This window comes from Rattus norvegicus, chromosome 3 (assembly GCF_021556685.1).
Source record: "Rattus norvegicus strain SHRSP/BbbUtx chromosome 3, alternate assembly SHRSP_T2T, whole genome shotgun sequence".
NCBI classification, from domain to species: domain Eukaryota; kingdom Metazoa; phylum Chordata; class Mammalia; order Rodentia; family Muridae; genus Rattus; species Rattus norvegicus.
Window position 1 is genome coordinate 145,997,242 of NC_141536.1, and position 71,277 is coordinate 146,068,518.

The 71,277-nt window shown below is 47.7% G+C and overlaps 2 protein-coding genes and 2 long non-coding RNA genes across 12 annotated transcripts; 1 reads left to right on the forward strand and 3 right to left on the reverse strand.

Annotated features, from left to right (window-relative positions):
• Nucleotides 1-21,087: 21,087 nt before the first annotated feature.
• LOC147995779 (uncharacterized) lies at nt 21,088-29,070 on the reverse strand. 3 transcript variants are annotated; one of them, XR_015684753.1, is made up of 4 exons: nt 26,677-29,070; nt 26,393-26,607; nt 22,774-22,877; nt 21,088-22,039 (listed from the first exon to the last, which is right to left on the reverse strand). It is a non-coding gene; the product is annotated as an uncharacterized LOC147995779 (long non-coding RNA). The 3 variants fall into 3 exon arrangements; XR_015684752.1 differs by having other exon boundaries at nt 21,088-22,035; nt 24,411-26,607; nt 26,677-27,449; XR_015684751.1 differs by having other exon boundaries at nt 24,411-26,607; nt 26,677-27,449.
• A 4,582-nt stretch (nt 29,071-33,652) lies between these two features.
• Blcap (BLCAP, apoptosis inducing factor) lies at nt 33,653-43,766 on the reverse strand. The gene is given in 2 exon segments (NM_133582.3): nt 33,653-35,576; nt 43,687-43,766. A coding segment is annotated over 1 exon segment (264 nt). The 5' UTR covers nt 35,403-35,576; nt 43,687-43,766; the 3' UTR covers nt 33,653-35,138.
• On the forward strand, nt 37,399-39,816 carry Nnat (neuronatin). Of its 6 annotated transcripts, NM_001429815.1 has the most exon segments (4): nt 37,399-37,549; nt 37,735-37,822; nt 38,496-38,576; nt 38,827-39,816. In NM_001429815.1, coding segments are annotated over 3 exon segments (240 nt in total). In that variant the 5' UTR covers nt 37,399-37,477; the 3' UTR covers nt 38,576; nt 38,827-39,816.
• A 664-nt stretch (nt 43,767-44,430) lies between the features above and the next one.
• Nucleotides 44,431-48,137, reverse strand: LOC147995780 (uncharacterized). 2 transcript variants are annotated; one of them, XR_015684755.1, is made up of 3 exons: nt 48,034-48,137; nt 47,707-47,802; nt 44,431-46,108 (listed from the first exon to the last, which is right to left on the reverse strand). It is a non-coding gene; the product is annotated as an uncharacterized LOC147995780 (long non-coding RNA). The 2 variants fall into 2 exon arrangements; XR_015684754.1 differs by lacking the exon at nt 48,034-48,137 and having other exon boundaries at nt 47,707-47,918.
• Between the last annotated feature and the right edge of the window lie 23,140 nt (nt 48,138-71,277).

Genomic DNA, 71,277 nt, shown 5'->3' on the forward strand with positions numbered 1-71,277 from the left:
ATGTCAACTTTAGTCTGTCTCTTTCCCCAAGTCCCAGGGAGAGCTCCATAAGTCAGAGTCTGTGGATGAACTCAGCGGCTGATGTGATTGCATAGCAAGCAGGCACAAGGTCCTAGCTTCAAGCCCCAGCACTGTATAACTTGGACATGATAATGCTTGATTGTAAGGCCACACACTTGGGAGGTTGACCAGAAGGCCATAAGCTCAAGGTCATTCTCAGCTACATAGTAAATTTGAAGCCAGTCCGAGCCACACGAGACCAAGAATAAAACAATGCAAACCAACTCATAATTCGGTCCGTGGCCTTTGCCTACTTCGAAGTCTCTTCCCTGACTTGGTACTGGCTACAAGGTTAGGTTCACGTTCTTCAAATGTCAGGGGATGCTCACTGCTGATGCTTTCAGTTGCCCTTCCACCGTGCCCCATCTTATCCAAAACTCCAGGGAAACCTAACAGCTTGTGAACACCAGCTACTCAGTTCCTGCTCTCGGAACCTTTGTCCCCTCTGACAGAGGGCCCTTCTGGTCTTTCTCCCCAGTCCCCAGTTTTTGAGATATCAACTCAACTAGCAGTTTCTCCAGGAAACCTCCTTCAGAGAGTCCATCCCTAGTTCTGAGTCCCCAGGCAGAGGTGACACTCCCCCCACAGTGTTCTTGGCACACTCTAAGTGGTAGATCCTAATTTCCCCCAGAGCAGTTCTGACTTCAGGCAACAAGCACCAAGTCAGAAAGAGCTCTGAGACAAAGAGGAATTCATTGGCTCTCAAGGAGGGCAGGGTTCTTTTGGGCTTCTGAGAAACTGAATGGAGGAGTGAGAGCCCCCCCCCCATACTCAGCCACCGTAATAGAAAAACCCATCTTACCATTATGTGCATGTGTCGAGGTATAATTTACATACCAATAAGCCAACATATAAAATGTACTATTGGATGAATCTTGACACCTGTATACACTTAGCATGAGTCAAGAAAATGCCCATACTCCCCAACCCCTGGGACCTCTTAAGTCCTTCATGATTCCTTATACCTTCCATTCCCCTCCCTTTTCCCTCTATTCCCAGGCAACTGCAGATTCGCCACTACTGCACGCCAACTGCAGTTTCTAGATGGTATGCAAATGGACCAATTGTCCTCTGCTATTGTCTGGCTTCTTTCCTAAGTGTAATTGTTTGAGCTCGTCTGTACTGTGTGAATAGCTGGCCTGATGGATGGCAGTCTATTGTGAGTGTAACAGGATCGCTTATCCATTCTTGCAGGGACGGAGGGATGGTGAATTTCTAGTCTGGGGTGCTCTGAATGGTCATGTGCTCATCTTTGTAAGGGCACATGCTTTCGAGTCTCTGGGCCAATTCACACTCCTATCCTGCAAACCATGAGCCTTCCAGTGCCCCACATTGCCACCCACACTTGGCATGGTCAACGTTTTTAATTTTAGATATTTCTGATAGGTACATCTTGGGGGTTGTCTCTTCCTCCTCCCCGGCCCCTGTGTGTGTGTATGTGTGTGTGTGTGTGTGTGCGCGCGTATGTGCGCACGCAGATGAGTGTATGTTAGTATGTATGTGCAGATGTGTGTGTTAGTATGTGTGTGCAGATGAGTGTGTGTTAGTATGTGTATGCAAATGAGTGTGTGTTAGTATGTGTGTGCATGCATGTGTGTGCGCCTGTGTGTGTGTGCTTGGTGTGGGTTAGGGGGGCTTCATTCACCCGTTTCCTGCCGGTTTCCAGGTCTCCCTCCTCCATTCTGATTATCCAGATGTGCGGGCCTCCCTCCATGCTGCCCCTCCCCCTTCCCCTCTGTTTTAGTGTTAGTATGTGTGTGCAGATGAGTGTGTGTGTGTTAGTATGCATGTGCAGATGAGTGTGTCTGTGTTAGTATGTGTGTGCAGATGAGTGTGTGTGTTAGTATGTGTGTGCAGATGAGTGTGTGTTAGTATGTGTGTGCAGATGAGTGTGTGTGTTAGTATGTGTGTGCAGAGGGGTATGTGTGTTAGTATGTATATGCAGATGAGTGTGTTAGTATCTATATGCAGATGAGTGTGTTAGTATGTATATGCAGATGAGTGTGTGTTAGTATGTGTGTGCAGATGAGTGTGTGTTAGCATGTATATGAAGATGAGTGTGTGTGTGTTAATATGTATGTGCAGATGTGTGTGTGTGCTAGTATGTATGTGCAGATGAATGTGTGTGTAGATGAGTGTGTGTGTATGTGTGTGTGTTAGTGTGTATATACAGATGTGTGTGTTATATGTGTGTGCAGATGTGTGTGTGTGCTAGTATGTATGTGCAGGTGAGTGTGTGTGTGTGTGCAGATGAGTGTGTGTATGTGTGTGTGATATTATGTGTGTGCAGATGAGTGTGTGGGGGCAGAGAAGGCTGTCAGGTGCCTGACTTTCCACCTTATTACCTTGAGAAAGGATCTCTCACTGAACCTAGAGTTAGGCTGGTGGCCAGAGAGCCCCAGCAAGCCTTCTGCTTCTGCCCCTGCAGGGGCTGGATCTGTAAGAGCACAGGGCCATACCTGCTTTACCATAGGTGTTGGGGATCCTTACACTGGAGCCATCTTTCTAGCTCACCTTCTGGGATTTTAACTTGGATCTTTCCACTGACAAGTGACATCGAGGGTCTCTTGTGTCTGTTTCCCATCTGTTTATCTTCAGGAAGTGTCTGTTCCAATCTTTTGCTTATTTTTTTATTGGCTATTTTTTTTTAATTTTGAGTTTTAAGACTTCATACACATCTCTCATTAGATATATTATTTGCAAATATTTCCTCCCAGTTTGTGGTTGGTCTTTTTACACTGTTGATGAGTCTTTCAAAGAACTTAAATTTTTATATTTTCTGCACTACTGAGGATCAAACCTAGGGCCTTGGGCATGCTGGAAAAGTGCTAACTTTCCCACCAAGCTAACTCAGAGCATACATTTCTTGATTCTTATGATCCGGTTTATCAAATGGTTCTTTTAAGTTTTTATTTCATTCATTCATTTATTATCCATCTATCCATCCATCATCTATCCATCCATCCATCCATCCATCCATCCATCCATCCATCCACCTGTCTGCTTGTCATCTATTCAGTGTGTTCACACATGCACTTGTGGAGCTCAGAGCCATCTTGCAGGAGTCAGTTCTCTCCTTCCACCGTGTGGGTCCTGGGGATGGAATTCAGGTGGTCAGGCTTGACCTCCAGGGTCCTTACCCACTGAACTACCTCAGTCCAGTCAGTTTGTTCATTTGTGGCTCCTGCTTTTTCCACCGTGTCCTCTTACAATGAATTTAAGAGCTCTGTCCAACTCTGGCTAAAACATTTTCCTTGTATGCTCTGTTCTCCACAGTGTCGGGTTTTCTCCATTTTATGTTTTGCTGTTATTTTAGTGGCTGAGTCAGTGAGGGTTTGGTATTGCCAAGAAGAGAGACCCTGTTAATACGGTAATCTGTCTGAAAAGCAAAGCTCAAAGTCTTCCCTGGCTCCTCCTTGACTTTGGGATAGAATCCCAGGCTCCTGACAAAAGGCTTGCGAGAGCATCCTGGCCCCGCTGTCCACCCCTTTCCTCTCTGGCGTCTTCTCAAGCACTGTACTCTGGACACACTGACCAAAGAGCTTCTTTTCTTTAAGCTTAGTGGCAAAGCAACCCTCCCTCTGGGCTTTGGGGAAGGCTGGACCAGGCAACCAGGCTGAAGCAAGACTTGGCTGGCCTCTGGTCCAGAGATAAAGGCTTTGACTTGGAGCCTGCAGCCAGGACCTTCCATTCCCAGCCTTGCTCTCCCGCCACCATGGTCCCAGAACCTCCTCACTCTTGGCTCCAAGGTCCCAGCACACTTCCAATTTGTCTAGGTGTGACTTTGTGTTTCCACGATGGGAGGTGACATCTTATACACGATTTCATCTCTGTGGCTTCTCTGTGGCTGTTCACTGTTTTAATTTTAATGTATTGTAGGAATTTTCTAGAGCTTTTTGTAAAAACAAAACAAAAACAAAACAATTACTCCGTGAAGAATGGCCCATATGAGCGGATATAAAACAATATGCTTAGCGTTTTCCTGGCGGTTTATTTTGGTTGTTTCCATTTTTTATTATAAACAAGGCCACACTTCTCTTTGTACATAAATCTTTTGTCAATCTGAGATTATTTCCCTCAGATGGAGAGAGCGCCACGAGTGTAATTACTGGGTCAAAGGCGGTGGTAATTTACATTCCCATCAGCAGAATCCGTGTTTCCTCACACCCCAGTCAGCATGGGGTATTCTCATTAAAATGTCCCTCTCCGCTCAGCGATGGGCAGTGTTATCTTGCTGTTGTTTTAATTTACTTTTTAAAAAATAATTAGATATTGGAAAATAGGTTCAACCTATGAGCCATAAGAAATTAATCTTGTGTTAATTGAGTGTTCCTACCCTTTCACATTTATCCTGCAGTGACTTGAATTTTTAAAACTCAATTTGTGTGGGCTCTTAAACACCAAGGATATTAACCTCGGCATGGAGCCGCAATGCTATTTTCAATTTTCCTACAATTAAATTTAGAAAATTCAAATCAATCTCTCTCTCTCTCTCTCTCTCTCTCTCTCTCTCTCTCTCTCTCTCTCTCTTTCTCTCTTCTCTCCTCTCCCCTCATGTACTCAGAAGTCTCATCTGGAGTTCTGGGTGAACCTTTCAGCTTTATTCAAGCAGGTTTTTTTTCTTCTTTTAATTGAAACTTTAATTCAGCTGAATGGTGCTTAATGTATAGCTTGAAGTAAAAAAGAAAGCGAGTTTGCCTTCTCAAACGTCTGGATCCTTCCAGCATTTCTTTCTAATTTGCTCTCTCCTCGCTGCTTCGGGGTGGAATAGGACCCCTTCTCAGCTGTGGAGTGTGGGGCTATTTTCCTCTCTCTAGGCTCAGATGCTCATGTCCTTCTCCTCGGTCCTCACCCTCTGTGTGAGCTTCTGGGCACAACGCTCTGTCGAGTTGGCACCTCAGTCTTCTGCCCCTGTCTAGGCTGGAGGCACTTGGGAGGCCACAGGCACAAAAGGCAGTTGTTGGAGGTTTTGTCTGCAGGATGGGCCAAAGAAATGAAAGCCACAGCTTTTCAGGGCTGGCACTGGGGCTTGAGAAAGCAAAGGTTCTGGAGTCCCCAAAGCTTGGAGGCTGGAGTCAAAGCTAAACAAAGCGTCAGAACTTTCTAGTTTGGGCTGGAAAGATTTCACTGTGCCAGACCCTGGGCCCCATGAAGGGGTAAGACCTGGGTAGAAGATGGGACATCCGAAGAATCTTCTAGAACTCTGATATTGCCTGAGCTTCAACTCTCAGAAAAGGCCTGTCCCTGTCTTCTAAGTGCCAAGGAGAAATAGGACGGGGTCCTAGTCACACCTTCAAATCTGACCTGGTGTTTACAAGAAAGGTGGAGCCCCAGAAAGCCTATGAAGACCATGGGCATCTGAGGGTTGAAGTGAGCAGATCAGAGTCTTCCTCTGCCACTCACACACAGGCACTGCACAGCAGTCTCTACCTACTAATCTGCTCAATGGGCCAGGACCCATTTGCCTGGGGAAATTAGTGATACCCCCCGCACGGGTCAATGGCAAAGAACCTTGGGTACACACTGGAGCCTTGCATCTCATTGGGACCCTTGCCCTTTGTGACAAAGCCACCAGATGCACTCTCTCTACTAGCCCCTTTCCCCCGTAGCCATCTGTCAGCTTGCATACATGGTGCTTGTGTGTTCAGCTTGCATACATGGTGCTTGTGTGTTCAGCTTGCATACATGATGTTGGTGTAGTCTCCTGATTGCAAACTTTTAGGTTAAAAAAAATTTGACCTTACATTTCAGGCATATGATTTCAAGTCAGAAAATATTTCTTTGGCAGCCATCCCTCAGCTGTCCCAGGCTGTCTCATTCCTACCCAAACGAGACAGAGATTCCTGCCAAAGAGAGACACAGTTAAGTCACAAAGGGCACCCCTGGAAGAAAGTGGGACGTGGGTTGTTCTGTAAAAAGCTACACGTGGAGCTCTAGCTGGAAGATGGCTCCTTTCCCAGCAGCCCTTCTCTTCGAAGGTCTAATGGCCCCTGTTCTATAGTGCCTTGGCTTCCACTGGGACCTTTCTCTGGGAAAACTGGTATACAGATATTGCCCTCTTACTAAATCCCAAAGCAAAGGAAACCATCCTGTCCCCTCTGCCTTCCTCCCACACAAGGTGGTCCCCTCTGCCACCCTCACCCCTGCCTCTTCCTTCAGGACCTCTGAGACACTGGTCCCAAAGGCTAGGTCCAAGGTCAGTGGTCAGTCCCAGCATTCCCTGGCCTTCTGCCATGGCCTCTTTGTTCTTCTGGAAGCACTCGCCTTGTTGGGGTCCTAAGGCCTTCCTGACACAGACCTCTGTTTTCTCCTTGTCTCTCTCCTCCCCAAATTCAGCCCTTGTGATGATCTTTCTGGACAGACCTGGGCTAAGCCTCTCTGTCCTCCATGAATTCCATTCTTCTCTCTCTCTCTCTCTCTCTCTCTCTCTCTCTCTCTCTGTGTGTGTGTATGTGTATGTACATTCATGTGTGCATGTACATTCATGTGTGCATGTACATTCATGTGTGCATGGAGGTCAGAGTTTGCTGTCAAGAGTCTCCCTTAACTGCTCCTTATCACGTTTCAGACACAGGGTCTTCCCTAAGCTCGGAGCTCAGCCAGGATGCTCCAGTTTTTCTTTTCCCACATTTGGGTTTGCCTGGCTTTTTGTGTGGGTGCCAGGCACCTAAAATTTGGGTTCTCATCTTTGCATGGCAAGCGCATTACCAACTGAGCCCACTCCCCAACTCTCTATCTTCTCTCCCTTCCCTTCCCTCCCTGTGTCCCCCTCTTCTCCTACTTTTTTTTTTTTAGGCAGGATATATCCATGCACTTCTAGAATGCACGGGGATCCGCCCACCTTTTGCATGTTGCATTTCTTAATGCCACCCTGCCTGTCTCACCACCTTCTCTGAAGCCTTCTGTCTCTACCTGCGCCTTCCCTCCTGACCCCCAAGCCACAAGTCCCAAAGGCCTCTCATACTGACTCTTACTCAACTAACAACTCTCTGTCCCCAGTCAAGGTCTCTCTTTATGTGGAAGCCAGCAGTGGCCAGTGGATGCCAGGGGACTTCCTCTAGCAACTGGCCCTTCCTACCCCATCCATTCCGAAGCCTTGAGCTCCCACAGGTGCCCCGGTCTTTCTTTCTGTTCCTTCTCTCATGTTCAGGCCAGCTGCTTTGTTCTAGGTCTGGACGATAGACAGGAGGTTGTCCTCCGGAAGACTTCCCTGCTGACCTTTGTTCCCACTCTGATCCCATCACCAAAAACCAGAGAGAGAGAATTCCAACTCATGAGTCAGGACATGTCATCATCGTGCTTTGGGACAAAGCTGCAAACCTTCTAAACTAGATGACCTGGGCTGCCCTGACCCCTCCTAGCCTGATCGCCGCCTTCATCTCCTAGCTCTCAGCAGACTCTGTTCCCCTCTTCACAATTGCCACTTATTCTGGTGATTTACCTAGGGTCTGTTTCTCCATCTGGACTAGAAGCCCCGTGAGGACAGAGCTCTGTTTTTACCCCATGATTTTCCCATTGGCCGCCCCGGAAAGGCTCAAAGATCATGTATAGTGTTGAGTTGAAAACTTTCCTTTGGCTTCACAAGTCGCTCTCCAGCTCCTAGACAATCATGCCCTAAAGTTTTCTAATTATCTGAACTTAATTATCTAAACTTCTGCACACGGCCGTCTTTGCTGCAGCCTATCTGTCATCCCCAGGCAGCGCAGTCAGGTTTCTGCTCCATCACACCCCGAAAACCACTCTTGCTGCGGGCGCCGATAACCCCCTAATTACCACCTCCAGTGGGTGTTTTTCCATCCCTGTCTTATTGGAATTCTCTGCAGGCTTTGATATTGTTGCTTACTCCCCTTCTCAACGAAACGCTTGCTCTCTTGGTTTCCATGACAACCCCCCTCTCCTTGTTTTTAAACCATCTCTATGACGACTTTCCCTCCCCACTCTCATTAATCAGAGTTTCTGACTCAACCACCCCTGAAATGTTAGGGTCCTGAAGATTCGATATTGTGAAGTTGTCAACGGGCCCCAAATTAATGAACAAACCTGATGCTTTCCTAATCAAAATCTCACTAGGGCTTTTTTTTTTTTAAAGGTATTTAGTGCATTGATTCTAAAAGCCATATGGTAAAGGAAAATGGGCAAAAACAGCCAAAATGATGCTGAGAAAGAAAAACAAGGTTGGGAACACAGTAGGAGGAAAAGGTCTGGATTCGCCCTACTAGGCGAAAGATGACAGCACAACTGTGATTACAGATTGGAAATGGTGCAGAGAGGGAATACTGAAGACGTTGGTGTTCATCAGGCCTGGGAACATTTGCCAGAGATGAGGAAGGGAACTTTCATACAGAGGGCACTGGATGCTGGGAGCTCAAAAATACCCATTCCTTAGGTTCTGGCCACCTCCCCCATGTTGGGCTGTTTCCTTCCTACTCATCCAATCCACCATCCACATAAAACTTGCCTATGTGGGAACAAACCCCTTAAGATAACCCCTCATTTTCTTTTGAGTTGTTCTTTTTTGGGGGGGTCTAAAGCAAGTCAGTCTGGCCTCGACCAAGACTAGCCTTGAAGTTCTGCCCCCCCTCTCGCCCCTGCCCCCTCCCGTCTCTACCTTTTCAGTGTTAGGATCACAGGCATGTGGCACCGCATTCAACTTGAGTTTTCCTGTTTGAGAGGAGAAATACTTGCTTTTGGATGTAGGTGTGTTCTCAGGCGTTCAGTCTATTATTCTTGCATTGTTTGGTGTTTTTAGAATGAGCTGCCACGATAACACTGACACTCGAACACAACACCAAGTTTGAAGACGACTCGGAGCTTGGAGAATTTTTAATAATCTTGGTAACAGTCCCGAGGAGCTACGGCCGGGCTCTGTGGAACACATCTCTCTCCATGCTTATGCCAAATGCTTTCATCCTGCATCTACAAATTCCCACACCATAGTTTTTACACTGATTATATGCTAAACATTTCCCTGTGTTAGCCAACAGTCATTGTAATTACTGAGCTTAATGACTGTTTAATAATCCATCTAATGAATGGAACATAATTTGGTTAACTACTCCCCCTAAGCTGGAAATTTTGACAGCTTCGTTTTTCTCCTCCTTATCTTCCTCCTCTCTCTTTCTGTCCATTCCTTCCTCTCTTCCCTCCCTTAATTCTCCTTCCTTGCCTCCTTCCCTTTCTTTCCTTCTCCCCCACCCCCACCCCCTGCCCAGCACAAGGCACATCTTTTTATTTTCCTGCACACATCTTTGAGCTTGGCTTTTGATCGTTTTCTTGGGATGAATTACAAGCAAATGGAGTTCAGAGTCCAACGGTCTGAATCGTCACACATTTGCCACAAATCACCTCCTGAAATCGCTTCCTACGAAGGTTTTGCCACTTCACAGTGTGGCCAGCTGTGGGAGAGAGGTCCAAAGTCACAGCCGCCAGAGCTCGTGTTTGTAAAGGGGCCCGGATTGCCGTTGCTGCGTCTTCATTTGCACTGATTTTGTTGTGTGTAAACATTGGCAACTGAACTTGCCCTTTGAGCTTCCTGTTTCATAAATGGACTCAACGCTCCTCATTGTGCCAACATTTCGTTATGAAAATCCTCTCTGCCTCTGTGAATGTTTTATTTATGAGAATTTTTGACACACATTCCCTCTAGTCAATTATGTTAGTGTTTCCCTGTGCTGTTCTCTCTGTGGCTCTGACAGTTACCGTGGCCTCTCCCTGTGCACAAACGCACAAACACACACACACACACACACACACACACACACACACACAAATAGGAGCAGGAACCATTTCTGCCTTCGGTATCGACTAATGTGCTTTTTGTTTTGCATTTAAACCACCTGACGTTGACTTGGGTCCTAGGCATAAAGGGAGATAAAGATTGTAGGGGTTTTGTTTCCCGAGTAGAGAAAATAGTTGCACAGCCTCACTTAGTGATGGATGTCTCCATTGCTCATTAATTTGGGGAATGTCTGTGGACACACAGTGTCAGAGAATCCAGGATTGGCTTGGGGCTTTCCAGTCCCTTCCATGGAGACGGCTTTCTCATTCCTTCTCTTTGTTATTTTTTGGGGGGAAATAATTTTTACGTTACGCCACAGTGTCTGTTTGCATTCGGAACTCTGAATCCTCCATATTTTATCAGACCAGGTGCTCATGAGTCCGCCCCGCATCTATTTTCCTGCTTGACGTCTCACCTTATACTTCCCTCACGGTCACCTTTTCACACGTGGACACATTTTCTAGCTTCCTCCTCTCCCTGGATGGTAGATCATGTTATGGTGTTCCACAGAGATAGACCAGTGCTGGAAGTCAGAGGCAGGGCCAGGAGAGAAAATCAGACCCGAGTCCCGTCCCTGCCAACTGGGCACAGTGTTGGGCCATCCCACATCACTTCCTGGTTTGGAAATCAAGGCTGTGAGGTCCGTGGGAGGCAGCAGATGTAGCACAGCTTCTTATGCACTGCTGCAGGAGGATGACAGCAGGCAGGGCGAGGTCTCTGCAGACAGAGTTCAGAGGCAGTGAGGAGGAACCCTTTTCTTCAGAGGGAAATGGGGCTGCGAAAACTGAGGTTTCAAGGAACCACAGGACTGGGAGCCACACTGGGGAAGGAAGATGTGAGGTGTGGGGTGTTCCCCAAGGGGACACTAAGGCTGACCCCACCCTCCTGGGTCCTGGGTGTCTGGGAATGCATTTGAGGAGTCCACAGAGACATAGCCAAGCTGGGAGGAACTGTAGGATTTCTCGGGGCAGGAAGAGCAGGTGCCAGGGTTCCCAGCAGAGATGGATGCCCATATTGGAAGACCTGGATTGGGGAGGCGTAGGGCTATGTCCACGGGGCATGTGAGAGGTCACTGGTGGATGGATAGATCCCAGGTGAAACCTCAGGGATGTGCTTCTCCCGTGTGGAAGAGGAAAGGATGGGGCCATTGCATCGAGGTTGTGGGAAGGGACACCTCGGAATTGTTCTAGAGACACCACTGCTGGGATTGGCAGAGACTGAACAAGATACAGCCCTGTCCCTTCAGCCCAGCCACCATACAACCTCTATGCCTGCCACCTCACTTTCTCAGAGCTGTCACCAAATCTTTTTGACAAAAAAGAATATATCTGAATTTCCATTTCAGACATTGAAAAGTCGAGACAGACAATGATTATTCTGCCCCTACATCGATGCTGCCTGTTGCTAGGTGCCCAGAGCTACAAAGAAGCTAAGACATGACCCCAGCCACCAGGCAAGACGAAGCCACAGCTAATTAGAGCTGCAGCTAGGACCAGCAGGGCAGACGGAGGCTCCCTGAGAACATGGAGATCAGGTTCCCTGCAGAAGGAACAAGATTGAATTGTGTTCCTTCCATCGACACAACTAATCCCCTCACCTCAACACTTAATCCCACTGCACTGGGGTCCCTCGCTGTCTGTCCCCACTCTGTGAGCCTGGCTGGCCGAGCCTCCCCTGTCCTGATGCTGAGCACGGTGCCTTCTGGGCTCTGTGTCCCCTCCAGCCCCCTCCTCCCTCCCCTCAGCCAGATCAGAGGTCAATGGTCTCCCCCCCGCCCCCCGGGGGACTTCTGCCCTGACCTCAGAGCTGTGCAGGAAGCCATATCCCGGCTTCCCCTGAGTGCTAGGCATATAGCCACTGTCCTTTTAAATTTCCTCCCTGGCTCCTGGGAGCCTGCCTTTCCCTTTGGCTCAGCCTCCCCTTCCACATCCTGCATCTCTGCCAGACCGTGCACTGTAGCCTCGGGGGCTGCCTGTGTGCCGTTTCCTCCAACTCTGTCGGGCACCGAGGCTTTGCTCACTTCTAATGCTAAGTGTCTGAACATCGTCCTTTGTCATCCCACCTGCCCATTTCCATGTCCAAATTTGCTCCTGAGCACTAGAATTTGATAATGGTTCCCTTAGACATCTTAATATAACCATGTACGCATCCCGACAGCACCCAGGCCTCTCAGCACTATCATCCAGTTTCCCAGCACCACCACCTCGGTACCCCATCTCCACAGAGGCATCCCAGCACCTCCCAGGCACCACATTCACCACCACCCAGATACCCCAATGTCCCCCGCGACATTCAATACCACTGTCTGGGCACACACCACCACCAACATCCAGACACCCAACATTTACCAGAAGTTTCAATGCCACACAGACATCTCTATTTCTCTCAGACATCACAATATCACTACCTGGCTGTCCCTACCTCTACTACCCAGACATCTGGACACTGCCACCCAGACATCCCAACACTCCCCAAGACAAACTAGCACCATACAGACACCCCAACATTACCTACATATCCCAACATCCTCCAGACACCCTCACACTACCTACATCCCAACATCCCTTAAGGTAAACATCATTCATTCATTCGATGTATTTGTGTGTGTACAACCCATGAGATTTTATGTGTGCCACATAGGCACCTGGTGCCCGCAGGGGTCAGAAGGCCTCAGATCTCCTAGAGCTGGAATTACAGTTAGTGAGCTGCCCAACATGGGTGCTGGGAACCCAACCTGGGTCCTCCACAAGAGGAGCAAGTGCTCTTAGCTACTGAGCCATCTCTTTAGCCTCTGTCCTTTTTCCAGCTGATGGTCTTTCTTCATTCAAATTTCTAACCTGCCTTTGCCCAGTCTGGCCTTGTCTGGTATTCTGCCTTGCGGGGTGGTTTCAGTGGTACGGTATCTGTCTCTTCTTGCTTTATGCGCTGCATGACCGTGTGAGGACAGCCAGCCACACTTGCTAGCTACATATGACTTTTCATCACCAAGAGTTCAATCCAAGCTCTCCCCAGTCTCCGAGCCCTTGTGACTGCCTGCTCATCGGTCTGCTTAGATGGTCTCCGTCTGTCTCCCCTCTGACTACCTACCCTCTGCAGAGAAGCCAACGTTCTTTCTGAAATAGGCACATTCCAGTGCCAACCCCTCACCTCAGCCCTCCTCAGAGGAAGAGTGAACTGACTTCTCTAGCCTTTGAGCACCATGTCCATACCAGCATGGCTCCGGTTGGGCTATTCTTCCTTGGTTCTGGGAAGCAGCAGCCAAGTCCACGTCCTTCATGGCAGAGCAGTGAGACTGTGCTTCCTCCAGGATGATGAATCATGATTGACGATATCACTCAGGATGGGCCCACTTCTCTTGAGGGCGGTTGGTTTATGAGTAACACTTGATGAAAATCTGGTTAGTGAAAATCCTATGTGGGGGTGGAGAAGGCTCAATGGTTAGGGGCATTGCTGCTCACCTAGAGGATCTGGGTTCAGTTCCCAGAGCCTACATCAGATAGCTCACAACTGCTTTTGACCACACACACACACACACACACACACACACACACACACACACGCACAGTTTAGTGAAATAAAAGGACAGTATGAATAGTACATAGGTCCTTGATGACACTAGAGTCCCCAGGGATCATCGTTGTGTGACAATAAGTCTATTATTGTTTCAATGTTTCTGAGTTAGGCTTTCTGTCTTACATCCTCCTGGTAAGGGACTCAGGTAAGTTAGCTTTCTTCTAGTTTTTGGAAGAAGCACATTCTTTTTTTTTCTTTTTTTCGGAGCTGGGGACCAAATCCAGGGCCTTGTGCTTGCTAGGCAAGCGCTCTACCACTGAGCTAAATCCCCAACCCCCCCCAACCCCCTTTTTAAAGATTTTTATTTATTTTACGTATGTGAGTACACTGTAGAGTGAGTACACTGTAGCTGTCTTCAGACACACCAGAAGAAGGTTTCGGATTCCATTACAGATGGTTGTGAGCCACCATGTGGTTGCTGGGAATTGAACTCAGGACCTCTGGAACAGCAGTCAGAGCTCTTAACCACTGAGCCATCTCTCCAGCCCGAAGAAGCACATTCTTAAAAAAGATTTCCTCTCACTATTGCTTTGTGCGCTCTCCCCATGCCCAGTTAGTGTCCATTCCTGAGGCGCTGCCGTTCTCCGCTGTAGGAGGCTTTCTGGATGGATACCTTTACTGCCCCATGGACACCTGCATCTCTGTTTGTCCCCGCAGCTCTGCACAGGCAGTGAACAGGTGACACCTGTTGTACGCACTGCTGTTGTGCTGGTCATGAAGCTTAGGCCACAGGCCCATGGCTCAGTGAGGGACAGTCACCATATAGGTGACTCCAATGACTTTACCTGAAAGTGACTAAGAAGAGTCATCTCGGAGTAGGATGAAGCCAAGGGTTCCGAAGATGTTACTCATGCCCGGCATGAGTAACAGGTGAAAGACATTATGCTTTTAAGCCTGAAAAGGCTAGAGGAGGGTGTGGGCTTTTAGAAACTGGAGAGAAGGGTGGGGACTTTCTGAAAGCCACCTTGTCATGGATATAAGCCAGGCCGTGCTGCTCTCTCACAGCTATAGGAAGGAAACCAGGATCCTGTTCTGTCGTTCCCTGACACCCACTGAAACACAACCGAAAGCCAGAGGGCAAGAGGTCTGGTGGCCTTCAGGTCAACTCTCTGGGGCACAGCAAGGATGCGGAAGGACACATGCAGCTTTGGGGTTAGGGTTATCCCAAACAGGCCCAATGGCTGTGTCACCACTCACTTCAGCACACCTGTTTCCTTTAAAAAAAATTAATTTCAACCGTAGGGCAGACTGTGAATGTAGTGAGCCTCAATAGCCCTAATCAGAGGCAGAAAGGGCAGCACGAGAACCCCACTGTGCTTCCTTCCTCCCGAGAGCCATTGCCCATCTGCAATCAGACCCTCTTACTTCCTTTCAGTCTGGCTCAGATGCCAGATGACTTCCAGATCTTTCTTTTTGTCAGTCTCTCCCTCTCCGCTGGTGCCTCTCTCAATTCTAGGGGCACTCCTGTTTTTAGAAAGCCTCGATCACCCGTATTTTTCTCACTACCACCTGACTCTTCCACTCATTTGCTCCATTGCCTCTGATAAGCCAGCTTTTAGCCCTTCACCCCTCCAAACAGTTCTTGCCACAATAGCCCCTTGATTGCGAAATTCAGAGGACTTCACTCACTTCTTATTTTTCTGAGATTCGGGCATATAGCTGTGTTGATTACTTTCTCCTTGAAACCCTTCACTACCTTGGTTGCCATGGCAACTCCCTCTCCTAGTTGTTCCTCACATCACTCAGGCCCTTCCTCTCTTTCTTCTTTGTCGCCTGTCCACACTTTCATAAACCCCTTGAGTGTCTCTAACTCTGATTTCGCCCACTAGGTGCCTTCCCACCCTTCCCCTGCAAGCCCACTCATTCTTCAGATTCTCTCCCTTCAACCTCCATCCCTGGGCTGGTTCTTTCTAGAACCTGGGTGGGACACCATGCTTGCTGGTTACCTAGCTGTGCCTCTGTCCTCAGCTCTGCCTGATACTGAACCCACTGGGGCCTTCCTCTGACTCATGTCCTGTGCTCCCACTCTACCACCCTTCAACTGTTTGCCAATGCCCTTCCCCGGCCACCCCGCCTTCCCACAACATCCAACTATTGGGGTATACTGCTGACTTTATTCTCTGAACTAGAGACTGTCATCTCCAAGTGTGGCATTCCCATCTGCCACCACAGTGATCGTTCCAAATCCCAGACCTGTCACTGTGGTGGGAAACTCGTCATGGTCCCACTGACTGTAGGACAGTGACCAGATGTTTTCACACGATATCATGAGGTACCCCCCCCCAGGGTCTGGGCTCTGCCTGCTTAGTCCCATGAACCTCACTTTCTCTTTCTCCCACTTTCCAGGGCCACTGTAGTCTTGAAATTCTTTTGTTCTTACGGCTCTGAATATGCTGCTCCCTCTGCCTACAGTGTCTTTCCAGTGGTTCCCTTTACCTTACGTCTCTCTGCTCATTTTAAAGAAGTCACACTAACGATCTAACCCGGGATGCTCTGTGCCATACAATTGTCCTACTATTGCACTTCCCAGATGGTATTGTAATGGTCCACTCAGGGGCTGTGTGCTGTAGTATTCTTTCATATATTACTTGATGGGCAGCCTGCTTCTTGACAATTTTTGCTTTGGTATGTAATAAACTGTCCCAAACTTCCATGGCATGAAAACTTACAAGGCTCTGAGGCTTACAGGGCTGAGCGGAGTGCCAGCTGCATGAGATGGCAGCAGGGCTGCGGTCCTCTGGAGACTCGATGGGACTTAGTGTCCAAGAGGCTTGGCAGGACCAGGCACATCCTTGAGCTGCCTTTGAGTGGTTCACCACGTGGGCTACCAAATCAAGCTGCTTTTATGACCCTGTGCCACCAATTCTAGAACATCCTTTCTGCCACATTGTGTTGGCCAAAGAGGCCACGAAAGCCAGCCTACTTCATCAGGAAGAACCTTCTCCACAGTGGAGGCGTACACATGGCAAGGTGGATAGGGACAGAGGCCAGCCACCTCTGCAGACTGGACAATGGGCTCTGGCATCCTCTCCTAGGTTCTGAGGAGAACATGGATGCCATGGGAGCTTCAAAGTCCTTTTAAACCCCTCAGCAGGGAAGGCATCTGATTAATGGCTGGTGTTAGGAGGGAACTAGGATAGGCACGGGGGCCACAGACTGCCCAGCTAGCAAAGTGCTTGCTGTAGACTTGAGGACCTGAGCAGGATCTCCAGCTCCCTCAAAGGCTGGGCAAAGTAGTACTGGTTTGTGACCCCAGCGTGGGGGAGGTGGCGATGGATACATCCTGGTGGCTCACTGGCCAGTCAGCCTAGACTAATTGGTGAGCTCAGTGAGAAACCCAAGGTAGGTGGCTTCTAAAAAGCAATGCTTTGGGTTAACCATTTGGCTTGGTGTGTGTGCTAACACATTAATAGGTAAATTGATTTAAAAAGGGATGCACATGGGCAGCCTCTTTCTGTCTCAATGGAGATGTCTGAATGACCAGTGGGAGAGGAACCCTCTGGAGACGGGAGGGGCTTACCTAGATCTTCTCAGGGAAGGACTGGCTCCTAGCATGGTCTGGAAGACCAAGGGTCCCAATGGATGGTGAGGGCCTGTTGCTTGCCCAGCAAGCAAGTAATAAGGACGACATAGGGCAGTGATGAGGGCTGCCTGCAGTCGGGGGTACAAGAGTGGCTGGTGGAAATAGCCTAGCCAGGTGCACAACTCTAGGGCCAGAGCAAACAGAATCTCAGATGAGCCATGGGGAGAAGGGAGGGGTGGTGAGGAGAAAGTGGAAGTCATGGCGGATAGTTGGGGGACATCTGGATGCTTTCTGGAAGTAGCAGAGCGTGCCCCTGAGCAGAATGGGGTGAGGGCGAGTGGTGAGCTTGACATAGCAACTGTCTGGAGAGGCTCCTCTTTGTGGCCACTCCTTGGTCATCTTCCACCTAACATGCTTCCTCTGCACCGCAGGCTCTGGGCCTCCAACTCCTCTCCATCCTCACTGGAATCCACCTTCTACTACGTAACCTGCCTTCACTGACCATCACTGCCCGGCCAGGTTGGAGCGGCTTCATGGGAGCACTGGGTCGGAATCCCGGGACTCACACCTGACAGGGTTGCCTCTGCCTGGTACTGGCCCTGGGCTAAGTATTTTTGCTGAGGTGCACCCTGCTGCCTGGTTCATGGAGGAGGCTGAAGGGTGTGGCCAGAAGACAGTAGTGCCACCTGCACTGACAGCCTTGCCTTATGGCACCCACTTTGGTCTCCAACTCACAATTCTCCTGCCTTGGTCTTCTGAGTGTGGTGCCTTTGTTATGATCTTGAGAGATGTGAAACCCTGGCATTCACCAAACCCACCAATGCCATGAAGGGAGAAGCAGGAGGCTCAAGACAGAGGGCTGGCCAACAGGGACACAGAATGTAAGGCAGGAGAGGGGAAACCCAGTGAGGTACTCCACTTTTTAAGGCTATTCCCCAGGTCTAAAACTTCTTGTGTTAGGAAAGGTGCTTTCGACAGAGCATGACATCACCTCTAAGAGTAGCTAAGAGCAAGAACGTTTATTCAAATGTGAACACTCTAGATGTCAGTGGTTGCAGGGATGCTGGCCCAGAGTCAGCCGTCTCTCTCCCCTCCTGATCACAAGATGGCTGTCAGGGTTCCAAGCTTCATGTTCTCATCTAGCAGCAGCACCTAGACAGAACGGGAAGGGGAGGGGAGGCCCCAAGAAAGCCGCCAGCATATCTCTGGTGAGGGAGCAAAGTGGGGCCCTGAAGCTACTCACGCAAGTCCCAGGACACTGATGTGAATTCACAGGTCTTCCTTTTCTTATGTGTAAGGCTTGCTATGTCCCACATGATGAACTAAGCTTTGGGGTCTTTGGAAACGTCTCCTAAGAGCCCCAAGCCTGCACGCTGTTTAAAGTTCGCTTCTGGTTACCACTGACTTGAAAGGAATCTATTTGTCCCTTTCTTCCTCGTCCCACCATGTGTCCTCAGCTGTTCAGTTTTCCCTGCTCCCACCCCTCCCCACTGCCACATTAGAATGCATGGGAATACTGGCATCCTGCAGGCCGAATAGCCTTTCAATGCAAAAACTATCAGTGGCAAAATTCTGTATTTCCTGTGGGTGCCTAGACACATATTTACAAGTTTTTAGAAAGGTCTGGAAAAGTACACACCAAGCTCATCCCAGCGGCCGCCACAGGGGACGGACAGGAGGGAATGGGATGGAGGCGAGTGGCCAGAAGGGACTCCAGCTCCAGCAGTGGCGCTCTGGTTCTTAAAAAGGAGGATGTATTCATGTTTCGCTTGTGTCATTAAACTTTAATTTGAAAAAATTCCCATTCATTTTCAGCCAATTACGCTGGCTCTGTGCTTGGCTGTGCTTGCGTGTTTGTGCCCAGGGAAGGAGAACATTTACTTTGTGTGTGTCTGTGAATGAAGTGCGGCGATTAAAAAGTAGATTAAAAAGAAATGTAGCAAACAAAAGCCAAACAAAACGGGAGCGCAGGAGAGAAAAACTCATTCACAACTATAATGGAAACCAAAGAAATCAACCCAAGAGGAAAGCCACAAGTTTCTGAGGAGAAAGTTTTGTGTGTGTGTGTGTGTGTGTGTGTGTGTGTGTGTGTGTGTGTGTAAGACATGTGGCGACTGGACAAACACAGTTTATCCTCGTTCCTGCAATGAATAGCATATTATTGTACTGATGTCAGTTTCCCCCAAATTAATCTTTGAATTCACAGTATCTGACAAGCATCTTTGAGAGTCTGTGAGGAGGGAGGAACCGGCTGAGACAGCTGAGAGGAAGCACAGTGAAATGTGTGGCATTTTACTTCACAGATATCACAAGGTGGTAAAAAGCAATGGCGGATTAAAGTCTGCTACTGACAGGAATAAACAGATTAGTTAAAAAAAAAAACCCTAAACTAAACAAAACAAAACCAAAAACCCAAACCCATGGGCCTCCAAAGCCACCTAGCTGTGGGCCTTCGGTCTAGAGAAAGCGGAGACAGGATGAGTGAACTAATCACTCTATTGTGCTCCGATAATTGGCTGTCCGTTCTGAGGAAGGTTAGACACTGTCTCAATGCAATCATAGAAATATATTCCAGATGCAAGAGAGAGCCAAGAACAAAAACTGTGAAATCATTAGAGAAGAATAAAGGCTCCATTTAAACCAAACATGATATAAATTCAAAAAGGGATAAAGGAGACAGAGGAAATGCATTTGATCAAAATTGGTTAACTTCTGTTTAATGCACAACTCTACAATGAGCCGAGAGCAAAAGCCATGCTCGGAAAAATATTTGTCCAAAAGCACAAAAGCTTACTATCTGGACTACATCAGGACACTCTACAGGTCAACGAACTGAAGAGCTTCAGAAAAACTGACAGTTGGGAGCGGGATTAACACAGACGCCCAATGTACACATGAAAACCTCACTGGCAAACAGGAAAATACAAATTTAAAAAGGGATTTAACTTTTTCACCCATCCAGTAGGCAAACATGGAGAACTGCTCATAGTTTAGGGATTAAAGTCTTGCAGCCTTTGGCTAGACACTTGCTGGGTACAGAAACCATGGTGGGCACTGGTGACGTCTGCTAAACCAGAAAACCTGCAGCCCCGGCATCCCACGTCTCCATCACTGCCGAGAGAAGGCTGCTCAAAACAGAGTAGAGACAAAATGGCAGAGTCTGGAGGTGGAGGCCGAGAGCTGAGGGAAATGGTGTTTCTCTGTTAGAGAACAAGAGCTTCCGAGATCAGCATGGCTGTGCTGTGAACATACAAGAGGGGTCAAGATGCAGGCTCGGGCAAAGTCTCAGGGTGGTGAACTCCAAAGCCCTCCATGCCCAAGAAGCAGATCCACAAAGATGTGGAGAGATGGGATGCAGGGCTGCAGTACAGGAGACAGCAGCTGGTCTCATGTCACTCCACCTCTAACAGGGAGAATGTATTCACGCTTCGCTTCCTTAATTAAAGTGTAATTTGGAAAGATTCTAATTTGTTTTCAGCTAATTATGCCAGCTCTGTGCTTAGCGGTGCTTGTGTGTTTGTGCCCAGGGAGGAAGAATGTTTACTTTGTGTGTGTGCAGAGCAAGCTCCCAGATTAGTGAAAGGTTGGGGTGGAGTGTGGCAAACACGGGTCAAGCAAACAGGAGCAGAGGGGAGCCGTCCCGAGCTGCTGGTAACCCTGTAGGGGGACTGAGGGACAAAGCCACCAAGAAACAGAAGGCAGCCGACCCAGAGGAAGCAGGCCTCTTCTCTGGAGAGACAAGATGCTCTCTGGGCTGCGAGGGCTCTGTGAGCACACAGAAAAAAGAGGCCAACTTCCTTCAGATTTATCTGTGAATTCAGCGTAACTCCAACAAAATTTCCTATAGAAAGTTCTCTCGAAAGTTGATAAATTTCAAAATTCATGCAGTAGGACTAATGCGTAAGGATGAGCAGAGTAGTTCTGTAAAACAGCAGAGGCTAAGTCGGCCGGCCCGGCCCTGAGCAAAGCGTAGCGCCAAGGCTGGGAGCACACACAAAGACACAGGACCAGGGGTCCTGACAGTGAGCGCATGAGGCCAGCAGGCTTGGTGACAAGTAAAGGAAGCAGGTTTAGATCAAACTGTCTACACACCACAAAACAGTGTTGGGGGCATGGTGTGTGACATTAGATGGTAATATTTATACATATGGAATTTATTCTTTATACATGATATAATTATTTATTTACAAACTGCATATAACATAAATATATATATATATATGTAAGTTATAGATGCCAGAGAAGAAAATACAAGAAATTAATATAAGGAGGCTTAAGATTGTCAAAAGAAGGTGTAAGAAGTAAAACCAACAGACAACTGTTATCAAAACCTTAAAATTTTCCAAAAGCAATTCAATTGTCAAACCCCACAATGCAGAAAAATATTTGCCACCACCAACAAAGCATTAGTATGTCAAATTCATAAAATACATAAGGAACTAAAAATCAATAAAAGATAAAATATTTTTAAAAGAAAAAAAAAGGGAAAGAAATGGGTAGGATGTGGCATCATGGCCATTGTCCCCGGATCCGGAAGCCCGAGGAGACAGGAGGGCTACATACTAACTCCCTGTCTCAGAAAATGGAAGAAAAGAGATGGACAGGAGGGAGGGAGGCAGGTGGGCAGGCAGGCAGAGGGGGAGAGGCAGGGAGGACCTGGACAGAGTCCAGAGAGGAAACTAGGAACGGGGATAAATGAAAGTGTCGGCTGGGGTGGGATACAGACAGTGTACACTAACCCAAGACAGTATTTTCATCCATCCAGTTGGCGAAAACATTAAACTTGGAGACATCCTGGCAGGAGATTGAACTGGGCACTTTGCAGAATACTGTGGTCGTTTTTATCTGAATTCAGGACGTTTCTTCCCTGTGTCCCAACAGTTCCAAGTACTTGTCCTACAGAAATCCTTGTCTGTGAGCAAATGGGGACCAGCACAAGGAAGCCACTAAAGGCACCAGTCGGCAGGAAACAGCTAAGACAGGAGGCAGGAAGGCTATGTGCGGCCAGCCGAGTGGAGCACCGGAGTGAACGGAGATGCAGACAGCCACTTGAGGCGAGTCCTGTTGGCCACAGGGCTCAGTGGCACCTCCAGTCTGGAACCTGTCTGTGCAGACAGACAAAACAAAAGGACAGAGACATGTTAGGAAGGGCACAGGCAAACAGTAGACAGACAGGGGCACTTAGGTCAGCTCCCAGCCACTGAAGGTACAAGGAGGCCAAGGGCCAAGTAGGGATGCCCCATCTGTACTGTGGACTGCAATTAAGAGAAAATGTATTCGTGTTTTACTTGTATAATTGAAATTTAATTCAAACATTCAAATTCACTCCTTGCCAATTAGCTCAGATTTGCACGTGTGCTGTGTTCTCATTTGTCTGTCCAGGGACAAAGCACGTTTGCTCAGTGTGTGTCTGTGAATGCAGCCCGGTGATAAGCAAGTTGATTAAAATTTGGAAAGTGAAATGAAAAAACCGGGAAAGTTTTTCCATTCAGGAAAGCAACAAAACTAAGAAGGTGCTCAGGGGTCAAGCCATTAAGAAATGTGGAGAACGCCTGCGGCCTGCAGGGCTGGCTTTCATTAGAAGGCATTAAAAAGAGAAGCAAAACAAAACCAAACAAGGGAGACTGACCACGGGAGACGGCACTGTGGTCGTTGATGGGAGATGCTGATGGCATCCTAATGATGTTATTTTTCCCTCCAATGCAGTCTCGCTTAATAAGATTTTTTTTCCCATGGAACTTTGACAAGCTAATTATAAGATATACAAAAGTAAACCAGCAATATAACAAGGTAATTTTTTTTTAAAGAAAAGAAGAGAGGGCAGGGTAAGGGGACTTACCGTATCAGGTATTAAGACGCTATTCAAAACTTTGCTCATTAAAAAACAGCCTTGGCTCACAAAACAGACAGAGGTCAGCAGTGTGAAGGTACCAGACGCCGGATCTGAGAGGAGAGACGGGGCAGGGCTGTGAGGCTCTGTGCCTTAGATGGAGTAAGCGCAGAGCCACAGCAAATACCAGAGTTTGGGTGCAAATACAGACTGTCTGCCACAGGGCGAGGAGCCTGTCTGCAGGCCACAGCCTTGAAGTAGGAGGACACTGATGGGGTCATTTTCAGCGTGGGCAAGCTCTCCAGGAAGACCATCTTGGCTGTGCTGGCCTGACCTCCTAGCCTGCTGGTTTCTCTCCTCTCTTCTATCCATCTCTCTTAGACGGGTCTTGCCATGTTGGCTGGAGAGTCTAATCTTGTCACTTGTGTGCTGTGGGCATGATCATCTTTCTTCTCTGGCTTCTAGTCCCTCTTGGAGGGACACAAAGCACTGTTATCTTGTAAGAGAGGTGATGCTCACGTGAGCTTAAAAGTCAGGGATGCCTGAGACAGTCTCCCCAGACTTAACTGCCCCAATTCCTGCTCCTAGCACTGCAATGGTCATACTTTTTGGTGGAAACAAGAATACCTGTTGACTTTTGGAATTCCAGTCTAAAGCAGAAGATGCTGACTTGGTACTTAAAGAGCTCACTGATTACTGCACTCAGAATATTAAGTCATGATCCCAGCCACAGAACAGGATCAAACTGGTGCTAATTAGGCATGCAGGCAGGATGTAGGGCAGATAAAAAAGCTCCCAAAAGAACATGGGATCACGTTGCTGTCTAAGAGGTAAATAATTGAGTTTCGCCCACATTTGGTCCTATGCACATTACTGCCCCAAACTAATTCATCTTCCTCTGCACTTGATCCCAGCCCCACTGGGAGCTTATTTCAAATAATTGCCTCCGTCGCTAATTGCTCAATTACACTTACTCCACAGCCCAGGATATCCATGGACCTGCATCGCTTTTTCCCTCAAGATTGAGATGAAAAAGGCCAGGCCCTGTGTCTCCTTAGCTCCTTCCTGTCTGTCTGCCCCTCTGGAGTTCGCTTCTGTCCATCCTGGAGTGAGTTTCTGACATGGGGTTACTCTCAGCCTGAATGCTTTCCACTGGATTTCCCATACGGGTCTGGAGCGTGCTTCTGTCAGAGGACCCCTCAGTGTGGGACATACACTGAAGTGCATGTCTGCTTCTTTCTCCTCTGTTATCACAAAGCCCTACTAACTGCCTGGCTCCCCCCAAAGACCCCAGTCTGTGAACACTGAAGGAGTGACGTAACTGTTAGTGAGCAACATGCTCATCACGGTGGGAGCTCAGGTTCAGGAACGTGCTTGGCCTTCCTAGCCTTACCCTCTACACATCCATCTTTCGCATCTCTAAGTTCTCCTTGATTCTTTAAAGGGCTCTCGGTGACAGTCTGGTGTCCCCCTTGCATGTTGACAGATTCCCTTTATGTTCCTGTAACTTCCCACAAATGCTCTTTTAAAGACATTACAAGTAAGCTAATCCTGAAATGCACAGGGAAAATTCCTGTCTTGATCTTCCTGGCATTCACTGCCAATCTGGCAATGTTGATTATTTTTTCCTTGAAATCCTTCCCTACCTTGGTTGCTATGGCAACAGCCTCTCCAAGTTGTTTGTTGCCACCTCGATCAGCTTCTTGGACATCTCTAACTCCTGGTCTTGACTTGGGTCCTCTGACATCTCCGAATGGTCTCTAGGAAGTCACTTTCTTTGGGTCCCCACTATTGAGTGGCAATGGCTCCAGGACAGGATGCTTTCTTCAGCCTCTGCTTGGGATTTAGGTGTCTTCCAGGTCTACTTATCTCTCCAACACCTTAGTTACATCTGAGCCACTTTCCAATGTCTCTGACTGACTCAGCACTGTGTTCCTCAACTCAGCAGCCTGCTACCCATCAGGGCTACACTCAAGACATCTGGGCACTCCTGGCCTGCTCTTTTAAGTGTGTGTGCACGAGCATGCCTGTGTGTGTGTGTGTGTGTGTGTGTGTGTGTGTGTGTGTGTGTGTGTGTGTGTGTGTGTGTGTGTATCTACTGGTCCAGCTGAGAGCTATCTCATACAATCTCCAGCCTCTGGACAAACCACCTCTTAAAGGAGGTCAGGGCTTTCTAGCATTCCTTACTTCTCATACCGCTCTATAAACCTGTGAGACTTCCTAGTATGGAATCTCACGTAGCTGAGGTGGAGCCTGACTGCTCTACCATGCAGAAGACACACTAGTCCCACAGGGCACAGTATGGGTCCCAGCTCAGGCAGCTAAGCCATGGCTCACTTGACCTTGACTTCTGGTGCAAGTGTGAAAGAAAGAGCTGGAATTCAGTGTATACTGCCTAAAAGAGGACAAAGAACCAAGACAATGGCCTCGCCCACATCCTCTCTACTTCTTACCACTGTCTTTTTGCTTTGCTTCTCTGGGTTTCAGTTTCCTTCTCTGTGATACAGGTCAGTGCTGTCTCACTGCATGCAGGGGGAGGGGCTGCCACGATCAGACAAGACAGTGGCCATGACCTCATGGCATACACTGTGAGGAGCTGAGCCCACACTGAGTCCAGGGAGCATCCTGAGATCCAGATAGTGCAACCGCTACTTCTATGTCATTTGTGAGTCCCTATAGAACACAACAGAAATCTTGTTGACAAAATTAAGCTCAATCTCCATTTTAGATACTGAAGTCGAGACAGACAATGATTATTCTGCCCCTACATCGACGCTGCCTGTTGCTAGGTGCCCAGAGCTACAAAGAATGCTAAGACATGACCCCAGCCACCAGGCAAGACGAAGCCACAGCTAATTAGAGCTGCAGCTAGGACCAGCAGGGCAGACGGAGGCTCCCTGAGAACATGGAGATCAGGTTCCCTGCAGAAGGAACAAGATTGAATTGTGTTCCTTCCATCGACACAACAACTAATCCCCTCACCTCAACACTTAATCCCACTGCTCTGGGGTCCCTCGCTGTCTGTCCCCACTCTGCGAGCCTGGCTGGCCAAGTCTCCCCTGTCCTGATGCTGAGCACAGGGCTCTGTGTCCCCTCCAGCCTCCCCCCCAAGGCCAGATCAGAGGTCAACGGTCTCCCACCCGGGGGACTTCTGCCCTGACCTCAGAGCTGTGCAGCAAACACTTTGCAGGTCCTGGAACGTATGTGTCTTTGTTGTCTCTTCCAAGGGCACCTTCTTCTCAGGTGCCCTGCTGTATCTCCCCTTAGATGCCAGTCACAGAGCAGTTTTGGGTCTGGTTCCTGTTAGTCTGACTGCACCTTTGTGCTGGTTCATGTATGTATGTAGCAGATGCTTATGTGTTTGTGTGTGTACATGTGCATGTGTATGTCAAGCCACAGTTAGAGTCAGCTGCCTTCATCAATCTCTACTTTATTTTCTGAAGTGGGCTCTTTCCTTGGAGCTAAAATCTGTTATCCAGTGTGTGGTGTCTATATCCATCCTCATCTTTTATACAGGGCTGGGAATTGAACACGGGTCCTAATGCTTGCATAGCAAGCTTATTGACTAAGCTGCCTTAGTTTAGAATGGAGCTTTTCTTCTAGTGAACAGTGGATCAACAGTCTGCACCTTGGCTTTGGACAAGGCTTCTCCTGCTCCAGGTCCGAGTTTCTGGTTGATGATGACACCTGGAGTTGTCCTCAAGGAACGTGCCGCCTGCACAGGACGTCTGACTGGCAACAGTGGCAGCATTTGAAGGTGAGAGTGTGGAGAGATGGCTCACCCACTTAGCCAATGCAAATGGATCCGTCGATTGGCATCCACCAGTCTGTAGGCATCCGATCCTGCAAGGAAACATTTCTCAGGGGCCACAAGAGTCCATCCTCTCCCTCTCCCTCACCTGTACGACCTACCTGAATTGTCTGTGTGCTGAGACATTTCACCACAAGCAGCAAAATCATCTCAGCCTGCCTTTCCTGGCAAGTTCACCTTTTGGGGCTTGCAGTCACGTTGATCTTTCCACGCTCCGGGATGTGGAGCTGACGAACGCAGCCTGATCCGCACCCTGGTCAGTGTTGTCAGAGCTGTGGGCTGTCTGAAGATGTGAGGCTAGCACTGAAAAGGAACTCAGGGATAATCTCGATAACTGCTTCTTCCTCCCACAGATTGGGAGGCAGACCTGATGAGTGGAGAGAATTCCCAGCAAGTCAGTAGAGAAGCATCCTCACTGGGAAATCAGGATGCAGACTCTGCCTGTCTAATTGATTCAAAACGGTGCAGGGGCTGGAACAATGCTTCAGCAGTGGCTGATTTTGCAGAGGACCTGGGTTTTTAGTTCCTGACACCCACATAGGAGCTCCAGGGGGATCCAATGCTGTCTTCTGGCCTCTAAGGGCACCAGGTACCCACATGGTACACTTTCATACATGTAGGCAAAACAATTTTAAAATAAAGTTTCAAAACAAAACAAAGAAAAAAAATGTGTGGAGCTATGGGTTGTAAGACTCGGGTAGTAAATCTTATCTATCCAGGGAAGGAAGCTGTGTGCTGTGTGAAAGGGACGCTACAATGAGAATGGACGACTGTCTGTGTCAGTTCTTGCTGGAGGTCTTCTATGTGAACTCTGGATGATTGAGACATTCTAGGGCATCTGCGGATCTCCAGACCCATAAGTGCATACAACCCTCAAACACCTGGCAGAACTGTGATCAAAGAGGGGTTGCTTTTCTAGTCTTGACCACTGTAGGTCACCCAGGCAGCCCCATGCAGCTGGCCGATGGATGAGACCCTGGTTCCTGTCCGTCATCATCACCTTAACACTGACAGTTTCAATTGGTGGCTGTTCTATTTATTTTTTTGAGACAGGGTTTCGTGTAGCTTAGAGTGGCCTCTAAGTCCTTATGTAGTCAAGGACGACCTTGAACTCCTTCGATCTGTACCTACCACGTGCTAGGATAACAGGCATGAGCCTCCATGCCTGGCTGCTTTGTTTGATGTAATTTCTCATTTCAGATGTTTATTTCCTATCAGCAAACATTTACTTAGTGCCTCCCAGCAGACAGATGAGGTCACTGGCGGTGCTAAGCTTCTTTGGTTTGGGTGGTGGGTTCTACGTGCTTTCTGCCCCAGGTTAACCTTGACTAAATAGTGCAGTCCACCCCAGGCAGCAGAGACATGGACCATTACTTGTCCTTGCTCACTGCTGGCCTTCACCTTCCTGATGCCATTTCTTTGTTTTTTAGACACTTTAAAGTATCTAATTCTTCCCTCACTCCAAATTTCTAGTAGGTTCTTGTTTCCAACTTGACTGTTTAAAAAGGTATCTGCTTTTGCCCTTTCCCTGTGAACAGGCGTCCCAACCCTCTGCCCCTCAATCTTCTCAGGGCTTCTCTCGGCAGCTCTACACTCCTCTTCTACTCAGGACTGGTAGTTGGAGGAGGGCAGTCAAGGTAAGGCTCTGGAGGACAACAGGGCAAGTCCCAGGTCTGCTCTGTCTCCTGGGCAATTGACATCTGCAAGCCCTTTAGTACAGTAGGCACAACTGTGCTGTTCTTAGGGTGCTGGAGAGTTTCAGGAAGCCCTCCTGACAACTGCTCAGGTTTTCTGACTAGAAAAGCACTTGCCAAGTAAGAGCCATATAAAAGAACAGTCCAAAAGGAGTTCCTCCCAGCTCCCTTCCTTCGAAGCTGGGAGAGCAAGCTCGCCTTTACTTGTTCCCCTCAGACTCTCCTTTCTGCCTCTAACACTATGCTAATCCCAAAGGGGACAATTAAATCCCTTAAGTGATACAGTGATTCCTTCTTGGTGCTCATGATGGTGAGAGTTGTCACCCCAATCCCAGATACGTTTTTGTACCATTTCTTTTGAGGACAAGTGTCTCTGGTTGGCACCTGACGAAGGAGCATGGCAGTGCCAGTCAGATGGTGAGTACCAGTTACTCCACGAGAGAGAGCATGCCATCCTTGTGAAAGGACAAAAGTTGAACCAAGTGCCACAGAAAATGCCCTAAGTTAGTAAGGAAGCCAAATAGCAGCCATGTAGACCACAGGTTATAAGGAGTTGTGCTGGATGCTCAGAGACATGGGTGCAACTGAGTAGCCAGAGATGACTGGATCCAACTGAAGAGAAAGCCAGGGGCCTGGGAAACACTGAGGGGCCAGAAAGTCTGGTTTACAGGTATAGTAGAGTTATCAGCTGAGGAGGTTCCACACCTGCTCACCAGGCTGTTAAGAGTGGACACAGCCACAAGGGTCATTACAGCAATAGCTGGGTGTGTTCTCAGTCTCCGTGGGCCCTAGTTTCTGTCTGTGAAAAATGGCACCACTGAGCACCCACAAGAATTGCTTCAAGTATGGAAATAACCAATTCACATTTGATTAGTTAAAGAAACAAACCCAAAGCCATCCACTGAAAGCAGCCCCTATAGAGGGCCCTGTCCGTCTGTAAGTAGTGGGCTTACAGAGACGAGTGAGCCCCTGGGCTGTGGAGGGCATGGGTCTGGAGCACGACTCTTGTTTGGGCAATACGTTTTCAGGGGTGCAGGTCTATGGCAGTGGAGGGGGCTGAAGGGAGACAGTTATGAGCTTGACACTCGTGAAGATGCTCACGATCTCTGGGGAGAGAAGGTGGCAAAGGCAGGAGGATGCCGACAACCAACTCAGCTTACGGTCTATAGTCCAGGAACCAAGTGCCAGGGGTTGCTGTCAATCTGTGGTGAAACACGGAGCGACCGACTGGCCAGTGCAGGCCTCAGTCTCAGAACAGGGAGTCCCCTACTCCACACTGCTGTCAGCGCACCCACCTGTCAGGTACGAAAGGACAGGAAGAGCAGGGAGGTTTCAAACATGGGCTTGAAGGCACAGGCGGGAGAGAGAAGGATGTAACCAAGACTCCATCACAACTGGTCTGACAGGCGCCTGTCTTGCGTGCTCTACAGAAACGATGCCAGGCCGTGTACTTTTATGAGTTTTCACCTCATCTGCTGTCTCAGAATACTAGTTTGCAAAATAATCCTTAGTACTGCGACGCTGCCAAGAGGAGTCTGTGGAGGGGATTCCCTTCCTTCTAGGAAAGACTGGCCTCCTAACACCTTCAGGAACCTAGCACTAATCGACCAAGTCACCAACTATTTTACCCACAAAGCCACAGACCAGCAAGTACTGTGCCAGGCCTGGTTAGGCAGGTTCTGTGTCTGGTCAGGCGACATAGCCTCTATGGTCAAGGGTCATGCAGGACTTCAATGACCCAGCTAAGGAATGGGAACCATGGCACCAGGGAACCATTGAAGTGCATTGTCTCTTTTCCTCTCTTGTGGGCCCTTCCATATTTGCTTTGGCCATACATGACTATTCTTGGCACTTCTGCGCCCAAGAGTAAAGCTCACATTACTCCTTTAATGTAAAATCCTTTGTTAAATACTTCCTGGCCTTGACGCACTCTCAGCCAACGTCTCTTAAGACTGAAGTTACAGGAATAAAGGTCACCAATGTCTCCTAGGAGATGGCTCTGGAGATGTTAAAGACTTGACTAATAAGTGGGGCAATAGGTCTCAAGGAACACGAATGGTGAAGAACAAGGTCAAGTGCCAAGTGGTGGGAAGTCAAACCCAGGGCTCCGTAACCTTCTGCCTCCCCGCCTCTTTTATGGAAAGTTGCCACCACTACATGGGACAAGGGAACGGTAACCTGGGCAGGCCGTCCATTGAAGTGTGGGTTCTCTACAACTGCCCAGGGAAAGAGAAGAGTCGAGAACCACCCAGAGATTTGTCTCTGGAAGGGTCTTTTCAATCAGATGCAACAAGGCACCCTCACACGTACCCCTTGTGCTGTGCTCTGAGACAGAGCTAGTAAGGGCCACGGAGTATCCTTCCACCAACAGAGGAAGTCGCACCGTGACGACTGCCTTGAGGCTGATGCTAATGCCCTTCATTTTAAGGTGAGGGAACTAGGGGGCCTCTGGACAGTCTTACACACACAAAGGCATAGCTGAGGCCTAGGGCTCCTTGAAGCCTCATAGTAGGTTTTAGTCCTCTTAAGTCCACTCTGGACCCCAGTGTTTGATTCCCAAAGGGAGACAGGTCTTCCGTCTTGGCCTGGCCTTACCTACCAGGACGGAGAATGCGGTTTCCATCATACTCCACTTCCCCAGTACTGCTGCTAAGCTCGCCACTGCCACTTCGGAGGCCTTTCCTCAGTCCCTGTGCTTTAGACAGGCTGGTGCTGCTTCCGTGACTCAAATGTACACTGTTCCCCAAGGAGTGAATCCTGCCTCATATGCTGCCTACTGTGAGGGCTCCCTATTAGCTCCCAGCTGTGTGAGGCCTTCCAGCAGCAAATTCAGTTTTAAAATCATTCCATAGTGCCCCCACCCCAACTGTAGTGCTCCAGATTTAAACAGACTGACTTTTTCCCTAGAAGCTCTCTGGGGTCTGATTCTACAGCCCCCAGATACTAGTGGTCTTTCGCTTTACTCTGCAGCTCAGGCTCTTTATCTGTTAGAGATGCTGTGATGTCATTTATTACTTCAGGGCTCCTATACCTGCACTTGATCTTCAGCTCTGCCAGTCAATCCTCCCAGGTCTGCATCAGCTCTTTCCTGAGACTCAGAACACCTGCCACAGTGCCTAGTCCTTGATCTCGGGGATAACTTGAGCAATGAATATTATCCCCTTTCTCTTTAGCCTGGAGGGCATTGCAAGGGCAGAAAGTGTTCACTGTGGTCCCAGGGTCTCACCACACATGAGATTCTGACAAAAACAAACAAAACAAAAAAACGAAAGAGAGAAAGAGAGAAAGAAAGAAAGAAAGAAAGAAAGAAAGAAAGAAAGAAAGAAAGAAAGGGGGAAAGAAAGACAGACAGACAGATAGACTGTTAGGGTAGGGAAGCCTTCTGAGCAAGACTCCTAGGCCATGCCCTCCAAGACCTCAGTCTCTAAGAGGAACCCCGACCCACCTCAGCAACAGCACCCACAAAGGCTGAATTATGATAGGCTTTAGACAAACCATCACCAGAGAGAGGAAGAAACCAAGGGAAGCTCCCGACACAGGCAGAGTCTGGGCTCACACGGTACAGGATCAAAGCACACAGGACATGTAGGCAGCTCCCTAAGTATCTGACCATCAACTCAGGTCAGCACCTTCCTCAACCGGGCTCCAGAAGAGCCTCAGAGTGAGGGAAAAGACTCCCAGATCATCAAGATTGGGAAACTATTTGTTCTAGAAATCACATTTTTACCCATGAGGAAACTGACAGTGGGAGCAGGCACCCTCTCACAGAGCCACAGTGGCAATGCACGTGTAGTGTGAGACCCCAGAAGGCCCAGTGGCCTGCTGCCCAGGAAGCGTCTGTTTGTTTCCCTGAAGGGTACTTCAGGGAAAGGGACAGTATTTTAAGTAAGGTGGGAAGCCCTTTGGGCAGAATGAACTCTGATGTGACAGGCAGGCACCCTTCAAGGGATGGGCTACCAGCACCCTACTGAAAGGGCCACAGATCTTTTGGAGAGAGGCCTAAATGTAACTCTCAAGCACATGACCTGACACAGAAAGCTGTTTCCCAAGGGAGAGCAAAATAAGCAATGGTTTTGTCCTCACTTGGGATCCAGGTCCTCCAGAAGAGAGGGACACAAAGGCCTGTGTTTGTTTTCAGAACCTGTAGTTGTCTATTTTGCTAAGTCACCCCACTAGGCTAGAACTATGAAGTCCTAGAGTGTCAGGCCTGCTTGTCTTGACATTGCCAGCAAGCCTCGTACAAGGTCTCCGTGTTTGTTGAACAAACTTGCCTTTCCCTATGCCCAGCTCCTCAGCTGGTCAAGTTTTGTAAACCAAGAGCTATCTACACAGCAAAGACCACAAGAGGCAAGAGTACCACTGAAGGGGACAGAAAAGGCACCCTGAGAATGGTCACTGCAATTTTTCAAAGTAAACCCTTCCAAAATAGATAATTCTTTGGTAATTTCTTTTTTCTTTTTCTTTTTTTGTTTAGATAGGGTCTCTCTGTAGCCCAGTCTGGCCCAGAACTTAGAGGAATCCTCCTGTCTTAGCTTCCAGAGTGCTGGGATTATAGGTATGAGTGGATTACATACAGATTACAGTTGTCTCTTTGGAAAGTTATAATCAAGAGGGAACCATGGATCAGCATGCCAGGAATGTGAGAAAGGCAGAAAAATGCAAAGAGGAGCTGGAGCAAATTCACATGGCTTTCCCACAGTAGAGGAAACGTCTGGGGATGTCACCTGAACATCTCTGAAGTCACCAAACCCACCTCAAACATCACCACAGCAGCCCTCACAATAGCTCCTGCTGCTCAGGCAGTGCTCCTGCCCGGCCTTCTGAGAGACTTGGAGGTGTGTGCCCAGCACAGGATGCTGGCGTGCTGCCTCCCCCCCCCCCCATCCCCCAGTGTCCCAGGTCACACTCAGTGCCATGGGCACATCCACAGCAAGGGACTGTACTCTTCTAAGCCGGCCCCTAAGATGTATGGGGTGGATGGCGAACCTTACTATTTTCCCAACTGAAATGCTACGAGGGATTTCCCTTATTTTTATTTCAAAAGCAGCACCGTAACAATCCGTGACAGTTAGAGCCCCTGCTGTCCTAAGCTTTCATCAAGGGACCTTTTCCTTAGGTCCTGTAGAGAAAACCATTTCAGGCAGGAAGCCATGGGAGCTGAGAAGTGCAAGTCTCATCTCTGAAAACTCCCAGACTCCCTCCTGTTTACCGCCTGGACTGTCCCCTGCTCCCCTCCCCATTCCAGCATCTGTTCTCCAGAGAACAGATCAGATTTTCCAGCTAAGGTACCCTGGCGCCAAGGACTCAGCCCTGCGTGCCCCCCACCAACGCAGAAATCCAACACCATGACCCAAATGGACTGCAGCCACAGAAAACCACAAAGTAAAGTTTATAAAGCTTTATTAAACATTTCAAACAGCTGTGGAACGAACACACCAGAAATAAAAGCTTTACAACAGCAGTCCGAGTGTTTCACAAGTGTGGCCTCAAAGTCCCACTCCCCAGATGCCTGCTTCCAGCTCTGCCCTGTGCCTGGCCCACTACCCTCACTGGAACACAAGAGAGAGGGACATTTCCGACGGGATGGGGCCAGGAGAAAGTCTCATTTGCAGACACTTGTTTCTGAAGCGCAGAGAAAAGCAAACAAGTACAAAGTCACCAAATCTTCCTGTGTATTCTTCATAGTGCACAGTCTACATGCGCAGGAATGAAGAGGCTCCTGGTGGGAGGATGATGGTGACTGCTCCCCTGGGTCTTGTCTGAACCACCTTGGAGTCCACTCTGCTGGTCACTCTGCAATCCCCATGCTAAATAAAAACTGCAGGACCTACTACAGCTACTACTACTACTAAACCTCAAAGTCAGAACACATTCAGTAAAGCTTCTTCAAAAGGAATACACACATGTATCTGTATGTACACACACACACACACACACACACACACACACACACACTCATACATATGTATGTACACACATACAGGGCAGATCAAAAAACATCCAAACACCTCTCAAGGGAATCATGGCTGATAGGAAAATCGTAATACTTTCCCATTCACTCAGCCAGGGTCACTGGGTCTAAGGGAATACTGCACATCTCCCTCCTGAAGAGCATGCACTGGAAACAGGAGGCAGCCCCTTTAGGTGGCTGAGAGAGGCAGGAGGAAGAGCAAAGGGAGAGAGGCTGGGCTGGAAGGCAAGAGCCCAGATACCCCGGCCAAAGAGCTATGTCTCCCCATTGCTTCCTTCTTAGAAATGAGGCAGAGAAAACACTGGAGGTCTGTGGAACGAGCAGTTGAGACATGGTTCCGTCTCACCTTCTCCACAGGGAACGGAGGACGAAAAAGCGAGGCTCTCGGGCATCAGCAATCTCTTCAAATTTGAGATAAGTGCAAAAACAAGCCCTGTCTTGGACAGGTGCTCCCCCAAAAAGGAAAGGGGTGGGAGAGAACCAAGGGGAAACCAGGGAAAGGGACTGAGGAGGGATCAAGGAAGATCTTGATGAGGAAGGTTATGGAGGTGACAATGAGACTACATTGTATCCACCTGGGTCATACCAAGGGTAGCTGACCAGGATAGAAATAGACTCCCCAAATCAATGAGCAAGGGGGTGGGCCAATCCGTCAGCCGGGACCCAGATGGTGACAGAACACACAACCATAAGACCACCCACGACTACAGGACTCTACAATGGGAGCACCGGTCAGTGCCATTATTCACATTATAAGGATAAGACATCACAGGCCAAAAGGCTCCATTAGGAATGTGGTACCCGCAGGGCTGCGGGGTTTGAAACTCCAATGCTTTATGACCTATGTCAATGCCTCCCCTCCCGTCTTCTGCTTTGTGGCAAGCTATCTCGGCAGACGTTAGGTGCCCACCACACCGGGGTCATGGGCTGATTCTGGAAGCGGGGAATCGGAGCAGTGGTACAGGAAGCAATTGCCCCAGCAGCTATAGCAGATGAGAAAGAGGGCTGCCAGGAAGACCAGGGCACATATCGTGCAAGGTTTCCGTTCCAGGAGGAAGCTGAGCAGGTAGAAGCCCATGAACATGGAGTGGCTGAACCACAGAGCGGGGTTGAGGGGCTTGGGGATGAGGAGGACGGGCAGCAGCCACTGGAGGCAATACATGATCTCTGCCGGGCAGGGCCTTCACCAAGGCAGCCAGGCACCGCTGCAGGAACCGACCTAATGGGGGCCAGCAGGCACGGGTGGCTGCCCTTCGTTTTCTTCGACTCTCTCTCCAGGAGCTGAGCCGCTGTGCTCTCTGGCTGTCAGCCCGGGATCACCAAGGCAGCAGGGATCCTGAAGAGAAAAGTCAACACAACAAACAGACAAAGAACAGATAGACAGACACACACACACAAAAACAAAAAAACAAAACAAAACAAAACAAAACAAAAACAAAACAAACAAAAAAACAGGAACAAATTGTATACTTATTTGGGAAAATGGATCATGGTTAACAACAGCAAATGTGAATGCCCTTTCCTCCCCACCACCCATGGATGTCTACTCTTATCCAAATTATCACTCTAAGAGAGCCTCCTGGGGTGTGTCTTCCCTGGGCTTCTACTGGGGAATCCCAGGAGGGCACGGTCCCCACAGCGGACTGGCTTTGCCTGGGCCCTGCCCAGCAGAGATCATGTATCGCATCCTGGGGCTGCAGCCCGTCCTCAAAGGTCCCAGACCTCACAATACCGCCTTGTGGTTGCCACAGGACACCATGGGCTTGGTGTTGTGCCCCCGTGTGGTAAGGAAGGGCTCTGTATCTAGTCTCACATCTGCAGCTCCACAGCATGGTGGAGTATGTCAATTTTACAGCAGTTATCTGTGCACTGCTGACCTGGAGAGGCTAGGCAGTGGAACCTCAGATCCTAGCAAGCTATGGGAAGACACAGTAGAAAGCAGCCTGGACCATGTTTGCTTTTTAAAAACAAGTTCAGCATTATTTACCCCAAACTAGCCAACTCCTTTGAAAAATCAATTTAAAGAAAGAAAGAGAGAGAGAAAGAGAGAAAGAAAGAAAAGCAAAATCACAATACCCAAACTCACTTGATCCATTAAACCTCCATCATTACTAACACTGAACAGAAAAGGTCTCTATAAGTATTTAATCGAAATTAATATCCTATCCAAATAGGGAAAAATATCGTTTGGCCTCTGTCCCAGGTTCCCTCCTGGAGAGGTACTTTCTCCAGCCAGTGAGACCGTGGGAACCCTCTACTTGCAGACGCCAATTTGGTCTTTCCAACCTTACCGCGATCCACCAAAGATCTCCAAGACCACACCAACAGAGGGACACTAGCTTTACTTTGAAACTAGAAGACAGTAGCCATAACCCTTCGTAGCTGTAGCAAAATCCTATTTTGTGCTCCAGTTGCATAGCGAACTGGTAAAAAGAACCACCCTGGCTCAGGCAGACCTACGAGGGATTGGGGGAGGGGAGCACAAAACAGAGGTCGATATCTGTCCTGCAGAAAACCAGCCCCAAATTTGGACCACTTCTCCATAAAGCTCGCCAATTTGGAACACACAAAGCACGTCAATCCTTACTACATCCCTCCCAGAGTAGATAAAATTGCTTTAGCTACTAAGAGCAGAGTGCCGGTCCGGCTCCGGACTGCAGCCACTACCGCAAGCGGAAAGCAACAGTCAGAAAAGTGGTACATGATCAAAGATTATCACAAAACAGTTGGCATAGGTTTAAAATTCACGGAATACTAGGAATGCTGAAAAGGGTATACATTTTGCTTTCTGAGAGACTTCCGTAACTTCGGTTTTCCATCCATATGGAAGGTATATTTTGGCGCGGCACTGGTTACGCGGCTCGAAGAATTTGCAGGCTTGGGAGCACCTCTACCCCTCATTCTATACTCTAGAGCCACGACTCCTCTCCATTTTACACCGAATTTCAAAAGAGGGCAGAGCAGAATCTTCTGGAAGGGTGTTAGAGCGGACTCAGGAGGTGGGGGTCGGTGTGGGAAGAACAGACGGGATTTTTTTTTCTCTCTCTTGGCGAATGAGGAGCGCCCCCCGCTACCCCCCCCTTCTCAACACCCCCCAAGTGCGCATGCGCACTAAGGTGGCAGGAGGGTACTTAAGGCGCGGCCACCGGGGCTGCGGCATTGCGCCCAGCAGCGGACTCCGAGATCCATAGACCTCGGCGAACCCTTGCTCTCGACCACCCACCCACTTTCGGAACCATGGCCGCAGTGGCAGCAGCCTCGGCAGAACTGCTCATCATCGGCTGGTACATCTTCCGCGTGCTGCTGCAGGTGAGTATATACCCGGGCTTTGGGTGGGAGAGGGCACCCGAAACGCGCCCTGGGACCCTTAGTCCATATCGCGATTGCCGCCCCTACCCAACCCATCCTATCCCAATTGCCGCGATCCCTGTGTACCAAAATGCCGCGGTGGTACTATTTGTCCCCGCCCGTTCCGTGCCCACATCCTCGCACAGACCCTGTCCCCAGTGCGCCCGCGCCCAGCCGGGAACAAAGACTCAGGGGTGCGGCGGTCGCCCGCTGCGGACGATCGCGACCAACGCGGTAAGAAATACCCGCTATACTCAGGCTCGATCCCCGGAGGGAGGCGGGGCACTTGTGTGCTGCGAGACTTTACAGCTCGCCCAACAGAAAATTTTCACCTTAAAAAATTGCGCAATGCGGGAAATTTTCTTTAAAATAAATGATATATACACATATAACACTTGGGTGGTGAGAAAGAAGTTAGAAAATGGCACTTCTCAGGAAAAATAACAAAAAGAATCGCAATAAATAAGGGAAAAAAGTAAGGGGGAGGAAATAGAGAAAACACGCATTGCAGGAAAAATAAACAGACAAAGGCACTTACTAGGAGAAAAAAATGGATTGGATAAAAGCGCATTGGAAAAGAAACAAAGAATCAGGGAAAAGAAAACGAATTGGGAACACACTTTGAATAAATCAACTAGAGGAAAATGCCCTGCGCAGGACAAAAACGGAAGGGGAAAGAACACTTCCAAAAAATAAATAAATAAAGAAGGAAAGAAAGAAAGAAAAGGAAAAAAGGGGGAATCATTTTATGGAAAAAGAGCGCGCAAGTGCGCGCGCAAAAGTGCTTCTCTTAAAGCCAAACTGGAAGAAAGCGCTTTGTGCATAAAACTATCTACCCTGAGAGCTCCCTTTGCAGGAATCCTGCTAAAGGAATCCTTTGCCAAAGGAATCGCATATTTCCTTCAAGGTGTTCCTGGAATGCTGCATTTACTGGGTAGGATTCGCTTTTCGAAATCCTCCAGGGACACAGCCCATTGCGAGAAGTGAGGTATACTTAAGTTGTGGGTCCAATCAGCTTGCAGCCATGCAGCTCTCAGCACAGTTGGAAAAGCTCCAGCTGCCCTGACTGGTGGACAAGCTGTGCCCCGCCCGCCACTCCAGGCTATGCTGGACAGGCGGGCGGGGCAGGGGGCGGGGCTGGGCGGGCACACAGCAGGAGCAGCAAGCAGCAGTAGCAGCAGTAGCACATTGGGTCACGGGTACTTCTCTAAGGGTGGGTCCTGGGTCTCTCACCGCAGGTGTTCAGGTACTCCCTGCAGAAGCTGGCGCACACGGTGTCCCGGACCGGGCGGCAGGTGCTGGGGGAGCGCAGGCACCGAGCCCCCAACTGAGGCCCCATCTCCCAGCCCTGGGCGGCCGTGTCATCAGGTGCTCCTGTGCTTCTCGACCAGCATGGGAGCCAATGCCGCGCAGGAATGGGGGGTCCCCTGTGCTCCCTCGTCAGAGGAGCACTTGCCAAGGTCAGTGAGGGGCCGGTAGGTCCCCAGAAAAGCAGCACCGACAATGATGAAGACATCAGTTCCTTTCCCAGCCCCCCCCCCCCTTTGCCCCTGTCCCATGGCCGGCGGGTGGGAGAGGATGGGGGAAGAGGGGAGCAACCCTCGAGATATGGGCGTAGGCACCACATTCTGATCTGGACCAAGTTGGAACAGCACCATCTCAGCCGCACAAGATCCTACCATGGAGAGCTAACACCCCACCAACCAGCAGAATGGACATTCTGACATCACCAGCTGAAACCCTGAATCTCGGTGCAGAAGAGAAAGTGTCAACTGCGTGCAGCACTGGGGGAGTGGAGGGTGTGGGTGGTGGAGGAAGAGGGTTAAGAAAACTAGTGGGGCCCTCTTGCTGTCCCTTGCCTATGGCACGCATATTCCTGCCTTGCTCCCTCACTCCCCCTCTCCCCTGCCTTCCAAAGCCCCACCCCCCAAAAATGTGTCACTTGATTCGGACCTATTCAACCAGTAATTGGATCCCACCTTTACCAAAACACCGTCTCTGACCCCCGGCCCTTCACTGATCTTGCTTATCCCTGGTCTCACGCAGCAGTTGTGGTTGCTATTGTGGTAGTCGCTAATTGTACTAGTTTACGTGTGCATTAGTTGTGTCTCCCCGGCTAGATTGTAAGCTCCTGGAGACAGGGACCACCTCCACAAAAAATAAAAAAACGGACCTCTCCTGTCTTGTAGTGTCCTAGGACCCTGCAGGGCAGTGGGGGTGCACCAAAAGTTCTTTTGTGGCTTCTTTTGCGACAGCGACATCACATATCTCTAAAGATGGGCACACCACTTGGGAAGGGGAGGAGGGGAGGGGACAAGAAGACAAGATGAACCCAGACTCTCATATTTGCCCCATTTAAATCTGTCCTGAGATAAAGGACTATTTTCATTCCCAATGAAGAGTGGTAGTCATTTGTCCCAGAATAAGGGACATTTCCCCTCCCCCCAAGATGACGGGTGCATTTACTTGGTGGTGCTGAGATAAGGTGCCATGGTAGGTTACCTATCTGGGAAAGATGGCGAGAAGATAACTGGGAGTGGCCCTCTAAATGGAATACTAAGGACCGCGAGGGCTAATTTAAAATATAAAGCTATACCACAGATCTCCACCCAGGAGCCCCAGGAAATGAATGCTGGGCAGGAAGAGGGGGCACTGGCTGCACAATGGGCATGAGATGTGACTTGGCCCCTCCTCCACCCAGCTTAAGCTCCAGGCCCCAGGATCACCCTAAGGCAGGCCATCCTGCCTGGTTTTTCCAACCCTCTAGGTGGACACCCCCATCTCTTAATTTTCTCAGTTCATCCTTAAGGACCTTATCAGGTCAATAGCTTCCCCTTTCCCTCCTACTGCATCAGGGAGGGTGGGCTGGTCCCTTCGTTCCCTTTCTTGCTTAGCCAGGGCTGTTCACAAGTATCAACTGACTGCCTCACCAAATGGTCCTGCCACCTGTTAAGTCTCACTTCTGGTCTTACCCATCCCTGCCTCTGCATACTTGCTCCTATGCCAATGCTAAAGGAATGAGTTGGAAGGCCATCAGTCTCTCCTGCTATTTCCTCAAACTTCTTAGCCCTGGTAGTAACACCACAAACACTCAGGTGCATAAAGCACCTCAAAGTTCTTGAATCTTGACCCTGCAGATCCCCCAAGAAAACCTGATTTTCAAACCAATCACTGGCACCTCTGATGATACTTATAATTTCATTCAGCACCGGGGAATTATGGAGGAAGGTAGCACAGAATTTGGTGTAGCCTTAGCTTTTCCAACCATCAAGTCAGCTTAGGCTATCCAGCCAGGTTGCTTCTAGTTCCCTCCTAAGGTCCAGATGAACCCCATACACATTAGAGAGCCAGGATTCCACAGCCCTTGGATGTGACAGGCATTCCGAGGCTCGGACTTCCTCAGCAGGGTGGATACAGCTGCTGCTAAGACCTGAAGGTAGGTCAGGTCCTTTGCCCCATAATTACTCATCTGCAGTCAGTCAGTCAGTCAGTTAGTCAGTCAGTGGCTACTTCCTTTATGGCTAGAAATTTCTGTGGTTTGTCATACTAAACTTATTGAACCTTGAGTACATATCAACAGGTTCCAAAGGAAGGCTGACTTTCTTGGAGATTTGGAGTGGGGGTGGGAGGGTGGGTGATACCACTGTATTGTTCCATATGTTCTAGTGTCAGACCAAATTAGATGCCAGCTGAGTACACAAATGCAGGCCAAGCCAGGGAGGAAGGAGTCTGGCTACTCTGGAAATAACAAATCTTGTCTCCCCCATCCCCAAGCTAGGAGGCTACTGGTAACCCCAGGGCTTTCCAGATGATTTTGGTAAAATCTTTATTCTTCCATCTATCATCCAGCAGTGAGTGTAGGGGGTGCCCTGGTGACCCTGAGAATGTGAAATGTCCACTACCCACTTTCTTCTCCCACTCCACACCTTTCTGCTCCTATGGCAAACTAAACCCTCCAGAGAAGGCAGGCGTGTGTTCATGCCCATTCTTTGTGTAACACCCACAAGTCTGACCCAAGCACACCTTATTTATTTATTAAATGCTTCCACAGCTACATATTAAAACATTTCGTTCTCACACAAAGCAATGGGATGTGTTCTTTTATTGCAAAGTCCTTAGTACACAGAGTTAAATATCCCCTTTTCCTAAAGAGGTTGCTACCTCCAAAGAGGAACAAAGGCAGAGCAGGCAGGTTGTGAGGAAGTGGACTAGCTTTACAGCACCACATGAGACCCCAGGCACTGATGCCAGAGAAGGCTGAGTCTCGCCTGCCTAGCCCAATCTCAGCAGGGAGGTCACTAACGACCAAAACTTTGAGAGATGTGGGTTCTGGGAGACTTGTATGTCTATCTGTAGAGTAACTGAATTGTGACTGAAATGTATTTGAGGGACAGGACAGGGATTAAGATTTTTGGCTTTGACTCTGGGGCTGGCCAAAGATAGCTTAATTACACAGAGGCTTTGAAGGAAGCAGGCTTGCTGCTGGCTACTTACTAAATATCTACTTTCAGACTCGGATGGCTCCAGGAGCCAACACCCTAAAGGAAGACTCTGAGCTGGCAGTTAATCTTCCCCTGGAGATTTAAATGTACACACACACACACACACACACAATACTAGTTTACCAAAGTCTCTTTTTTCAGGTGACCACTGACTTCTTCCATATGCCAGAGAAACATTGTTACCACAATCTTCTCTGGAAATGATCCTGTCCCCTTCCCTCCACAGGGCTCATAGCACAGCAGGACACAGATTCCTGAACATTCCCAGGCAGAGCCAGAGCCAGAAGACAGAGAGGAAGGCAATACAGGGCTCTTGGTAGATCACACAGTGACAAGCTTGAACAGAATGCGTGTGTTTCCAAGGGAACAAGAAAAGAGGGCGGCCTAACTCTCATTCCCCTTTGGAAATAACAGGTAAGAAGTTAAACTGTTTTGGCCACAACTTTAAGATGACCATTTTCAGATTGAGAATTGATCTGGTTCCTGGAAACTGACCAAGGTTCCAGAAACCCCATCTTTAAACAGGAACTCATGCCATTAATGAATCTTGAGTTAAACAAGCAAGCTCGATCTAACACTCGTCATGGGCGCATAAAATGGAACTTTTTTTGGGTCCTGGCTTCGGTGGTGCAGTTCAGATGGCTGACAGGATGATTGGACCATGTCAGGCAGGGCAGAGAAGCTGTCCCCAATACATCAGTACCCTGAAAGGGACAAAAGAGGATCCGAACCTATAAACAGAAATAACCTATAAACTAGAACAGGCCCCAGTTTCCCAAGTGAAAAGAGACATGAGACCTAGAAGGAATTAAAGGTGGTTTGGCAGGAGGGAGGAAAAATCAGCTGTCCCCATCCCCCATTCTTCCTTTCCAGGCCAAGGCAAGTGTGACAGGCACTCCATTCCTTCTGCTGCCCTTGAGGGCCACTCCCCACACACTGGAGGGGGAACCGGTGTCCAGACTCGACGAAAAGTTGCTGAGAGTGAGAAGCACACCGGACCCGAAGCAGATGGTCACCCTAATACTCCAGACACAAAAGAGAGCGTTCGGGGCCCACTTCTACCTTCTCCCCACACTCCTTTGGTTGGGGGGGGGGAGGGAGAGGGAGAGGGAGAGGGAGAGGGAGAGGGAGAGGGAGAGGGAGAGGGAGAGGGAGAGGAGAGAGAGAGAGAGAGAGGGAGAGAGAGAGAGAGAGGGAGAGAGAGAGAGAGAGAGAGAAACTGAAGAGGCGAGGAAGAGTGTCCGGCCTCCCAGAAGCTGAGCCTCTTGCCAAGGTCCGGAACAGAGGAGGTGGTGGTCGCGCCCGCCCCTCCCAGCCCCGTCCCGGGAGCGCGCTGACCTTGGAGGCCAGAGTGACAGCTAGGAACCCCGGAACCCACCCAAGGGACGGGAAAGGACTCCCCCTCCCCGCCAAGGCCCAGGTTGGGGCGAAAAGGGGAGGTCACCTGACGCCAGACAAGGGTGAGTCCGTACCCGGCCGCGCGGAAAGCCCTGGCGAGAGGCCAAGCAGCGCCTAAGGTGACCCCGGAGGGCTAACATGGCGGCGCAACCGCGCCGAGTGCCTCTCACCCTGCCCAGGCGGGCGACGCTACGATACCTGCGAGCCCCGCCATGGCACCGCCGCCACTGTCGCCGTCGCTGTCGCTGCCGCTGCCGGCCTCCACCTTAGCTCGCCACCGACGCCGCAGGAGCTGGGGAGACGCCCCCTTCGTCTTCTAGTGAAGCGGTCCAAGGACCCCGTCCAAAATTGGGCTGTCCGCCGCGGACGCCTGACAAACTGACTCAAAGCGAGGCTACTCTCAGGCACTTTTGCCTCAATATCGGCCACAAAATGTCCTTTCGGAACTTTTTATGGACTTGAATAAAATTATAGGGCACTGAGGTCCTCAAGCCCGTGGAATATTTGATCAGGCGCAGTTTGGGCAGCCCCGAACCTCTGGCCCATGGTCTCCTTCATGCATATGCAGCAGATTGTGATCCTTACTCTTTAAGAGCTCAGCGGGCGAGCGTGGTTTAGTTACGCTGTTGAACCTGATTCCCCAGAATCTCTAAGACCTAGTGGTTTGTGCACTCTGGGAAAACTTCTCGTGGCTCAGATCTGGCCCTTTCAACCATGGTCTAAGCACGTGGTTCCTTCTGGGTGATGAAATGGCTTGCCCCAGGCTTGTTAAAAAGTCTAGATGAGTCAGTGTGGTCACTTACTAGTTTCTTAGCCAAGTTCCTGAGCTCATACTGTGCGCAAGCGCAGTGCTAGAGGTTAAGGAGGTAGACTTCTACTCCTGACCCCAATTTTCTCAGTCAAGAGGTGCGAGTGAGTGTTGGGGGACAGAGGAGACATTACCGCTGGGTAATCACTTTTATTTGTACCAGTACGTGATTCGTAACTAGGCATCGTGATTCGTAATTAGGCATCGTGGAAGGCACTAAGAGGCAAATTAAAGGAATGGAATCCTAGTGTTTGGAGTGGGTGAGGGTTGGGGCCTTCTTGGGCAGATTGAGTTTGTGTGTTGTGTGAGTGAAGGGATCTTGTTCCAAGGCCATTAACTTTCAGGGTTAGAAGACATGGAGGTGAGGTTCGGGATGGGAGACCAGCTAAGCAACCTGAACGTCCTTCCAGGCACTAAAGTCACGGTGACTCGGACAGGTAGTGACTAAGGGAGCTAAAAGAGATCATATCAAACTGGATGCGGGAAGCATACATTGAGGCACAGGCATTGACACCTAAGCTGAGGTCATAGGTATGAAGAAGAGGTGGTGAGCCCTTGGCCAGGGTGGAAAACAGATTTGACTGTGTGACTCTTGTTTAATTGCTTATGAGTCCTTAAGGATCAGTGTACCTGTACCTGGTCTTCTGTCACTTAACAACAGGAGAAAACAGAGGGCCGGGGAGCTCTGGTTAAATGAATAGTGGGTTGAGCACGGATTCAGAGGCAAATAGTGTTCTTGGGCAGTGCTGATTGGCATTCCAGAAAAACTCTCAGCGTCTCCTTGTTCTCAACACACCCCTGTGCTGTGCCTGGATCCTCCAGTCTTATGGACTGTCTGGAGTCCTATGTAAGAGTGAATCCCTAGTTCAGTTGTCCCGGAAACAACTGGGATACATTTGACACTTGGTAGCCATAACTTCTGCATGGGACGTTCAAAAATGTCTCTAAAACATTTGGAAGAACTTGCACCTATACTGAATATGTACTTTTGTTGTCATTGCCTAAAAACCATAAGTGCTTTTTTTTTATAGCTCTTACAGGTTTTTGATAGGTTATTTCTCTGCTGATGGTGAAATGAGCCAATTCAAGCCAGACTAGAATGCTTTGAAAGGCAGGATTATTGGAAAGCTACTCACTCTCTGGTGAGTTTACTGGCCCTAAGGATGGAACCCAGAAAAGACACCATGGGGGAGAAAGAGAGAAAGGGCGGACACAGAGACAGAAGGAAGGAGGGGGGAGGAGACCAAGGTGGGAAGAGCAAAAATATCTGGCATATATAGGAAGGAGCCTTTGGGCTGGAAAGTTCATGGTTGGGGGCAGGGTATGCCAAGAAGGGACTGAGGGATGCTGGGAAAACCTGGAGGCCAGGACTGCTTTGATATATAAAATACACACCCCGGTCTCTTATCCCAGGGTCCAAAACCAGTTTTAGCAGTGAACCGTGGGAGGATGTGTGTAGGGTACCTGTGAACACTGCATCATTTTATGAAAGACTTGAGCATCCTCATATTTAGGGCCTTGGAACCAATCCCCTCTGAATTTTGAGGGACACACGTATTTTATGCGTAAATGGAACAAACCAGGAGGACACTACACACTAGAATACTACAGATTAGTCTGATGTACAGTCTATGGGTTAAAAGGAGGTGGAACCAACCCGGTGCAAACAGCACGATTCCATTTCTCTAGCTCAAGAGTTGTCGAAACTGAGCCGAGGTGATAGCAATCAAATTAGTGGCTTCTTGGGATCAGGAGAGGAAGACGACTCGGCTTAGGTAGATGGTCTCATGGGAAACACTCATCCAGCTGGTCCTAGAAAAAAAAATAGGAAAAGAATATTTTAAGAGACCCTGTTGAGTAGCGTTTTCCTGCATTGTGCATTCAGATGCTGATTTCTGTATCCAGAGACCCAGTAGCCGTCTGGACTTTGGTATTGCCATGGTTAGGAAGCATTTCCTGACTCAGTGTTTTGTGAAACGTTGTATTGCAGCATCTTGATTGGTTAAAATAAAGAGCGGAACAGCCCACAACTGGACAGGAAAGGGAAAGGTGGGACCTCAGGGTCCAAAGAGAGGGAGACAGCCTCAGGTGGGGAACCAGGGAGTTGCTGGCACTGGGGAGCACATGGAGAAGGAAGCACCAAGACAAGATGAAGAGGGCAGGTATCGGGCCGTGTGGCTGGAAAGTAGGCTGAGAAGTAGTCTAAGGCCAGCTTGGTCAGGTTAGAATAGCCTAGAGCCTGCCCGGCTATAGTGTCTGAGGTTTATTAGTAAATATAAGGTCTCCGATTCAGTATTCAGAACAAGAGTGGATGTCGAAAAGCTCTGTATCTATACAAAACAAGGGTCAGAAAGCGTGTTTCAAGTACTTCTGTGGCAGGTGTGGGCCCTGGCAAAGCCCTAATGGCCAACTTTCTCATGGGAACTCTGCAAAGCTGGGAGGCAGGCATGGCTTCTCACCTCTGCTCGACCACCCTGGTCGCTTCCACCCTCAGGCTTGCTCCACTTGGATCCTGGGATTTTGAATGACCCAGAAACCCTTTCTGCCCTAAAATTTGGCTAAGCCAACCTTGACTTCCTGCCAAGGCCTCTGAAATTATCCCGTCCTCCTGGTACCCAACCAGGACACCTGCTTTCCTCAACTCTGCAACCTCTGAAACTTGTCTTTTCCTTGGGGAATCCCTGCCCCCCTTAGACCTTTTTGTCTTCACCACCAAAGTTTGGTCCTGGTCACCATCCTCCTTCCCTCAGGCCTCACTGCCCTTTCTGTTCTGATTCCTCTCAAACCCCAAAGTCCTTGGGATGACTAGGTTTTTGCCAACGTGGCCTAGAATCACCTGGAGAGAGTCTCAGTGAGGGATTTATTTAGAGCAGGTTGACCCATAGGCGTATCTGTGGAAGAGGCTCTTGATTGCTTTAATTAATATGGGAAGACCTGGTCTGAAAGTTAGCAGCACCATTCCCTGGCTTTGGAACCTGGACTGTGTAAGCAGAGAAAGGTAGGTTGCACCTAAGCCTGCATGCGTTCATTCTCTGCCTGTGGATGTGGTGGGGCCAGCTGCTTCCAGCTCCCGGCACCTTGACCTTCTCCCCACTCTCCATGACGGACTGTAATCTGGGTTTGTAAATCAAGTCAGTCCCTTCTCCCCTAAGCTGCTCTCTGTCAGGTACTTTGTTTCTGTTTTTTGTTTGTTGTTTTGTCTTTATCTCAGCAACAGAAACCACAGGCCTCCTTCACACAGCAGCCAGGAGAGTCTTGCTATGATGACCCTGTTACTCTTCTCTGGAGGTGGTGTCCCTCTCCTCTACAGTCACCTGCCATCCCCCCCATCAGCCGTCAGTTTCTGTGAAGGGACACCATGACTACAGCGACTCTTATAAAGGAAACCATTTAACTGGGGGGTAACTTACATTTTCAGAGGTTTAGTCCATTATCATCATGGCGGGAAGCTTGGCTGTGTGCAGGCAGACAATGGAGCTGGAGAAGGAGCTGAGAGTTCTTCATCCCTATCCACAGGCAGCAGGAAAGACAGTGAGGCACTCACTGATCCTTGGCTTGAGCTCCAGGGACCTCAGAGCCCATTCCCTAGAGACACACTTCTGAAAGCCACACCCATTCCCATAAGGCCACTCCCCCTAACAGTGCCATTTCCCTGTGAACCTATAGAGGTTATTATTCAAATCACCACAGTGCTGGCCCATTGGCCTCCTACAAGTAGTACTTTAAGCACCACTTACCTTGCTGTGTGTGTGGGTGGGTGGGGGAGACAGCGCCACCCATGCATGGCCTATTGAGAGGGCAAAGCCAAGGCAGACTCACTTCCTGTGCCCAGTGACTTCCTGTGCCCAGAAGCCTGAGCACAGTGTATTAGCTACTTTAATGTTGCTTAGATAAAAGCTGTGACCACTAACCACTTAAGGAAGACTTTTTTTTGGCTTATTGTTCCAGGGGGCAGGTAGGAGGGGTGGAGTGGAATATGGTGCTAGAGTCCATAATGGCGGGAAGGCATGGCAGTAGGAACAGGAAGTAGATGGGCCAATCTCAACCACATACAGGAAGCATAGGATAGCTTAGGAATACAGGAATACATAGATAGCTCAGGTTATCCTCAAACTCATTATCCTCCTGCCTCGGTCTCCTAAGTGCTAGTAAGTGTCACTACACTCCGCTTGTTTCTTTTCTTTTCTTTTTTTTTTTTTTCCTTTTTCTTTTTTTCAGAGCTCCGGACCAAACCCAGGGCCTTGCACTTGCTAGGCAAGCGCTCTACCACTGAGCTAAATCCCCAACCCACTCAGCTTGTTTCTTATCGATCCCCAAACCTCTTAGCTGCTAACCAGAGAGCTAGAATTCAGTTAGACCGGGATTGTGGGTTTGGGGCTCAATGACTAATCTTCAGGGTGCTTACGTTACTAATGTGAGACCGGTGTGTAGAATCAGGCTGTCTACCTTCCGGTTCCAACCCTGCACGGCACAATTCTGGTTTATGAAAAGTCAGCACAACTTTTTTTTTTTTAAACCAAGAATTAGATCCAGGCTGGGGACTAGAGAGATGGCTCGATGGTTAAAGGCACCTGCTGTTCTTCCAGAGGACCAGAGCTCAGTTCCCAACACCCTCATTAGGTGACGTGCCTGTGACTCAAACTCCAGAGAATCAGATGCCCTTGTCTGGGCTCCACTGGCACCCACCCTTCTGTGAGTGCGTATGTGTGCGGCACTTGCACACAAATATACACACAAATAGATCCAGGAAATTGGACCTATCATGGAACAGTAATAAAGGCACCCAGAAGCTATGGGACATCAAACGATTTAAAAATGTAGCCAGCAGCTTTACTAAGGTAAAATTAAAGAAATATGTACATTCTGGGTAACAGAGTGCTATAGCTTTCTTCCATCGAATGCTTACCAAGTCATGCATCCTCAAACGGTCATTAACATGTCTGCGACTTATTTTCCCCGTATTATTTTTCCCCTGCAGCTGATGCAGCCATTGGCAGGGACTCATCGGGGTCAGTGTGCTCAGAATAGTGCTTGTCACTTGTTCTCAGTAAGGGCTAAGGTCCCTGGGATTGGCTGCACTATACAAGTCCCAGCAGAGAAGGCTCTGTGCTGAGTACTCAAGACCCCAAAGTTATAAAGTCCCAGAGCGTGTTTGCTGGCATCTGTTGGCATGTGGGAAGAGCCTTGTTCCTGGATCATAACCAGGGTGGTACTGGGGGAATTGAGCCAGTCAGAGTTTCCCTTCCTGTTCTGAACCAGAGACACCATCACGAGGGTCTTCTTGTAGCCTCGTCTGAGTTTAATGACTCCCCTAAAGCTTGGCCCCATGAATTTACCAGATAATTTTTGAGTGTGGACATTAGGTCTTGTCCATAAGTGACCTTTAGAGACACACAGTCAAATGGAGCAACCCTTCCCAGCCCTGCCCTCTGCTTTCACATAGAGAGATGTTAGGACTTAGTCTTAAGAGTCTGGCTCGGGAAGCAAGAAGGAAGTATCTTAGCCAAGCCTGTGGTGACACCTAGTGGTATGAGGCAGAACTGCCTGACTTTTTAAAACCTCAAATGCCGCAGTTAACTTTTTGTAACGTGTAGACTTATTTTTCCTTACTTTACACAAGATGAAACCGGTCCCGGAAGGTGCAGAGCCTTGACTGAGGTTGCCTAGCTACAGGTGGTGGCTAGAATTGAATCTAGGTCATAGGGACCTGAAGCCTAAATCCTACCTTTAGTTCCTCTATGCCAGACCCGTCTGAGGGCATGAAAATTCACACCCCTGCCCTCACACAGAACACAAATATATAATCTTTGGAAGGAGTGGGAAAGTGGAGGAGCAGTGAACTAAAGACTGAGTATCAGTCGTGGAATGTGGGTTAGCCATGATTTTTTGAGGGTGCTGGCACCATGTCCTGTCTGGGATACTGGACTGTATAAATGAAGAAAGAGAGCTTGTATTCACCCTCTCTGTGTCCTCTGACAGTGAGTGTGATGTGACTTGATACTTCAAGTGACTGCTGCCTTGACTCCCCTCCACCCATCCGTGAACAAATACAAACCCTTTCTCCTTCTGTTGTCTTTGTCAGATATTTTGTTGTTGTTTTTTTTAATTCTTTTCCCACACATTATATACCAACCACAGCTTCCCTTCCCTCCATTCCCCCAAGCATCCCCCAACACCTACCCTCTTCCCCCAGATCCACTCCTCCTCCATTTCCCTTTAGAAAATATCAGGCCTCCAAGAGATATGAACCAAACAAGACATAACAAGCTACAATTAAGACTAGACACACACACTCTCATACTGAGAGAGGAAGAGGCAACCTGGCGGTAGGAAAAGGATCCCAAGAGTAGGCAACAAGTCAGAGACGTCCCCACCCCCACTGTTAGGAATCCCACGAGAACAGCAAGCTACACAGCCATAGCCTAAGGAGAGGACCTCGCTCAGGCCTGTACAGGCTCATGATTGTCACTTTAGTCTCTGAGTCCCTCGGAACCTTGCTTAGTTGACCCGGTGTTCTTGTGGTGTCCTCGACCCCTCTGGCACCTATATTCTTCATCCCCCTCTTCCGTGGGTTTCCTTAGCTTTGCCTAATGTTTGGCCGTGGGTCTCTACATCTGCTCCCATCAGTTGCTGGATGAAGCCTCTCTGATGATAGCTGGCAACTAATTTATGAGTATAGTAGAGTATCAATACTAACCATTTCATTGATCCCTCGCCCCCAGTTGTGTTTGGTTCTATCCTAAGTCTCTGGGCTATTCAGCCTCTGGTTTCTGGCCATCCAGGAAGTGTAGAGCCTGGGCTCCCTTGATGGACCACTCATTGGTTGGCCACTCCCACAAGCTCTGTGCCACCATTACTCCAGCACATTTCTCCGGAAGGACATATTTGTAGGTTGAAGGTTTTTAGCTGGGTTGGTGTTTCTGTCCCACTACTAGAAGCGTTGCCTGGTTGAAGATGGCTGGTTCAGGATCCATGTGCCCGGTTACCAGGAGTCTTCTCTAGGGTCATCCTCAGAGATTCCAGGCAGTTTCCACAGCACTGGGTATTCACATTGTCCCCAATTCCAGTAGACTCTCCCAGGACTCTCCCCACCCTTCCTGTTGCGTGTAGTTTTAAAACACTACCACCTTTGCCTGGGATTAGACTGCGCACTGGCCCCTCCTAGCTTCCTCTTTGTCCTACCAGGCTCCGGGATCGGCCACCCCCAGCCCTTACCCGGCTTCCCTTTGCTCCAGTAGGGGGTCGCACTACCAGCCCGCTCTGGAGACCCTTGAGTCTGTGGATTAAAACACTCACACAAAGCTTGTTACTTTAGAACTTGCCTTCTTGGCGCAATTGCTGGGCGCAGATATCTCTCTGCTGGAAGTGTGCCCTTACCAATTTATTATCTCTGTCTCTCCTCCTGCCCTAAACTTAGTCCCTGCCAAACACCCAAGGCCATCCTTTTTTTGTTCTTCCAAAGCATGGCAGAAAATCCCTTTCTCCTTCCTTGTCACTGCCTTCTCTCCTGGGACACGGAAGTCCCACTTCTACCCTCTGCCCAGCAATTGGCCCCAGCCTTCTTTATTGACAAATCAAGAACTGTCCCACGCGCGACCTCGCCAGCAAGAGAAAACGCGGGGACATACGAATCCTTGTGGCAGCCAAAACTTTTATTAAATCTTATGGAGAGCCCTGCGCGCCCGCATGGCGCGGCTTATATACACCCTAGCGCGGCGCATCCACACCTGATTGGTCGCTTACCCATGATCTCATTAGGCACGCCCTGGAGTGGGCAAAGACCTGGCACGAAGGCACTCTTGCACATGCGCACACAGTTAACTTCCTGAAAGGAAGTCGGCTGGCGCGGCGGAGGCCAGTGCCATCTTGTAATGGCGGAAGCTATCCTGGCCTTCCACGTGGGGCGCAGTGGAAGCCAGCGCCATCTTGTGGTGGCGAATGTTAAAGCGGCCCTTTACAAAGAACCAATTCGGGAACGAGATTTTGACATCAGGATCTCCCACTACACCTTCCTACCTCATGTTCCTGTTCCCATCCCTATCTGCACTGACTCCACCCACAAAATCTGTTCAATTTCCCCTTCCCAGGGAGATACACGCGTTCCTCTTAAATCCTTCTGTTACTGAGTCTCTGGGGCTGTGGATTATAGCATGATTATTTTTTAGTTAACAGCTACTATGCACTTATGAGTACTGCCATCCACTACCTGCCCTCTTCCCTCTGGGACATCAGGCACCCCTGTGCTTACCAGAGCAAGGAGGGCAATGTGGAGCTGGGGACAAGTAGGTTCCACTGGGCTCCAGTCCAGCTGAGAATGCCCAGTGTTACCACTCTTGGAAGAGAAGCAAGGAAGTAGCTGGAGTCCTGGGTCTCTTGTCAGCTACTGGGACAGCAGCACAGGTGGTCTGAGCTGTCCAAATCCAGTGGTGAATGCTTTGGGAGAGAGAACTCTTTCCAAGAGTTACCATTCAGTGAAGACAGCCACTGTCAGATGATCCCTGGTGAAATAACCAATGGGCTTTATTCTGTGTGGACAGGGACTACATAAACACTGAGGAGTGGGGTGGATTTAGGAGGTAGGTGGTCCCTATTGACTGATTTTGAGATGCTAATGATGCTCTATTTGCATGGGGAAGGACTCCAGGTGTTACCTTATGTGACTGACTGCACATGATCCTCTCAGTGGAGTGTCAGTGTTACCTATTCCAGAGTAGGTACAGAATCATGTAGAAGTGCACTCAACTCCTGCTGTTCTAAAACCTCTGAGATTCCCAGGTTCTGAGCTCACTCAACTTTGCCAGTTCTTCTGTCTCGTGGCACAGCCCACATCCCTACAAGTACATGCCAGGACATGTACTTAGAAAGACAACTTTCTAAGTTGAATTACTACACTCAGAATGATTTTTCCCCCTAGTTTTATCCATTTACTTGCACGTTGGTTCGAGTCCCCATGAGCAAAGGGAGTTTGACTGCACTCATCCCATGTTTCCTGCTACAGTGGGTGCTGGGTTGTTCAGAGGCACTAAGACACTGCTCCAGGAGAGGGAAAGCATAGTTTGAGATATGGAAAGAGCTGAAGCTGGTCTGGGGGTCCCTGGGCCTGCTACAAGGCTGGGACCATGGGGTTCTCAGACTCTCGGACATCCAGGTGCTGCTGGGAGTCAGGGAAGAGCCACGAACAGAGTTGGAGGCCCGTGAGCCGGGGACAGCGTCTAGCCTGGGGCTGAGGGAAAAAGGACAAGCTCTGGCTTGTCCCATAGGTGATTGTCCTTAGGTTGGCAGAGGCAGGCTTGGTGGCAGCTATGGCTAGGATGCAAAGAGGCTTTCAATGGGAGAATTAAGCTGCAGCCCTGTAGGCAAAGGCCTTCTCCATGTCTCCCCACGTCTTGATGAAAGAGACAGTCCATGGTTCTAAACAGTTTATTGGTTGTTCATGGCAGAAAATGGATATATAACGTTACCATACCCACTTCTCAGGGTAGACCTGGGATTAAATATCTTTTGCAGGGAGGAATGTCTAGGAAGAAAAGCTTATTGGCTAAGCCCTCTGGGTCTCTAGATACCTCATCAGCATGGGGAACTCTGTTCTAGGCCTACATGACTATAGGATATGTTCTTTATGTGAGGGCTGTGGCACGTGTTCCAGGCCAGGAGTCTGGCAGGGAGCTAGGAGTCGCCTAAGCCCTAGATGTGTGCCCACCGAGTCTCCAGGTCTCAACCTGCTCTACCTTACCAAACTTTATGGCATGGTTTTACCGTCCAACACTTGCAAATTTCATAATGTCAATTTTTTTAACAGCTGAGTAATACTCCATTGTGTAAATATACTAAATTTTCTTTATCCATTCTTTGATTGAGGGATATCTAGGTTGTTTCTGGTTTCTGGTATTTTGAGTAAAGCTGCTATGAATACAGTTGAACAAGTGTCATCATGGTAGGGTGGGGTATCCTTTGGATATATGCCCAAGAGTATAGTGTTTATGGGTAGAGCTGGGTCTTAAAATCTATTCCCAATTTTCTGAGGAACCGTTATATTGATTTCCAAAGTGGCTATCAAGCTTGCACTCCCACCAGCAGTGAAGGAGTATTAGGGTCTATGAATTGCTAAAAAATGATAACTGAACTAGTATGCAAAAGCAAGGAACATTTATTCTGCAGAAACCTAGCATGCAGGGGTCACCATTTGTTAAAATGGTAATAACCCAGAGGTGAGCTCAAAGCCATGTGTCTCTGGCTTTACAGTCAAGAGGAGACTACTGGAACAATTGATATTGGTCAGCTGGAGCTAAGAAATTAGCAGTGATTAACATGATACCAGCATCACTGAGGTGAAATCTTCTGGGAAGTATTTTCTGAGAGGACAAAGAAGCTGTGTTCCAGTGACAGTCAAGGTTGTACCTCGTGCTGTACTTGGTAATGTGTAAGAGTCATCCAGGTGGTACTGGTTTTGAAGGCATGAAGGGGTCATGAAGAGCAGCTGAGGCTTAGCACTGCTGAGAGGCCCTGGAAGGCCATTGGTGAAGGTGCAGCCTCAGTTGTAGTTGATGGCCCAGGACTGAAGGAATCATACAAAAGATTCGAGGCTTGGCACCATGAAGAGAGCCTAGGACAGGCAATTGGTGAAGCCTAGTTGCAGTGAAAGACCCCAGTGTATGGGCAATGCCAGTAACATAGGATGATCACAAGAACAGGAGCGGTTGGGCTGGAGAGATGGCTCAGTGGCTAAGAGCACTGACTGCTCTTCCAGAGGTCCTGAGTTCAAATCCCAGCAACCACATGGTGGCTCACAACCATCTATGATGATGTCTGATGCCCTCTTCTGGTGTCTGAAGACAGCTACAGCATACTTACATATAATAAATAAATAAATCTTAAAAAAAAAAAAACAGAAGAACAGGAGCGGCAAAGGTGAAAAAGGAGTTGGAGGTCTGAAGACTGCTTTGACATCAGTCTTGGAGATGCAGAGTTTGGAGTTTGCCCAGATGGTTTCCTGTCTTGCTTTGGGAATTATAGTTAAGTGATTGGATGAATCTCAGAAGAGACTTTGAACTTTGGACTTTTAACATTGTTGAGACTGCTATAGACTGTGGGAACTTTGGAAGTTGGACTAAATGTATTTTGCATTATGCTATGTTTAGGTGTGGCCCTATAGACTCATATATTTAAACAAGCCTATGGGGGCCAGGGAGTGGAATGTGATGGTTTGTATATGCTTGGCCCAGGGATGGGCACTATTAGGAGGTGTGGCCTTGTTGTATTAGGTGTGTTACTGTGGGCATGAGCTTAAGACCCTCATCCTAGCTGCCTGGAAGTGACTCTTCCACTAGCAACCTTCAGATGAAGATTTAGAACTCTCAGCTCTGCCTGCACCATTTCTGCCTGAATGCTGCCATGTTCCTGCCTTGATGATACTGGAGTGAACCTCTGAACCTGTAAGCCAGCCAGAATTAAATGTCCTTTGTAAGACTTGCCTTGGTCATGGTGTCTGCTCACAGGAGTAAAGCCGTAACTAATAAGTTCATAGCACTAAGTGCCTACATAAAAGAATTGGCAAGATCTCATACTAGCAATTTAACAGCACACTTGAAAGCTCTAGAACAAAAAGTAAGCACACCCAAGGAGTAGACAGCAAGAAATAATCAAACTGAGACCTGAAATCAATAAAATAGAAACAATGAGAACAATACAGAGAATCAATGAAACAGAGTTGGTTCTTTTAGAAAATCATCAAGATAGATAAAACTCTTACCCAAATGAACTAAAAGAGACTATCCAAATTAACAAAATCAGAAATGAAAAGGGGGATATAATAACAGACACTGAGGTGATCGCAAGAATCATTAGGTCATACTTTAAAAACCTATACTCCACCAAATTGGAAAATCAAAAGGAAATGGATCATTTTCTAAATAAAGACTACTTATGAAAGTTAAATCAAGATCAGACAAACAATTTAAATAGACCTATAATCCCCAAGAAAATAGAAACAGTCATTAAAAGGCTCCCAACCAAAAAAATGCTCAGGGCTAGGCAGTTTTAGGGTAGAATTCTACCAGACTTTCAAAGAAAAGTTAACATCAGTATCATTATTTGAAGATGTAATAATATACAAAAGCAACCCATAAAATTCTATCAGGGAACTCCGCAGCTGATAAACATCTTCAGCCACATAGCTGAACATAAGATTAACTAAAAAAAAGTCAGTAACCCTGCTATATACAAATGAAAAATGGACTGAGGAAAAAAAATCGGTGAAACAACACCCTTGACAGTAGCCACAGATAATATAAAATATCTTGAGATAATGCCAATCAAGCAAGTGGAAGACTTGTATGACAAAGCTTCAAGTCTTTGAAGAAAGAAATTGAAGAGTATCTTAGAAGATGGAAAGATCTCTCATGCTCATGGATGGGTAGAATTAATACAGTAGAAATGGCCACCTAATGCAATCTCCCATTAAAAAAAATTCCAACACAATCTTAACAGACCTGGAGATGACAATACTCAACTTAATTTGCAAAAAAAAAAAAAAAAACCCAGGATAGCTAAAATACTTATACAATTATACATATATATTAAAACAATTATACAATATAAGAACTTCTGGAGATATTACCATTCCTGATTTCAACTCTACTACAGAGCTACAGTAATAAAAACTGCTTGGTACTATGGCAGACACCATGCAGGAAGAGGTGCAATGGGCAAGTGAGCTCCCTGGAGACAACTCACTGTCTTCTTCTGCTGTGATGTGTGTGCTCTGGTGAGCCTTAGTCCCAGAGACTTCGTCTCAGGATTGCTTCTTGCTACTGATGTGCTTTCTCATGTTTGTCATTACCATACTCCTCATTTATGTGGCTTGGTTTGAGTGGACACTGGGAGACTCTCACTGCCTATAGAATGATGTGGTTATTTTCTAGGTGATAGCCTAGCCTATTGGGTACATTTCCTGCAGATCAACATGAAGATGAACTTTTGAATTAATGCTGTTTAGATGAATTAATGACTTTATAGAATTTCTGATCCGATTCAAATAATTCTAGGAAGAAAATTTAAGGAGATGGTTTTAGTTGTTTTGCCAGAAAGATATAATGAAGTTAGAATCAAGAATAGAATGTGCCCGTCCTTCCAGAATAGTAAGTAAAGGCTGCATAGCAAGAAACACAATAAACTTTCATAATTACACTAAGAAGAGAAATAGGCTTGGGACAGATTTGTGATCAAGGAAAAACATTCATTCTGTATCAGGTCCAAGGATGAAGGCACAGGTGTGCACTATGTGCACTATGATAAAGCAAGGCCATGTGAAACAGTTGCTTTGAACTTATAATGAACTTACAGAATGAAACACTGCTTTGAACTTACTATCAACATCCTTCTGTAGCAACTTTTTGTGTAACATTTTATCTGTGAGGTAATTTTATAAAAAACTTTTGTCAAAGAAGGCATAAAAAGGCTGAGAAAAGAAATAAAGTGTGGCTGTTGGAGTTCTGCTCCATCCACCAAATGTAAATGTCTTTCTGTCTGTATTTATGTACATACATATCTATGTAGGCAAGTGTGTATGTATATAAGTATGCATGCACATTTGTAGAATTGATGAGTCAAGTGGTTGGGTCTGGTCAAAGTGTGTGTGTGTGTGTGTGTGTGTGTGTGTGTGTGTGTGCATACATCACCTTCTCTCTATCCTTTTCTTTCTTGCTGGACACCTTAGAGTTAAGAGCTCAGAGCTTCTTGCTGGACATTCTTACCAGCCCCAGATAATTAAGTTTTGTCCCACCAGTAGTGCTGATCCTGTAAATCAGTCACTGCTATCAGTGGGGAGCCTCTGTCAACTGCTATTAGCACTGATTCCAATTACTAATGCCATACCTGATTGCTTGCCTCAGTTTACCCTGCGTTGTTAAAGCTGGCCTTTGGCAGTACTGGCATAAAGAGAGACAGATTGATTAGTGGAATTGAATGAAGGACCCAGACATAAATCTACACATTTACAGACACCTGGTTTTTGATAAAGAAGCCATAAATACACAATTGAAAAACGACAGCATCTTCCACAAATTGTGCTGATCTAACTGGATGTCAGCAACTAGAAGAATGCAAATAGAACCATATCTATCATCCTGCATAAAACTCAAGTCCAAGTAGATCAAAGATTTCATCATAAAACCAGATACACTGAACCTAACAGAAGAGAAAGTAGGGAATAATAGCCTTGGATGCATTGGTCCAGGAGGCAACGTCCTGAACAGAACACTGGAACAGATAATGCAGGCTCTAAGATCAACAGAGATACCAACACTCCTATAGATAGAGCCAACCATTCAGGATAAAGGTCGCCTACCCCTCCCCTCCCTGGAATTCCCCTAATCAGCTTTAAATTGAGCTTTCGAGCTCACCTCTGGTTCTCCATTTTGACAAATTGTAGACCCCTGTATGCTGGATTTCTGCAGAGTAAATGCCTTTTACTTTTGCATAGTGTTTGAGTCTGGGGTTTCATTCTTCAGTGATTCACAAACCCTAACATTTGGGGGTTCATCTGGGATTTGCTGGAGAGCTCTGACCCGAATAGTTGAGTGTTTTTCTGATCAGTAAATCTAGGCAGCCAGTTGTCACTCATCTTGTGCTCTCTGTGTTTCTGTTTCATGTTTAATCTGGAGGTCGAGAGGAACAAAGCAGACATGTATTTTGTCACCCAGCCAGGGGCAATAGAGGCCACTCTTGCAACTCCGTACCAGGAACAGGAGAACTTGATATTATTCTCATCTGATTTCTGAACCAGCTGTGCGTCTTTGGGCCTCCAATGCATAGGATGGGATACCATCATAAACAGCCTTTTTGTTTTGCTTTCGTTTTCAAGGGATGTCCTTTTGTGTCTGTCTGTCTGTATTCTGTTTGTGCTTCATGTCCTCTTGTACAAGTTTTTCCTTGATTCTTGAGATGGCCCAGGCCCAGAGGACCCCAGTGGACCATTACAAGAGCTTCTGCTGAGTTGTGGAAGATTCAGGTCCGGCTGTTCATCTCAGCAAACCAACCATCTTTTGTAGCAATGAATGGCTCTCCTATAAAGCAGGATGGCCTGAGGAGGGGACTTACCATCTCCCCACCATTTACAGGGTGAATGTTATAGTCTATGAGGCCGGGAGCCACCAGGCCCAGGTGCCACGTAGCCATACCTGGTCAAGAAGCCCCCTGCTTGGATGAAACCCTTTTGGTGCCAGACGTGGTGCTTTCTACCCTCTTTCCTGTGAAAGAGGGCTGGCTCTTGCCACCTTCCTTACTTCCTCCCTCTGCCCTCAAGGAAGATCTCTGCCCTCCTCCTTATGTTCCTGCCCTGACTGTTGCCCCCACCCAATCAGCACAGGTGGAAGGAGAAGCTACTGACTCCCCTGACTCCAGTTGGAGTCCTCTCACTAGTAATGACCTTTACGAATGGAAGCTGCACAATCCCCCATTTTCAGAGGAACCATCAGCTCCCATAGCTCTTTAGGCTCAATCATGCTGATTCACCAACCCACCTGGGATGACTGTCAGCAACTGCTCCAGGTCCTCTTCGAAATAGAGGGGAGGGAGAGGATCGTGGTAGCCTCCCAGAAATTGGTTCCAGGAACAAATGGGCTGCCCACCTAGACCCAGATAGATATTGATGTCGCCTTCACTTTGGCTTGACCCAACTGGGATTATGACTCTACTGAAGTTAAGGAGAGACTCTGGATCTACTGCCAGATTCTGATGAGGAGGCCTCCAGGAGGCCCATAAATTTATCCAAAGTAAGTGTCTTCGTTAGGGTTTTACTGCTGTGAACAGACACCAGGACCAAGGCAACTCTTTTAAGGACAACCTTTAACAATTTTTCTTTTCTTTTCTTTTCTTTTTTTTTTTTTTTCCAGAGCTGGGGACCGAACCCAGGGACTTGTGGTTGGTAGGCAAGTGCTCTACCACTGAACTAAATCCCCAGTCCCTAAGGACAACCTTTAATTGGGGCTGGCTTACAGGTTCAAAGGTTCAGTCCAGGGAACATGGCAGCATCCAGGCAGGCATAGTAGAGGTAAAGCTGAGGGTTCTACATCTTCATCTAAAGGCTTCTAGCAGAATACCAATTTCCAGGCAGTTAGAATGAGGGTCTTATAGCCCACACCCACAGTGACACACCTATTCCAACAGAGCCACACCTTCTAAAAGTGCCACTCCCTGGGTCTAGCATATACAAACCATTACATTCCACTCCCTGGCCCCCATAGGCTTGTTTAAACATATGATTCTATGGGGGCCATACCTAAACATAGTATAACGCAAAATGCATTTAGTCCAACTTCCAAAGTCCCCATGGTCTATAGCAGTCTCAACAATGTTAAAAGTGCAAAGTTCAAAGTCTCTTCTGAGATTCATCCAATCACTTAACTATAATTCCCAAAGCAAGACAGGAAACCATCTGGGCAAACTCCAAACTGTGCATCACCAAGACTGATGTCAAAGCAGTCTTCAGACCTCCAAATCCTTTCTCAACTACAATAAACTTCTTTCTCCTGGGCTGGTTACACTCCCTGTTAGTAGCTTTCCTCAGCAGATAGCCCATGGCTCTGGCATCTTGAACATCTTGGGGTCTCCAAGGCAACTTCAATGTTACAGCTTCTTGTTTCAATGTTAGGATCCATACATGATCTTCTGGGCTCCTCAAGGAACTAGCTTCACTTCTGCAGCTCTGTCCTCTGTAGCCCTCTAAGCTCAGGTTGATCCATTCCACTGCCACTGCTCTTGTTGGTCGTCATCCATAGAACTGGTATCTCCAATACACTGGCGTCTTCCAGTGTAACTAGGCTTCACCAATAGCCTCTCATGAGCTCTTTTCATGGTGCCAAGCCTCAACTCCTTTGCATGACCCCCTTCAGTCCTGGACTGTCAACTACAATTGAGGCTGCACCTTCACCAGTGGCCTTCCATGGCCTTTCACAGTGCCAAGCCTCAGCTTTTCTTTATGACACCTTCATACCTTCAAAACCAGTACCACCTGGGTGACTCTTACACATTACCAAGTTCAGCTGCAGCACGAGGTACGACCTTGGCTATCTCTGAAGCACAGCTTCTTTGTGCTCTCAGAAAACACTTCCCAGAAGATTTCACCTCAGTGATGCTGGTCTCTTAATCACCACTAATCTCTTAGCTCCAGCTAACCATTATCAATTTTCCCAGTATTCTTTTTTTATTCAGGACTCTAAAGCCAGAGCCACATGGCCAAAGCTGCCGAGTTCTGCTGCCTGCTGGGGCTGGAACATGGCTCCCTTGTTCTGTTACATTATCACTAGCTTTCTGTTTTCCATCTCTCTCACTGCCTAAGCTTGGCTGTCCTGGAACTTGCTTTGTAGACTGACCTTGAACTCAGAGATCTGCATGCCTGTCTCCTAAACGCTGGGATTAAAGGTGTGGTCTACCAAGCATGGAGTTAAGTTTTTCTTTACCTAGAACTTGCTCTAGAACTCAGAGATTGAGATTTTGTTTTTGCCTTTTAGGATTAAAGGTTTGTACTAAGTTGCCTGGAGTTAACTTAGCTAGGTGGGATCTTACCCCAAGGTCATTATTCCCTTAATTCAATTTAATATCCTTGAACACAAGATTCAGCTCCATTTCACTTCCTGGTGTCCGTTTAATACTCGAACCATATATTTTGTATTTTTCCTTTCTTAACTTGCTCCTTTCATTAAAATGTTCTTCATAAGAGTGAACTTTAGTAACCACCCCACAGAATTTACACCAGGCTGTTTTGAGACTTCCTTTTTCAAAGAAATTAATCTAAATCTCTTCACCTTAGCCTCAGGTAGACTCTTTGGACAATGGCTAAAAGCAGCCCCATTTCCACCCCCAAATACCATATAAACAGTCTCTAGGCCACATACTGAAATTCTTTACTAAACCATCTTAGGCCAGGTCTGAACCATTCAACTCACTCTCAGTAACAAAGTTTTTATATTCCCACTAGAGTAGCCCATTAAGCCCCCATTTAAAGCATTCCACTGCTTTCCAAATTCAAAGTCCCCAAATCCACATTCTTCCAAACAAAAGCATGGTCAGGCCTATCACAGCAATACCCCACTCCTGGTACTAACTTGTGTCATAGTTAGGGTCTTACTGCTGTGAGCAGACAACATGACCAAGGCAAGCATTATAAAGGACAACATATAACTGGGGGTGGCTTACAGGTTCTCAGGCTCAGTCCAGTATCATCAAGGTGGGAACATGGCAGCATCCAGGCAGGCATGGTACAGAAGAAACTTCAAGTTTTACATCTTCATCTGAAGGCTGCTAATGGAATACTGACTTCCAGGAAACTAGGATGAGGGTCTTAAGTCCATGCCCACAGTAACATACCCACTCCAACAAGGCCACACCTACCCCATCAGGGCCACACCTTCTAATAGTGTCACTCCCTGGGCCTAGCATATAGAAACCATCACATATCGCTTTGATTGTGTCCCACAAATTTGGGTATGTTGTGCATTCATTTTCACTCAGTTCTAGGAAGTCTTAAATTTTTTTTTCTTATTTCTTCATTGTAGAATGGCTAGACCAGCTTGGTTCTTAGGTCCATTTTCTTGAAAAATCTTTCCCTAACCCTTTACTCTGAGTTAATGTCTACCTTTGATGTTGAGGTGTGCTTTCGTATGCAGCGGAAGGATAGATTCAGACTTTGCATCCATCCTGTTAGTTTGTGTCTTTTTTTGGGTAATTGATTTCATTGATATTGAGAGGTATCAATAACTAATGATTGTTAATTCCTGTTATTTTATTGTTATGGTATTTGTTGTTTGGTTATATGTGAGATTATTTATTGCTTGTGTTTTTGTGGCTGTAGTTGACCTGGTTGGATTGGAGTTTTCTTTCTAGTATCTTCTGTAGGGTTGGATTTATAGATATATATTGTTTGAATTTGACTTTATCATGGAATGTTTTGTTTTCTTCATCTATGGTCATAGAAAGTTTTGCTGGGTATAGCAATCTGAGTAGGTATCTGTGGTGTTTTTAGAGTTTGCAAGACATCTGTCAGGCCCTTCTTGATTTTAGAGTCTTCATTGAGAAGTCAAGTGTAGTTCTAATAAGTCTGCCTTTTGTTACTTGCTTTTTGTCCCTTGCAGGTTTTAATATTCTTTCTTTGTTCTGTTTGTTTAGTGTTTTGATTATTATGTGGTATGGGGAATTTCTTTTCTGGTTCAATCTACTTTATGTTCTGTAAGCTTCTTGTACTTTTATAGACATCTCCTTTTTAGGTTAGAATTTTTTTTTCCTACGATCTTGTTGAGAATGTTTTCTTTGAGATCAGATCCCTCTCCTTCCTCTATACCTATTGGTCTTAGGTTTGGTCTTTTCATAGTGATTTCCTGGATGTTTAGTGTCAGGAAATTTTTTGACTGATGTATATATTTCTTCTATCATATCTTCAGTGCCTGAGATTCTTTTTCCATCTCTTGTATTTTGATGATGATGCTTGCATCTGTAGTTCATTTATCTAGATTTTCAATTTCCAGAAGTCCCTCAATTTGTGTTTTCATTATTGCTTCTATTTTTAGTTTCAGGTCTTAAACAGTTTTATTCATTTCCTCAAACTTTTTTTTTTTTTTTTTTTTGGCTTTAAGAGATTGTTCATTTTCTTCATTTTTTGGTTTGTCTTTCCCTTGATTTCTTTAAGGGGCTTATTCATTTCTTCTTTTTTTTTTCTTTTCTTTTTTTCAGAGCTGGGGACCGAACCCAGGGCCTTGCGCTTGCTAGGCAAGCGCTCTACCACTGAGCTAAATCCCCAACCCCTATTCATTTCTTCTTTAAGGAACTCTATTATCTTCATAAAGTTGGTTTTAAAGTCTTTTTCTCATATTTCAGCTGTGTTGGAATATTCAGGGATTTCTGTAGGATAGATACCTGGGCTCTAGTGGTAATATATTGTCTTGGCTATTGTTGATTTTGCTCTTACACTGGTGTCCAGGCATCTGGATTTGGTGTGATGAGTTTAGGTGCCATTTTCTTAATTTGACTTTGTTGAATGAGTTTTGTTCCTTGGTTTCTGCTTCCTCTCTAGTCTTTTTTTTTATTTTTTAAACATCTTTATTTATTATATACATTGTAGCTATCTTCAGACACACCAGAAAAGGGCATCAGATCTCATTACAGATGGTTGTAAGCCACCATGTGGTTGCTGGGATTTGAACTCAGGACCTTTGGAAGAGCAGTCGGTGTTCTTAACCACTGAGCCACCTCTCCAGCCCCCTCTCTAGTCTTTTGATCTGTGTGACTTCTGGTTCAGCATGGAGTTACCACCTTAGTTGGGGCAGGTGTTTTAGTGGCTGTTATGGATTCTGGTCAGGCACTGAGTCTCTCTACCTGGGATCACCTACCTGTTCATCTGTCTGCCATGGTCTGTACTTGAAAGGGGATGTCTGCCCTTGTTTTATTCTTTTAAAAAAATATACTACATGTGCGTGTGTGTATATGTGTGTGCACATGCATGTGCACGAGTGTGAGTATGCAAGTCTGTGCACACACTCAGACTAGGAGGGGGCATTAGTTATCCTCTCTCCCCTCTGTAGTCTGCTGGCCCTGGGATTCCCGGGTGGGTGGGAGTGGATGGGCTTTCTAGGTGTGTAAGGAAGGAGATCTGGAAAGAAGGGAGGTAAGAGGCAGGTCTCTGGTAAACTCTTTTGTCATTGGTATCCCTTCGAACTTCCCACTACAGCCCAGGCTGGCTTTAAGCTAGCTGTGTAGACAAAGGTGACCTCGAAGTTCTGATTCTCCTGCCCCTGTCTCCTGAGGACTGAGACCACAGGCATGTGCCACCATGGGAGAAGTGGGATGTTCTTGTCGTTCTTTACAACCCCAGACTCATGCTGACTGCCTACCTTGCTCCTTACCGTGGTGTCTGTTGGCCTCTCACAGTTAACAGAGTCAAAGGATCCTCACCAGCTGCCTCACCTACCCATCTGCACGGTCTCCCTTCCTGGTGTCCTAGGTCCGCTCGTCTCTCTATTTGCATAGGATTAACCACCTTTAGTTGCCCTTGGTGCCCCCCCTCCCCTCTTCTTGTCAATGTCTGAAGCTAAGTGCACAAGGGCCCAGGAAGCCAGAGGAAGCCAGCAGCCCACCACATCTACTGGTGACACCCAGGCAAGGAGCTAGTGCAGATGCCTCTCACTGCCTCCGTGTTCCCAGTGATAGCACACCAAGGCCTAGCAGCCAGTGGAGTTTGATAAAAATAAAATCCTTACAATCTTCAGTGTTTCTCCCTTCCAGAGTTCAATCCTGACTCTTACAAGCTAGCCGACGAGCTGTCTCCCAGGCACCTCCTCTCCTGTCCTATACTCCACCACCTGGTTCTGTTACTTCATGGATTCCAGAGACACTTCTTATGGTAATGGGCACTTTTTAAAAAGGCAAAGAGCTTAGTGAACAAAAGCATTTTCCACCAGAGCCTGACAACCTGCACTTCCCAAGACCCACAGGTGGAGAGAGAGAACATGACTGCCTCATGTGTGCTGTAGCATGTAAGTGATCCATACTATGCAAAGATCTATATGAAAAATCACAAAAAAAAAATTGCTGAGAAGAGTTAAACATCTAAATCAGGGGTTCTCAATCTGTGGGTCAAGATCCCGTAGGGGTCACAGATCAGATATTTACACTGCAAGTCATAACAGTAGCAAAATTACAGTTGTAAAGCAGCGACAAGATAATTTTACAGTTGGGGTCACCACAACGTGAAGAACTGTATTAAAGAACTGTCAGGAAGGTTAAGACCCGATGCTCTAAATGAACGCAGAGGTATACAATATTCATGGATCGAATGACTCAACACTCAGAAATCGTTTCTCCCCAAATGATCTTCAAGTTAAGCACCATCTCAGGCAAGATCTTAGAAGACTTTCCTACAGAAATTGACAATATAATTACATAATTATATGGAACAGACAGGGATGTACAATACAGGCCAATGCAAGAGGTGAATCTTTCTTCCCACCACAGCGTCTCCATTACATGGATTTATTGTGACTTAAAACACACACACACACACACACACACACACACACACACACACACACACATTTGGCCAGATGTAGTGAAGTATGCCTTTAATCTCAGCACACAGGAGGCAGAGGCAGGCACCCTGGTCTACATAGTGAGACCTGTCTACAAAGAATAACGTATTTATTTATTTATCCTGAGACAAGCTCTCTATATTGTGTAGCTTCTTCCTTGGAGAACACTTTCCCCTACTCTCAGCACTCCTTGGCTGCCTGTAATTGTAGGTCTGAGACTTCCTAAGCTCCATTTCCCTCTGCCCATATAAGCATGTCTATTGGTGTCGTCGTGTTCAGGCCATGTGCTGGCAGCCTTATTAGGCGACCTTAGGCTGCAGCTTCTGACATTACTAGGACACACAATCTCACAGCCAAATCCTCTGTTTTTCTGGCTGTTAAAATCTTCTGCCCACTCTTCTGCAATGCGGTGTGGTTGTCCTTAATGGTATTCATCTGCTGCCAAGAGAAGCTTCCTTGATAAGAAGTTGTTGGAAATTGGTTCTAATGCTTTGTCTTAATTTGGCCCCCAAACCTGCACTTCCAGACTGAGGATCACTGCCCCCAGCTGGCTTTGAATGGTAATATAGGGATGCCATACAGTCATTGGCTGGGCAGGGGGATGGAAGTGGGGCTTTTAGATTGCAGGTGGGCAAGGGACTGAGGGAGGGAGGGGGAGGAGAGGGAGAAGAGGAAGAGGAAGAAGAAGAGGGGGAGGGGAAGGAAGAGGAGAATCACCACGACTCGGAGGGAGAGGGATCAGATTTAAGAGCTGCAGGGGAGGAACCATCCAGCAATGTTGGTGGAAAGGGGATGTGGCCCTATGGGGGCGCTGCCCAGAAGGTAACGGGGCATACAGATTTAGAAGGTGTTAAGCCAAGAATACTGGAGGGAATTGTGTGCTAGCCATAGGGAGGTTTAAAAGTGCCCAGAAATTAAGCAAGTCAAGGCATACCAAAATTAGCTGGGGTGTGTGTGTGCCGTTCATTGGTGAATCCAGAGCGCTCCTGAGTGAGTGCAGTGTGCACCCTGCTGGGAGCCAGATCAGTTTAACTAATTCACGGCCGCAGGAGGTGAGGACTGCCTTATCTTATGGGAATAAGCACAGACGTTAAGGACACAGTCAGGGATTACGCTGGTTTAGTAAAGCAGTGGTTAGAATCCACGACTTCATAGCCTTGGGTAATTGGCTAGGTTTCCAGGACCAGACATGACTCCTCTCTTGTTGAGGAGGTCTTAAGTCTAATTAGAGAGCGGTTGGTTACCGCCTAAGTGCGCATGCCTCTAGTGCACCCTTAACGGTCATTGTGCCATGCTGCCTGCTGAGTGGTTCATGTGTGCCAGAGCAGGACTGTCCGTAGCTTCCTTCTCTGAAAGCTTGCATGATGCCTTCTGGCAGCAGCTAGTCCTCAGGCAGGAGTTATTATTACATTGTATTTTTGTTTATTCACTTATTTCTTTATTATTTGCTTTGAGACAGGTTCTCTCTACATAGTCCTGGCTGCCCTAAAACGTACTACATACATGTAGTACAGGCTGCCCTCAGACTCAGAGATCTGCCTGCCTCTGCCTCCCGAGTGCTCCCATGAAAGGTGTGCACTACCACGCTCTGCTGCTGTTAACTTTAAAAAACCATCTTCTAGGGCTGGGGCTGTAGCTTAGAGGTAGACAGCTTCTCTGGTATCCAAGAGGCTCTTGGCACAGTCTTCAGTACTAAACAAAAACCACCTCCGAGCTGGGGAGCTGGCTGAGTGAGTGAGATGCTTCACAAGTGTAAGGGCCTGCTTCAGAATCCCCACCGCAGTGCATGCTGGGACCCTGTTGCTCCTCCAGTGAAATGGGAGGCAGAGATAGGAGAAGGCCCAGAAGCTCACAGGCAGCTAGCCTGGGGTACACATCAGCCATCAAGGTGAAAGGTGAGTCCCAACAGCTGGGGCTGGCCACCGACTTCCACACACTATAGCCCAGGCATCCACATGTATAATACACATCACACACATACAAATCACACACTGTCTCACACACACACACACTCATACACACACATACTCTCACACTCACACACACTCATATACACACATAATCTCACACTCACACACACACACTCATACACTCACACACATTCACGTACCCCCACACACATATACCCACACTCTAACACACACTCTACACACTTACACATACACACTGTCTCATACACACTCTCTCACACACACACTCTTACGCACACTCTCCACACTTGAACACACTCTCCACACACACACACACTGATACACACTCACATACATACTCACAACACATACACACACACACACTCATACACATACACACTCATACACATACACTCTCACACACACACTCATACACATACACACTCATACACATACACTCTCACACACACATACTCATACACACATTCACACACACATGGTCACACTCTCCACATTCACACGTGATCATACATACTTTCTCATACATATTCTCCTTCTCTCTCTCACACACATATGCACACACACACACACACACACACACACACACACACACACACAACTACTTCAGCAATGGTCGCTCATGTCTACAGGTCCAGGAGTTGGAAGGCTGAGGTGAGATGACCTAATGCCTGCTTGAACTGCACAGTGAGACCCAATCACAAACAACAAACAAATGAAACTCAACTTCGTTGAGGCATATTTTCCATAAAATAAAATGAAATGAATTGAACATTGAGATAAAGTGCAGACACATCCAGAGAGACTGGGTTGCAGGCATGAACCAGCATATCTGGCTGACTGCATTCTTTTAACATGCTTGTCTAGCTTTATCTGCACATGACCTGAAGAGGGTGGGCTGGGCCATATTCCTCTCTGGATTTTCTGGAGAAGCAACAATTTTATCCCAAGTTATTTTGCATGGATAGAAATTTAGCCTTAGTCATTCGAATTTTTTTTTAAAGATACAAAAAAGAAACAGACAAACAAAACGACACCATTTGCCCCATTTAAATTTATTTGTGTAATTTTTTGTGTGCCAGGCAATGGTTCTACCTCTGAGCAGGCCCTTGTCCCCTATTTTGACTTTTGATGTCATTACCTCATTTTTATATTATCAACTCTTATCAGGTTAATGCAGTTACCTTTGTACTAAACACCACAGGGTTTATGCTTATAGTAACAACAGAGGCTAAACGTCTCTGCATTCACTCGTACAAGTAAGATTTATCCTTCCAGGGGCTCTGACTGACCTATTAACATCTTTTTCTCTGGGTGGTAATGACTTCTCTCAGCTTTTGGGACTATTTTTCTCTTTCCTTCCTTTCTGGCAGGCCACTTGGCCGGGCCTGGCACTGCTGGTTGAGTGCCTTCCCCTGCGCCCACGGTATACACTGTCCCCCTCCTTCCTACACCCAGAATGTTTCTGTTGAGAAATCTGCTGATAAGTAAATTGGGAGTCCAGTATTATTCATTTCTAGTTTCTTCTTGCTTTGGAATCCTTGATCTCTGCAGGCTTGACTCCTTCAGCCTTGGGGCTCATTTCTGTTGAAACAGACCAGTGACTTTTAACCTGTGTAGTTGGAGGATCCTTGACCTCTCCCAGACAGGAATGCTTCCTCTTTAAGCGAGGGCCAGCTCCTTCCCTGGAGGCAAATGGCCTTTGCTTCTGTCCCCCCCCCCCCCCAAGTCTGCACACAGCAAGGCTTTGAGAGTTGGGGACTAGAGTTTCCTGTCTCCTCCAGGAGCATCTAGCCTTTGCACTGTAGGACCAAAACTGAGAATTTGTGAGCTGGTGCAGAGGGAGCAGGCCCCAGTGGCCTGGGAGAAGGAGTGTGCAGAGGATTGTGGTCTCCACAGGCCTACTGCTCTCAGCCTTTAGAAACATGGTAAAATTCTAGCTACTTTTTAAAATTTTTGCTTTTTACCGTTGTTAGCCAAATATTATGGATTGGGACATCTTATAAGCAACAAAAACTTGATTTTCACATTTCTCTGTGGCTTGGGAAGTCCAAGGTTAGGTAGCATTGCAGCTGAGGAGAGCTTCTGGCTGTAGACGGCTCCTATTCTGGTTTCATTCTGTGACAAATCCCATGCAGGAGCGACTGAGGGGAGAGCAGGATTTGTCTGTCTTGTTCTTCCTGGTTCCAACCTGTCTTTGCTAGGGCTTCTATCACTGATGAAACACCGTGATCCTCAAAACAAGTCGGGGAGGAAAGGGTTACTCAGCTTATACTTCCATAGCACTGTTCAGTATTGAAGGAAGTCAGGACAGGAGCTCGAAGAAGACAGAATCCTGGAGGCAGGAGCTGATGCAGAGGCCACGGAAGGGTGCTGCCTTGATTACTCAGTCTGCTCTCTCTCTCTCACTCTCTCTGCTCGCCCCCCCCCCCTTCTTTCTATTGTTTGCTTTTCAAGACAGGGTTTCTCTGTGTAGTTCTGGCTGCCTCACTCTGCACACCAGGCTGGCCTCGAGTTCAGAGATCCACCTGCCTCTGCCTCCCAAGTGTTGGGATTAAGGGCGTGTGCCACCACTACCTGGTACTAGTCTGCCCTCTTATAGAACTCAGGGACGGCATCGCCCACAGTGGGCTGGGCCTTCCCTCATCAATCACTATAAAAATGCCTTACAGCCGGGTGGTGGTTAATCCCAGTACTTGGGAGGCATCTTCTCAATTGAGATGTCCTTCCTTTCAGATAACTCTAGTCTATGTGTCAAGTCGACATAAGATTAGACAGTGTATCTTCCATCACTGAGGAAAGTCAGGGCAGGAACTCTTAAGCAGGATCTTGAAGCAGAAGCTATGGAGGGGCCCTGCTTGCTGGATTATGTGGCAGGTTTGTGCTCAGCTAGCTTTCTTATACAGCTCAGGGCCACCTACCTGCTTAGGGATGGTGCCACCCACAGTGGACTGGACCTTTCCAGTTAGCAAGCAAGACA